The sequence below is a fragment of the Artemia franciscana genome, chromosome 8 (genome assembly GCF_032884065.1).
Source record: "Artemia franciscana chromosome 8, ASM3288406v1, whole genome shotgun sequence".
Classification (NCBI taxonomy): domain Eukaryota; kingdom Metazoa; phylum Arthropoda; class Branchiopoda; order Anostraca; family Artemiidae; genus Artemia; species Artemia franciscana.
The window spans coordinates 1,271,016-1,332,011 of NC_088870.1; the positions used below are offsets into that span (position 1 = coordinate 1,271,016).

At 35.5% G+C, this 60,996-nt stretch overlaps 1 protein-coding gene across 1 annotated transcript; it reads right to left on the minus strand.

The window, feature by feature from the left end:
- Window positions 1–26,960: 26,960 nt before the first annotated feature.
- LOC136029861 (RISC-loading complex subunit tarbp2-like) lies at window positions 26,961–60,409 on the minus strand. The gene is made up of 8 exons (XM_065708318.1): window positions 60,284–60,409; window positions 53,622–53,757; window positions 49,150–49,288; window positions 42,209–42,384; window positions 40,860–40,969; window positions 35,697–35,819; window positions 32,937–33,048; window positions 26,961–29,328 (listed from the first exon to the last, which is right to left on the minus strand). The coding sequence occupies exons 1-8, from the start codon at window positions 60,362–60,364 to the stop codon at window positions 29,192–29,194; spliced, it is 1,014 nt and encodes a 337-aa protein (XP_065564390.1). The 5' UTR covers window positions 60,365–60,409; the 3' UTR covers window positions 26,961–29,191.
- Window positions 60,410–60,996: the final 587 nt, after the last annotated feature.

Sequence of the window (60,996 nt, forward strand, 5' to 3'; positions counted from 1 at the left end):
CAAGAACATTCAGCTCAACCCTCATTCTACTCAACCTCTGTGTAATCCAATCCTTGTGCAAATAAATCCCCATCTGTTTCTAGCCCGATTTCTACTCAAATTCTCTGCAATTAAACCGCCATTTAACTCAGTTCTCATTCAACTCAACCCCGTTTAACCAAAACTTGTCTGACTCAACCCCATTGAAATCAACCATATTCAGCTTAACTCTCCACATATCAATAACATAACTACAAAGTGTTTCGAACAAAAGCTGATTCGAATGAAGTGGTGTTTATTTGTTGGCTAGTTCTGAGTTGTCTTTTCTTTTATACCGCTTTGATGTAAAACTATTCTCCCATCTAAAAAACAACAAATTGTCATTCTGTCCTGTATCTTTGAAAATTAGCAGAGCTTTCCCGACCCAGGGCTAAAACAAACTTGAAGGTCATGGTTGCAGCAATAGCTGTACCCGAGAACGGAGAAGGAGCCAAAATCTTAAAAACATATTAAAAGAATAGAAACACTAGCTCATAAGAAAAACTTGCCGTTAATGCTGATTTAAGAATGATAGCTAGTATTTAAATTAATAGTAAATGTTTATTTCGGAAAAAAAATTCTGGAATTTTTAAAAAGAGCCAGAAACACTGACAAGTATCCCTTTTTCTGTTTCTTTCATCCCTTTTTCTCAGTACTGCTGGGGCACTAGAATATCGCAGATAACTGTTTAATATTATTTGAAATCTAATACTCACATTTGCACACTTTTTATAACTTCCACGTGACAACACCATCCCTTATGGCACCAAAATCCAATTTTACTTTCATTTCTGGAGTGTAAGGACTTGAAACTATAAAAGGTCTACCACCGAATCACTTTCTACTATTAAAAAGAGCAGAAGCCCTTTCTATTTCCAATCAAATGATTTCGAAGTTTCTATTACAAATTATTCGATACAAAGTACCTTAGTCTAAGACTACCCAAAAAATAAATAGATTTCCATGATTAAAAATCCTCATACGGATGTTTAAAATCCCCCTCTTGAACAGTCCTCTTCCCAGTTACCTTTGCAAATGAAAAGCAAAAAAAAAAAGTTTGGAAAAAAACTAACAAGTGAAAAAATTCATCCGAATACAATTCTGATTCGTTAATGATAGAAGCTATTTATTTTCATTTCAACACTAAAACTAATTACGAAACAAATTCTTGGAAATTACGAAAATGTGCTTGATACCCGAACTTGTCTTCTTTTTCTTCCTTTTTACAAACTAGCTTACAATCATAATAACCACTACCGTCTCATTACTCTTTTAGATTTTTAATTTTTGAGCCTGTAAAACTTTGGTTTCTTCCCACTATCTCTCAAATTTTTCTTCAAATTCTTTCTGACAAGAATAAAACCTACTTCTAATATCAGAGCTGAGGTCTAAACTAGGCGACCCTACCTCCTCTTCATTGACACATTAAAAAATACTGATAATATTTGACCAAATATGGCGGGGGGGGTAAATCAAAATCTAGTCATTTAGATGGAAATTGGATAAATTCCTACTTGAATGGAGCAACTTTTAACCTTGTCATGCACGAAGAGATACACACAAGGAGCATCCTAAAAGAGATGCATCTTTGTATTAACCGGTTCTTTGTATTTGGTCTAAATTAGTTTAGCTTGCCCAAATAGATAATAAAAGTTAGAAACTCCGAACGAAGTAAGAAGCCTATTTTGAGCTTCTAACCAATCCTATTTCAAACTTATTCTTAGGCCTTGGATTGAGTTCAGTGAAACAAGGCTTAATTTTAATATGGTTGAGTTAAATAAGAGTTAATTTAAAGAGGGTTGATTTAAACGGAGGTTCAGTTGCACGAGGGTCTAGTCAAATGGTGTTGATTTGCATGGGGGTTCAGTCAAAGGATGGTTCAATCAAATGGAGTTGAGTTGCCCCCGGGCTGAGTTGTACGGGGACCAGTTAAACGGAGGTTCAGTTGTACGAGGATTCAGTTAAATGGGATTGAGGTGCACAGAAGCTCAGTTACATGGGTTCAGTTACACATACACCACTTTATGCAGTGTATAAAGACATTACAACACCATGTTTTTTCATGCTCTTTACATGCATTCGATGGTGATGAAGCATAACAATATATCCTTTAGAAGGTTTATGAGATGATAGCCCCGCGCTTATGAGTGGTAATTTCTGGTCATTTAATTTTGACTTGTATTTCAGTTTCTGTAACTTTTTACAACTCGTCTATTAATTTAGCATCGGGTTATTTTTATGTTTAATGTGACTATTTACTTTAATTTCTGTTCGTATTGGGTTTCTACTCGTTTTGGGTTTTAATATGGATTCTTGTTGGATTTTTTTTTTTTTTAAGCCATAGATTTATTATGACTTAATATAAGGAACACGTGTAAAGTTTTTCTGCTTAAAAACTAAAATAATGTGTTTCTTTGATTTTTTACTTTAATTGATGCTCCCTTGGCCGTCAAATTACGTCCCTTGGCCGTCGTTGAGTTTTGAATTAAAATGGAATAGTTGTGGGCATCAAGTCATGGCAAATTGTAGAAAAAGCCAAGACAGATAGTCCAATTCTAAAAAAAAGCAATTTTGGCATTAAACCCCTTATTAGGATTGTATAAAAATGAGGTTAGTTCATTTGTTAATAGATATGTCTATCCATTCATGCGTCATTCCTAGGGCAGTAGAACTAAGGTAGATAGTCAGAGCGCTAAGATAGTCATAGAACCTATAGTTTTGCAAGTGTTTGGTTCAATGGCACGGGTAAACGGCGTGTTTACGCCGTTTAAGGGTGTTTACGTATTTTAAAGCCGATAAGCATAAAGAAAAATTTATAAAACCATCAAACAGTTAGTGGTAATGAACTGTAAGTAAGAAGCAACCCGGCTCAATAGTACCCGAAACTATAAAAACGGAATTTTTATACCGATAGATACATAAAAAGGATTAGATTTACGTGGGAGGATCTTTCCATGGAGGAATTTTCATGGGGAAGGGATTTTTCTATGAAGGGGGCACCGGGTTTCACAGCTTTATTTACAAAACGATCAGAAGTTAAATAAAAAACAAGTTTTTTCAATTGAAAGCAAGGAGCAACATTAAAACTTAAAACGAACAGGAATTATTCTTTATATGAGGGGGAGGGTTAGTGGTAATGAACTGTAAGTAAGAAGCAACCCGGCTCAATAGTACCCGAAACTATAAAAACGGAATTTTTATACCGATAGATACATAAAAAGGATTAGACTTACATGGGAGGATCTTTCCATGGAGGAATTTTAGAAGGGGGCACCGGGTTTCACAGCTTTATTTACAAAACTATCAGAAGTTAAATAAAAAACAAGTTTTTTCAATTGAAAGCAAGGAGCAACATTAAAACTTAAAACGAACAGGAATTATTCTGTATATGAGGGGGAGGGGTCTCCCCCTAGTCAATACCTCTCTCTTTACGCTAAAGTTTTTAGTACTTTCAAAAGAGCTATTTATTCTAATTAAACGGCCTTTGTAATTTAGGGAGTCATTCTTAAAAAATAGGAACAGAATTCGAACTTTAGCGCAAAGAGCGAGGTATTGACAAGGGGCAGACCGCCCTCATGAACGTAATAATTTCTGTTAGTTTTGACTTTTAATGTTGCTCCTCACTTTCAGTTGAAAAACTGAAAGTGAAAAACTTATTTAATAACAATAAAACTAAAGTCAAAGTTTACATAGCATCTGAGCAAGCTGCACTACTATACGCCCGTAAAATATGGCCGCTCAAGGCTGAAGAGGCTAGAGCTTGCTGCCTTCGCTATACATTCCAGATCAAAAGATGGTCTAGGATTTCCAATAGCGAAGTAACAAGCCACTGTAGCTAAACTGAATATCTATCCTTTATTATCAAAAGATGTCACCGCCAACTCATTGGCCACACCTTGCAGCGCCCAAAAATACAATATGTCAAGACGTCCTTGTTTGCGAGCCAGTACCATCTTGGAGACGATTTTGGGGAGGACATAAAAAAATCTTTGGCAAAAATTCAGAGAGAACCTTGGACCATGGGAGGCTTCCAGATGCATGGTAGGAGATGGGACAGTCTGGCGGAAGATCGCTGGGGAAGCTGCAGCCAACAGATCGTAGTAGTCGTCGGAAATAATTCCAAAGTCCATTTGTACTAGGAAAGACAGTTCTTCGTCTGGTTTCAGCCAGAAGGAAAGTAAGTGTCGATGCAACCATATTTTTCTATCCAAATTTATCGTTCTTTTTTAAATTTTTTTGGTACATTCTATTGATCCTGAAAGTTGCATGATTGATGTCCTATTATCTCTGTTTACATGACCTGTAAGTTTGAGCGAATGTGAGAAGACGAAATTTGTTGGCTCGGTTTAGGTGTTACACATCTATGCAACCAATTTTCAAATATTTTTGTCTTCATTGAGGTCTTACTGACTCGGTAAATTTTAAGCCTATCAGATACTAAAAAAACAGCTCTACCATCACGAGTCAATAAAGCCAACTGCACTATTTAATTCTCAAGCCTATCAGAAAGACGAAATTTAAGGCGTTATTGTTTGTCCTGAATCCTTTAGTCTTTAGGTCTGAAATGACCAAAAACATTCATTATCAAGTAGCTGGGCTGAATTAAAGTATTCCGAGTCCTAGCTGATTGGAAAAAAATATTCACCCTATTTTCAGGTGAAACAAATTCTATTTGAAGTTTTTTTTGTACAGAAGAGTTGTCTGGACCCGATAGTTCACGAATATCGGTTTTGAGCTTTTAAGAAAATATTTCAATTTCTTCTGCTGTGTCAATAGATTCAAAGTTCCATAGTGGCTAATAGTACCAAAACTTCCAGACATTTCACAAGTTTTTTGGTCCCCTCGTCCCTTCCCTTTAAAAACAAAATATGAAGCTCTACCCCTCCTGTTCAACCAACACTGAAAATATCAGATGGATCCCACAATCCTTCCCAGGATGTTGCAGATACATCATCCTGATAACCCAAATAAATAACATCTTTCGATTTACCTCTCCCCCTTCAAGCCCCCAAGTCGTTTATGAGGATTCACTATTTTAATAATCTGAGCACAGATAGTGTATTTTAATATTTATTACTACACCACCGGGAGCCGATCCAAAAATCAAGGGGGCTTTTGGTTCCCAAAAGTTGAAACAGAATGAAAAAAACACCCTCCTACCTTCTCTTTGGTCCTAATGTTTACTTGGCCGTCCTAATAGCCACTGGATTTTCTAATTTATAACAACAAACTATTCCTGAAATATTACAGATACAATATTTTGATTACTTGGAACCACACTGTATCTTTTGTTTTACCTTGCTTCATAGACGTGAATACATTCTAATTCACACAAGGATTCTTAAAACGTTTAGGTGAATCAGGCAGAAAAATACTAGCAACCTCCACTATAATGTCATGTCTTCTTGTCGTCTCCCTCAAACTACTGATAAGATTTAACTGCATCCCTGGGTTGCTCCCAGATATTCTGCTTTGACAGCCTGGATACAAATGGTCTTTAGATACATTGCTGCCCCTACCTCCAAGTCGAAATTTTGAGGTAGGTCTGACCCCACAATGCCCCAGAAAGCTTCAACTTGATCTCTCAAACAGTTCCTGAGATATTGTGGATACCCTGTTTAGTTAAGCATTGTAAATATAGTATCTACTGATTTACACCACTGCAATTAGATTCTAGTCCCATATGGGCTTAAAATTACCAAAACTTTTAGGCAGGTTTGAGACAAATAGGTTTAGTCATTCTGTGCCTCCTTCTCCCAGATAAAGATCATGGTCCAAATGAGCCTACCCCAAAACAAAACACCCTTAAAGATTCTGCTTGGTAACTCACTCCATTCACAATATATTATATATCCCTTTTTTTGATAACCTGGTAACAGTGTATTTTGATTTACCTTGCTGCTCGTTTTGTGAAGTTCAATAAAGCTTATAGTGGAATAATGTTCAGGTTTATCAGAGATAAAACATATTTAGCCCTTTTCCTCAACACAAAATCTGAAGTTCCCTTGGCACTCCCCCTCCCTTCTCCAACACTACCTGACAGTTCCAAATCTATCTCCCAAGCCACTTCTGAGACATTGCAGATATGCGATTTTGATAACCTTAATGCACACTTTCCTTGTAAATCTGGGAATCTTGGCCAAGCCAATGATCCTTAAGAGTTCCTAGCAAATTAGAAAACCAACATCAAACATAGCTGTCTTTCCAACTAATACTTATCTATGAATATTGGATAATTGGCATGATTTAGCTACATGTCCCTTGGTGGAGATGTTGACCTCAGAAACATACTTATAAGACCTCTTGACACTTCTGGACAAAATGGCTATCTTGAAATTGTAGTCCAACCCAGGGATGATGGTGGCCAGGTAGCAAAAAAGGATATCAGAGGAAGAATGTTCGCCCTCCAGTCACTTTCAGCCTTCAAAAAAGCAACTACAATTTTTATTTTCAATCAAATAAGCCCCCTCCCCCCTAAAGTTTCTACACCCATCCCTTACATACAAAGTGGCTGTAAATAAGATAACTTACTTTTTTGGGCACCATTTTTGCAAAGCTCATGCCCTTAAGCAATTATTTTGTACATAAGGTTACTCTCGTCCCAAAGACTTACAGTTGTAAAGTTAAGCATACATAGATTAATTTACTCTATTTTCTTACTGCAATTACATTTTTTTATTTTATTGGTTAACTAGATGGCGTTCAGGAACTGGAATTACTATGCTAGAATATGAAGCTTTGTTCTATTATTTGAAACAGCTTTCAAACTACAATAAACTTTCTCTATTATTCAAACTATAACAAAATTATCAACCTTAACTAGGACAACTTTTGTTTTTTTCAACCTGATAATCCAGTGTTGCTCAGTCTTTTGATGAAGCCAGGTCTTGTTTTAATCATAAATTGAGAATCTGTGTAAATAACACAGAATCCTTTAGCAGATTGATTTGCTTTTGTGACCTTATGCAGTACCTATATATTTAACACTATAATATCCCAATTCCAATTGTATTAAATGGATTTAATTCCTTGATTAGCCCCTAGTTGGTCATAAAGGTTTCTGTTTTACTATAAAATAAGTCACTATACACCTCTCTATGATTTTCCAGTGCAGCTGAGGAGAAAAAAAGCAGAAAGAAAAAAAGGTGCTGTATACGCAGAATATTGTGGTTGCAGCCACTTTTCTTGATTTTCCTAATTATATATTTTCCTTGTTGTTTAAGCCAAGGGATGGAAATATTTCTATATTTCACTAAGGGATGATTTTTATGTTCAAAACTAATTAGAGTCCCAGTATGGGCTAACTTCTGTTCCTACCTCCAACTTAAAATGTCTACCTCCTAAGCTAACTACTGCCATGAATCAATTCAAAAACCTCCCCCTTTACTTTTCAATGTGCCTACAATTTTGATTAAACATGCCATTATTAAAAAGTCTTCTGGGCAAAAGTCAGATTTCCAGTGCAGCTGAGGAGAAAAAAAAGCAGAAAGAAAAAAAGGTGCTGTATATGCAGAATATTGTGGTTGCAGCCACTTTTCTTGATTTTCTAGCCAATATATTTCTTTGTTGTTTAAGCCAAGGGATGGTAAGTTTACTATATAGGGGTTTTGGACAATTCGGTTCTAATAGATTACTTCTTGTTTTGATCTGATGATTTTTAGGAGCTATGGGTTATTTTAGTTTTTACTGTGGGGAATGTCTCTTACTAGGTTGATACTTACTATTCTCTTACTTAGAGAATACTTACTATTCTCTTACTTAGAATAGTCTCTTACTAGGTTGCTAGCTATCACTGCATCCTGGATGTAAGTTGCATAAGTCCTGTATTAACAGCCTATAGTGCTATTAGTAAAGACCTACTTAATAAAATGACATCAAAAATAGGTTGTCAATGGTTGTGTATTCTATGTAAAGTTAATCCAACTGAAACCCAAGCTAATTCAGTTGCCGCTACTGTGGATGACATAAACCAAAATTGGTTTGAAGGTAATTTTGTGCTTACAAATGAGTTTATCCCAGCAAACGAGCACATTATCTGAAAGACTGAACCGCAACATAGAAGCAATTAAAGCCAAAGTTGAAACTATTGAACTTGCAGTACAGTAAGATCAAAGTCCAATGTCACCAAAATTAAAAAAAAAGTGCATCTGATACTGTAAAGGCAGAAACAAAGACTGTAAGAACAGACATCAGCCACCAAGTGCAAACAAACTTAAGAGAACTAGTGCACAACAAAATAAATAGAAAGCAGCAAAAAAATAATCTAGTTGCTTATGGCATTCCTGTGACAACAGATGATGATTTTTATGTTCAAAACTAATTAGAGTCCCAGTATGGGCTAACTTCTGTTCCTACCTCCAACTTAAAATGTCTACCTCCTAAGCTAACTACTGCCATGAAGCAATTCAAAAACCTCCCCCTTTACTTTTCAATGTGCCTACAATTTTGATTAAACATGCCATTATTAAAAAGTCTTCTGGGCAAAAGTCAGATATCCATTTTTAGAGTGACATGTCAAGAGAAGACAGAACTAGGCATAATACACCTTTTGACGAGTTGAAAGCCAGAGTTACTGCTGGAGAAAAAGACTTTGCTACTCATAATAGAAAAATAGTTCCAAAAAACAGAGCACCAGGTTTTGCAGAAATGCACACCCCAACATCCCCAAATGTAAAGATACCATATGTCATAAAAAGTGATAATAGTCATGATGATGATGAAAGTGTTTATATGTCTCCATGTTCTACTCTATTATCCTCATTTGAAACATGCATCACATCAGACAATTCAAATAGCCAGTTCAGCATCAATGACAATTCTCTCTGCCAATCTACTGATTCCATCCACACATAACATGAGGAGCAAGGGCCAGATATCAATGGCTGCTCAAACTTTTGGCTTCTATAAGCCAATTAGATCAAATTACTAACAAAATAAATGAATTAAAAAGTCTAATTTACAGTATAGATTAATGATCTGGTTTTGTCCTAAGAATACCAAGAGTAGATTAGAAGATACACATATTCAATTGCCTGTTTACCAAATCATCTCTAACTTCTTCTCAAAAAAATGCAAGTATGGAGTTCTAGCTTATGTAAAAGAAGCATATACTGTCAGGGAACTTTATATAGAATCTACTTGCCATCCATGGAGACCATTTGGTTTAAAATCACAGACTAAAACCAAGACATACATCAAACCAGGATTGGAAGAGTATACTGTAGTCCCTCAGCTCTCTCCTACATTGATACCAAGTATGTGCTCTCAAATATGTTCTGCAAAGCCACTGAAAATTTTAAGGGTGATTTTCTTATAGAAGGTGACTTCAACTTTCCTAATCTCTTGTGGAAGGAAGGGTTTCCATATAACCCAGCTACTTGTAGTTCATTCACACCTTTTAGTTCATCAATTCTTTTGTTGAGTGTATTCATGATCTCTCTGCTTTCTAAGCAATCAGCCAACCCACACATTTTCACCTTCACTAGAACCCAGCATTACTTGACCTAGTCTTTGTTAACAATTAAATTAAAAAAAAACTAATTTTTTTAACTGAAAGTAAGGAGGGACATTAAGGAGGGACCTGAAATACAACATTTTATCTTTATTTTCAGTTACTAGTTGCTTTTTCTCTGCCTCTAGTTCTGAAAATGCAATTCCTGTTATTTGAGTAGAATTTTGAGCCATATCAATGTTTTTTTTTCAAAATTTAGGAAATGTATTTGCAATCTTTAAAACCTCCTAAAATGGAATTGAGCAAAGTTATGAAGCTGAAAACAATTTTGTTGTACTTCAATTAAGCAGAAGATCTATTTTGCAAGGTTTCACTTTTATAAAACACATATTTTTAATGGTCAGGGCCCACTAGAGGGAGAAGGAGTAAAGGTAGTTGATTCAAAATATATTCCTGGGACATACTTTGGTCTGTAGCTTCATTCCTGAAAGTTTTGTTTTCCTAACCTAACCCCTTTCTGAGATAGCAAGAAGTCACTAAACTAGAATTTTACCAAATTCTTTCCCAGGACATACTTTAGTATATAGACCCATTCCCAAAAGTTTCATTTTCCTAACCTAACCCCTTTCTGAGATAGCAAGAAGTCACTAAACTAGAACTTTACCCCAATTTGGTAGGGTTTGAGTCCTAAAAAATTTTTGCTCAATTGTATAGGCTACTGGTTTTTAGCCTATTGGGCTAAGTTGAAACAAAAAAGTGAAGAATGGCAAAATGGATGGAAAATATATAATATGGGCTATAGTTTATATTAGCACATTAGAAGGGTTGGGAGTAAAGTAAAGTGAAGTACTTTTAGGGATAGTTCACCACAATTTTCCTACATATTATGAATTGGGCTAAGAATTTTGTTCTTAAATTCCAGCTTGGAGCTATCTAAGGATTTTTCCTTGTAGAAACTCCAGAGTTGATAACACATGACAAATAGTTGAATACATACACTTGACTAGTGGTGATTCATATGTATCACCACACACTAGTGGTGATACATATGCTTGATTGTGCTGATTCAAGTGCTTCCCAGTTATACTTCCATTCTTTTTTCAACCATTCATTGTCAAAATGGTTCTTAAAGCTGTCTGTGGTTTGGGCAGCAATGGTAGGCCTATCTGGCAGTAATTTGTTCCAGAGGTTGGCAACATGGTTGGTAAGAAAATGGATGTTGGTTCTAATGGATGTCTTTTTTGAAAGGCCTTACAGTACACTGATCCTAGGTTTCACAATGACTTAACAGCTGAAATGGTGATTAGCTGTCTGATTAGGCTACTGGATATCATATCCTAGGCTAGTTCCAAGCAAAAAGAAAGATGGTGGCCCAGATAGAAGGTGCTTTCAATGTAGCTTTATCTTTTGACTAATAAAATAACTGAAGCACAAACAAACCATCAAACTGAGAGCTAGGCTGACAAAGCTCCTATGCTTTTGAAACTAGGCTATCCAGGACCAAGAATAGGAGAAAAACTGCTTATTAAATTGATACCAACTATATAAGTCAATAGGCTACTTACAATTTGATTAAAATATATAATTTGTAATACATTCCTGTCAATTGAGGATACTATTGAACATAAAATTAAAATTAGGGTATTTCACATTTTAGTATTAAGATGATGATGCTGATGTAACAACAAGATATTCAATTTCTGAAACACCTTCAGACGCTGGACAATTTTGGCTAGTTTCTACCACAAATTCCCGATTTAACAGTCGTTTGTATGCCTATTAGCCTATTAGCATTAGCAGTCTAAAGAATAATGGCATAAGAATATTGGAAGTCAATGAATATTGAATTCTTCAGTTATAGTCAGAACCCATTTTACCAGCAGACTAAAAATTCGGATGGAACCTGAGCTCATCGATCATCTTCAGCTTGTTATCTGTTAGAGTCATCCACACCAGCAATGGCACAGTGGGCTAAAATTTGTATACCAGTAGGCGTCTGAATGTGATATTTTATAGTATAAGGAGAAAAATTTTATTGTCAAAAAGTGTTAAACTCATCTAGCGTTCCATAAGGTTTAATTCTATTTAAATAAATAAAATTGAAAAAGTAAAATTCTTTTTGTAATAGATAAAACTGAATAAGTAAAATTTGAATAGTATAATTTTTATTTTCATTTCAATGCAGTTACAACTGGAAAAGAGAATATTAGCTTTCACTGAAGTGCCAATGGCGCAGTAGGCTTTAGATTTTAAAGTTAGGAAAGGAGGCAGTAGCTAAATTCTAAATTTGTAGTGAAACTAAATTTGTCACCAACGGTCTTGGGAAAAAATAATATTAAACTAAATATTTGATATATAATGATATCCTTAGACCTTAGACCTTAGTTCCTCCAGAGCCATCGGTGGTGCATAGGGCGTCGACAAAGCCTCTCCATTCGTCTCGCATTGGTGCTGCAGCGATGACGTCTTCCCATTCAGGTATTAGTGAGGTGCCGGCCGTCCTCAGATCTCGGTCATGTGTTCGTCTCAATGTATTTTTGGGGCGGCCTCTCTTTCTTCTACCGTCTGGCTTCCATTCATAGGTTGTTCGAGGAAGGCGGCTCTCTTCCATACGAAGAACGTGTCCCAAGTATGTCCACCGCCTTCTTTTCAGCAGCTCAATGACTGGAGTTTGACCTGTTTTTCTGCGTATTTCTGCATTGTAATTTTTTGTTGCCAACTTGTATTCAACATTCTTCTGAGGGTCATATTTTCAAATGCAAGGATCCTTTTTTCAAGCTGGGTGTTTATTTTCCAACATTCACTTGCGTAAAGGAGAATTGAGAGTACATTGCTATTGAAGAGTCGAAGCTTCAGTCGCATTGAATATTTATTACTTCTCCAAATAGGCTTCAATCTATTGAAGGCACCTGTAGCTTGTCCAATTCTACGTTTAATCTCGGTCGAAATCTCTCCATCACAGTCAAAGCAGCTACCCAGGTACTTGAACTCCTGGACTTGTTCTAAATCGTTGTTTTTGCAATGGAGAACAAGTGGGGAGCTTATGATGGCCATGCTATTCGATTTTTCAATGTTTATCTTTAGCCTGACATTTTCTGCATTCTTGGTAATAGTGTCAAGCAGCTGCTGCAACCGTTCTTTAGACTCTTCGAGAAGGACAACGTCGTCCGCGAAGTCCAGATCAAACAGTTGTTTGTTGCTTACTTTTACCCCGTAGCCCGATGTGAATCTCAGGGCATAATCCATTATAATTATAAAGAGCATGGGGGAAAGTAGACATCCTTGACGAACACCAGACATGATCTTGAAAAATCTGGTTGTACCGTTTTCGGTCTTCACGCAACATTCCGATTCTTCATAAAGCACTATAGTCATATCTACTATTTTCTCGGGAATTCCGTAGTATTTCAAAACTCTCCACAAGCAATCTCTGTCAACTGAGTCAAATGCCTTTTCAAAGTCAATGAATAGGAGGTAGAGCTTCTTGTTCCATTCTTTTGATTCTTCGACAAGCATTCTCAGTACAAATATTAGATCAGAACAGGATCTCCCAGTTCTGAAACCATGCTGCTCTTCTCGTAGAGTTGCGTCTAGTGCTTTCCGCAGACGCTGCAAAATGATGAAGGCTAATAGTTTGGATGAGACAGGGAGAAGATTGATGCCTCTCCAGTTATGGCAGTTCATCAAGTCTCCCTTTTTGAAGAGTTTGACTATAATGCCTCTGCTCCAATCTCTTGGGACCTTCACTAAGGTCCATATTTTGGTGAAGAGAGAAAGCCAAATGGATATGCAGGTACTAATTGAGTACTTCAGCATTTCTGCTGAAATGCCATCAATACCCGGGGCTCGTCCATTTTTTAACTTCTTTGCTGCATGCATGATCTCCTCAGCACTCGGAGGATCTGTATTGATGTCTAGATACATAAAAGGGATATCAGGTACGTTAGCTTGGTCGCAAGTTCTCGGTCTGTTCAGAAGTTTTTCGAAATGGGAAGCCCATCTCTCGTCAATTTTTTCTGGATCAGATATAATTGATCCATTTTCGTCCTTGACAAGGGTGATTCGGCTGCTTTGTTTTCCTACCATCTCATTTGTCAATCGGTAGACAGTCTTGGAATCACCCTTCCTAGCAGCTTCTTCAGCTAAAGCTGCTTTCTTTTCAAGGAACTGTCTCTTGTCCTTTCTTGCACTCTTTTTTACCTCTTTATCTTTTTCTTTGTATAATTGTTTTGTTGCCAGCTCTGAACACCTTGTAGTATCTATGAGCATGGCTTGCTTAAGTGCCTTTCGTTCGTCAATCAGTTTCCATGTTATGTCAGAGATCCACCTTTCCTTTGGTTTCTTTCGGAAACCAAGCTTTTCTGCGGCAATCGTCGTGTATGCACTTTTTATTTTCTCCCATTTCTCTTCCACACTCTCTGAGTCATTTGCCTCAACAGGCAAGGCATCAAATTTGTACCATACCGAGATACAGAAATCTCTGCGGATTTTTGTATCCTGTAGCTTGTCCGTGTCGTACAGTTTCTTCAGATCTTGCTGTGTCTTTTTTTGGGCACGTAGTTTGATCTGTAAGTGGGCGATCATGAGCATGTGATCCAACTGGGCGTCTGCTCCTCTATACCCACGCACGTCTAACAGGCTTGTACGCCACCTTCTGGCGATCAGGAAATGGTCGATCTGGTTTCGCGTTGAACCGTCTGGAGATGTCCATGTGTACTTGTGCACATTTTTATGCTCAAAGAGTGTCCCACCAACGACAAGGTCATTACTTAGCGCGAAGTCTACTAGTAATGCACCATTTTCGTTAATCTGGCCAAGTCCATGCGGTCCTAGGACTTCCGGACAGTACTTGCGATCGGCTCCTACTTTGGCATTCAGATCACCAACAACACATAGAACATCATGTTTGGGGATGTCTTTGGTGACAGCTTGCAAGGTTTCATAGAAGCTATCTTTGACATCATCATCCGCCTCATTGGTAGGAGCGTAGCATACAATGACAGAAAGCTTAGTGTGTGTTGTAGCAAATCGTGCAAACAAGATCCTTTCGTTTATTGGAGTCCATTTCAGCATTGTTCGGTATGCTGCAGGGGACATCATAAGTCCTACACCTGCCTGATGATGGTTGTCCTCTCCGCTATATAACAGTACATATCCATGATCTAGTGTTTCTTGGCCTACACCTTTCAGCTGCTGAAAAGTCCGTCATATCAAAATTTAATTTAACTGTAATTTCATTTTTATTTTCAGTGTTGTAGTATGTACGCAAGAAAATATTTGTAATATAATTCATTTTCAGTAAAGTACAAATGACGTAGTAAGTTTTTTACTTTTACAGTTAGGGAAGGAGGCAGACCCAGTCTCTTTTTTGTTGTGAGTTTTGTTTGTTTCAATCTTGATTCGCATACTTAATTAAAGCTTTATTCTTTTTAAGATTTACTTGTTAATTTATATTATTACATGTTGTGTGTTTGTTTACTATGATTGTTTATTTAATTACTGTTCGTTTTGGGTTTCATCTTTGCTACAATGGGAAAATATTTTATTCGTTTTAAGCTTGATTTGCATATTCAGTTTTAGATGTACTCGTTTTAAGATTTATTTATTCATTTATATTAGTACAACAAAAGAATAAAAACAAAAGCAATACGAAACCAGAAGAACGGAACAACAAGAACAATGCAAGAAGAGATAAGAAAACTAGAAACAATATTTTTTGGGGGGGGGACCAAAAACAATTGACCTCCCTCCCCTCTCGCAAAAAAAGCAAACTAAATGTAATTAAGCTACTCCAAACCCATCCGGGTAATAAGAATCCAGCCTAATCCAGGCTAGATTTTAATTACTTTTAGTTTTAATGACGAATAATTCTGGTTTTTACCTTCTCTTCTTCACTTGATTAGTTGCAATCCCTTTTTTCTTATTGTTATACGTTTCTGTCCTTTTCTGGCTTTTATCGGCGAACATGCCTCGTTTGACGCATCTAAAGATATTAGCGTCTTTTATTTTTCTTTGCTTGTCCTATTTTGGTGGCAGGTGTTAACCCCATGGAAACCCCCCGCCCCCTCCCCGCGCAGAAAATACCTCCTAGAACTTACCCACATTGGAAAATATCCCCAGAAAATACCCCCCACGGACCCCCCCCCGGAAAATACTGAACTTTAAAACCTCTGAACTTTAAAAAAAGGACTAGAACTCTCAATTTCTCCTCCAATGACCACACTCTGAATTTTGTGCTACATTGAGGTAGAGTTTTGGATGAGAAAGGGACAGTCCTTCTCCTCTATAGAATGAATTCTGTTCATTTTGGGATTATTGTTATTCTTTACTTTCTTAATAGCAGCGTAGACCAGAAACATTCCCAGAAATCGTGAAGGAGTAGATATCCAATTTCACATTTTTGATGCGTTTTTAAAGTTTCTTTTATACCCCTCCCCTCCCCCCCAAAAAAACCTTTGTTGGAAAATACCCCTTTGCCGCCTTTTTGCTGGGAAACTTTTCCACCGAGGGGTGGGGGGGATTATTGGCATGATTTAAAAAACAATCAGAAATCAAATTCTTTTCAAATAAAAGTGCGCTAAGAAAAAAATTTTCACATTCTGAATTTAGAAGCACAGTAAAGGCAATGGGAGACCATGGAATCCAATGGGGAGGAAAAAATCTTCTGGATTTATATTATGCTGATGATTTAAGCATCCTAGATGAAAATATGAGCAAAATGAGCGAACTCTTAAAGCTTTTGCGAGTTCAGGGTGCTAGTATAGATTTGAAAATAAATGTTAGAAAGACTAAGTAACTAAGGCTAGGAATCAGTGAAGATTAACAGTTGAGGTGGGTAACGAAAAGATTGATCAGGTGAACAGCTTCACTTGTGTTTTCTCACGTTTAAAAAAAGTTTAGAAGAATAGGAAGATATGTCTACAAACCAGGCTTAGAATATTGGAAGCTACAGTGACGACAGCGGCCAAATATGGCTCGGAAGTACGGGCACTCCGAAAAGCGGATGAAGATTTACTAGATGTTTTCCAGAGAAATTGCCTACGAATTATTCTGCGTACCCGGCTGACTGATCGTATTTCGTATATTCAGCTGTACAAAAAGTGTGATTCAATCACGCTTTCTAGGGCTGAAAGAAAAGTTGAGATGGCTAGGGCATGTTCTGCGGATGAAGGATGGCAGATTGTCAAAGTTTGTTCTTTCCCGTTAAAGCAAGAATAAACCGATATGGTAGTTCTTTCGTCCCGGTTTTCGTCAAAATGTAAAATAAGAGTTAATATTTATAGGTTGTTTTATATTTACAAGTGTAGTTTGATTTTGAATATGTTGTAAAGAAACACAAATCAGCGACAGCTGTCAAGTTTTTGCTATTAAACCTGTCTACTACTACTACTTTCCGCCAAACCGTCGCTGGCTATACGGAAAGCATATCGTCCACGGTTGGGGAGGGAAGATGTCATAAAGAAAGATATAAAGGAAGTTGGAACATCCTGGGAGGGTGTAAACAGGGAGGCTTTGAATATATCGGGATGGAGAAGGATCGTGCGTTCCTGTGTTGGCCTTAGGCGGCTTGGGGCTGTGGTGAATTGTTTGTAGTAGTAGTATTGGATATTACAAATATATTATACTTATACTAAATTACATATACACATACTATATACATACATGTACTACATATACTAATTTACATATACATATACAAATACTAAATTTTTGAAAACATTAGTGCTGGCCCGAAAGTATTACGGCTTCTGCAAATTTTTCATGTGGTGATTTTCCGTCGGAATTATACGGGGGCTATTTTCCGCGTGTTTTGTTTTCTGAGAAATAATTTCCATGGAAGGGGGCATTTTTGGAATGATTGAGAAACTGATTAGAGATTAAATTCTTATTCAAATGAAAGAATGGTAGGGAGAATTTTCCAGGCTGAATAGTCTGCAGGCAATTTCACAGGAATTGTTAGCAAGGATGGAAATATCTGGAGGGAATTTGACGGGGGAAGGTTTACTTTACGTTGAATGAAATTTCAATGAAAGAGTTTTCCGTGAGGCGAAGGGTTTCCCCCTCCATATATGAAGGGTTGCCCCCTCCTTAATACCTTGCTTTTTACGCTAAAGTTTGATTGTTTGTCCCAGTTTTTTAAGAGCGTTCACTGAAACAGAGCGTTCATTTTAATTAGAATAGGAAGCTTTTTTTGAAGTACTAGTAGCTTTAGCGTAAAGAGCAAGGTAATGAGGAGGAGGTAATCCTTCATAAACGGAGTAAATCTTCTACAATTAGTATACAAATTTTGTTTTAATTTTTCATGTACGGTGAGCCAAATTTGAACCACCATTAGTTGAAAAACCTTCAGAAATAAAAAAAAAACAAGTTATTTTAACTGAAATGTAAGTAGCGACATTAAAACATAAAACGAACAGAAATTATTTTGTATATGAAAGGTGCTGTCCCCTCCTCAACGCCTCACTCTTTACGCTAAAGTTTTTACTGTTTTAAAAAGTTGAGTTGTGACAAAGAGTCAAACTTTAGTTTAAATTAACCTAGCGTTGACCAATTTCTTGCCAATTACACTTTTTAGGTTTACTTAATATATTATGATATTTTCCAAAATATGGGGTTGGGCAACCGTCCCTCAGCCCCCACCTCCCTCAAATGCCACCTATGACTATTGTTGAACTGCAGTCACCCTTAGGTACTTCATCTTTTGTAGTGACAACTACTCTGATTGTACCACCTTCAAATGCTATTGACTTTTTATGACTCTTGTCTCTGAGTAGAATCAACATGTAGTCACTTGTAGATGTTAGCAATTTCACTTATTGGTCTTACAATTTTTAACAAAGAAGGTTTTAAGGTATCTAAAAAAGATTCATTTGGATTCCTCTAAAAATTTTGCTTGACAATTAAACAATTGAATTACTGACAAAGGAACAAAATTTCAATTTTTCGGACTTTGAGTAAGCTAGTATTTGGCTTGATAGTCAAATCGACTATAGTCAATTGTCTAGTTAGAGATTATAACAAACTCTAAATAATCATTAAAATGCTAAACTGGAGCAATCATTAAAATGCAATTGGAGCAATACTCAGCCCCCTGCTATTTAACCTGTATGTTTCTAAGCCAAGGGTCGTCAACATATCATTCTGTCTATATACTGATGACTCAATTGTTTGGAAAGTCGGTAAAAACTACAGCACTTTATACAGTAAGATCCAACATGATATAAATATATTACCTACTTTTCTTGTGTTTTTTTCTTTTTTCTACTTTTCTTGTCTTTTTGTCTTTTCTTGCTTTTCTTGTCCTTTTGTCTTTTTTTACTTTTCTTGTCTTTTTTTGCTCCCTGTGGCAGTAGCCTAAACTTGCAAAGTTGTCTTTAGGAATCATAACCATATTCCTTTTCCATAACTTCATGTAAAGAACGCTCCCGTTTCATTCGGGAACTCTGCAATTTTTTTTTTGACTTATAATATGTTAAAAGTAATTACTTGGTAAAAAAAAACTGTTACCCCATCTCTGGAAAAGTAGTAGCCTAAATTTTTTTACACCCCATCTCTGGAAAAGTAGTAGCCTAAATTTTTTTACTAGTTTAGACAGATAAGCACTTGACTGAGGCCCCAGCAATGACGCATTTTGTACAATCCTAATAAGGGGGGAATTAACGCCAGGTTTGCTTCTCACTCAATTGGACGATCTGTCTCGGCTTTTTCTACAATTAGCCATGACTTGATGCCCACAACTATTCCATTTCAATTCATCTTAACCTTAAGATGAATATGTGTTGACCTTACCAACACACCTAAATACCTAGGCAAAAGCTACAACCAAACATGGTCAATGAGAAAGAAGGATCCATGGGGGTGCAACATTGTAGTTGGCAAATATAAGCCATCGTAAGCTCAAGAGTGAAAACGTCTCAAATCTAATAAGCTATCCATAAGTGATCACCGTAAATCAAGGCTGATCAGATAAATACATACTAGCCTTTATAGGTTTCGACGCTTTAAATTCCTGACCCAAGTATAACGGCACACCTACAATAAGTTGTTTTATATGTTATCCCATAGGCGAACAATGTGAAATAGTTGTATATTAATAAAATCATAAAAAAATCATACTATAGGAGATTAGATGCATCCCTGTTAGGAGCAAACTAGTGAAAGGGTACATTTTTTTTAGAAGAAATCTATGTTCAAGAAATCAAAGGTGGCTTAGAAAAATTGAAACTTTGATTTTAGTGTTATATTGGTAAGTTTTTTTCAAGGGAAACCGTTGTAAAACTTAACAGGCTTCAACGCTGACACAGACACAACATGGTATTTCAGAATCAGAGAAAGAAAGGGAAATTATAACGAAAAACCATTTACTATTATTTGATACATTTTTACATATTTAGTCAGAAGTTCATTATACTAAAACAAAATTTTTGAATAGCCAATATTTTTTGAAATCCCAATTAACTCTTCACAGTTTAAAGCCAAAAGATCATCTGAATGTCTTTTAATACCTGAAAGAGAATATTTTATATTATTTGGGCTATCCTTATTTATCATGTAATTATATTCTAGTTGGCTTAAAAACAAAATAGTCATAAAGAAGAAGAAGAAGAAGAATAAGTTTGTTATTCAAAGCAATACAATGCAAAATACAGTGCAAAATGGACATATAATGCATATGTTCCCCCTCGAAAGGATCCATACCCAGGGATACAAGGGGTATACAAAAAAATACAATATAAGTAACAACCAAAAAAAGAGAACAATAGCCAAATAAGATATAAGATGAAAAAAAGAACATACCTGAGGCCTGGGAGTCAAAGTGCAGAAAAGACAACCATGAACAACACTCAGGGGACATCAACTCCTCAGAGGAAAAAAAATTAAAAAATGCTATTTTATTTGATTCTTTACTAAACGATCCGTAAGAATCTTTTTTTGGATTCTTACGCTGGATTCTAATTGTACTGGCAGTATAACTTGTAGACATTCCTACAATTTGATATACAAGCTACAATTAAATCTTACAAATGTATTAAATAAAACAAAATACAATAAATAACACAAAAAGTCCGAACTGTATTATCTTGAACAATTAATACCATTAAAGAAGTTTGTCCATCTGGCTTTTTTTTTATAGTATCTATTAAAAAGAAAATCATATTAGATAAGAGGAAAGATTGTTTGATAATAGTTTCTAAATGTTCTAAAACTAAATTAAGTAAACAACTTGTATACAATGTGACAAAATCATAAAACACTCTCTTAGCTGTAACGGTTGCCAGGTTGCCAACGGTTGCCAAAGGCTCAAACACCTGACAATATAGACTAAAATCAGAAATATTTTTAATTCCAGAAAACTTAGATTTAAGTTTATTTATAATTTCAGTGATAGACTGAGCTCCACCGTACTGAACGGATCAGTTTCACCTTATCTCTTTGGCACTAGGAGGTTTTAAAACTCTTATTAATAAAAAAAAATATTGTTTTTTTTTTAAAAATATGAGTATGTGAACATAATGGACGCCACTGAAAACCCCATCGGAGCGAAAAGCTTTTATAGAATCTGCGTATGGTGATTCCTTTGATGCTTCTAAGGTTGGAATCAGACGAGGAAAAAATAAGTGGTGGGTAGATGTTGTGCCAAAGGTTACTGCGGAGAAATTTGCAGCACTAATTAACAATCAAAATCCAGATTCTGGTGCAAAAATAAAAACTCTCTCGCATATCGGTATAGTTTAAGGATTCATAAGCTCTTTATCGCAGAGGATATGCCAAGTGTGAGGCATATCTGTTTAAAATGGTCAAGACCTATATTAAAAACGCATCTATTCATGATAGGCCTACCTAAATAGTCATCTCAGTGCAAAAGTTGCCGTAATAAGACAACTTTGTCTTACTGAAGAAATCATATGTATTCAGGAACATTTTCTCTTTACTAACAGCATGGAGCTGTTCAATATAACGCCATTAATGTTCCGCTTTGTATCTGCGAAAAAGCCAGGAAAACAAGGGTGTCCCTTAAGGTGGACTTACTACGATAATAAATAGACATACTGGCTCCGAACTATTTACAAAATCTGAGCATTTTCTTGCAGTAAAAGGGGGTGATACTGTCATTCTAAATGTATACCTAGCGACAAACTATACAACCTAAAGTTCTGAAACGAAGTTTTACCCTAGCATGCAGGAAATCGGGTAAATGTTTTAGTAAAATTAGAGCACCGCACCCTATTGAGTTCTGTTGGGTCAGCTACTGCTCAGCTTCTTAGCCTGATTCCAAGTGGAAGTTTTCTTCCACCCAAATCTGCTGCTTTTACATACATATACATCCCTTGGTATTTGCGTCTATCCCTAACCACGTGCTTTTTTCCGGTAGTATTGCCCATCATGCAGTGAGTGTAACCGTTCTTAATGAATTTGTCCTACCTGATCATTCTAACCTTTATCTTTCAGTTTTGCGGCTCCAATTGACTGTGCACGGGTAACCCAAGAATCTAAGTGGTGTACTATAGTAGAGTTAAATAAGGTTGACCTACATTAGTGCCAGTACTGCATTAATAATCTTCTTACAAAGATGGACCTAACGTTTGAGCCTCATCAGAGTTCTATTCCGTCTCTAATTGATCAGGCGACAAAAGAAGACGAGGTCGTCAAAAGAATACCTTGCGGTAAAATTTTGACCGAGATCTGAGGACGATGAAGATCTCGCTATTACCTGAGTGGGAAAATTGCACTGCTGCAATACCGCTTCGGGACGAGCGGTGAAGCTTTGTCGACGCCCTTTGCGTCCCACACGGTTCCAAAAAAAACTAAGGTTTAAAGTAAGGTCTTTAATTGATGAAACTTGTCCTATATGGATAAGTCACTAATATGAATAAGTCACTTCACTGAAATACGAGTTGGATCCTAAATGAAGGGCTGGTCCCAGATTTCCCTACTTATTGTGGCTTGTAATAAGGTCAAATTTTGATCTACCGGTGTCCAAAAACTAGTGATATAAATCAGATCCGTTTATCCACCAATCGCCGTTTTTCGAAAGAGTTGAAGGAACCTAGAGCTGCTATTCGTTCCAATTTTTCCGAAAAGATTATCAATAAGCCAGGATTTTTATGGAAAATTTTAATTCATAGACAAAAACAAAAGCCCAACCAGACAATTTACATTCCTCGCAAGTTATGGAAACAACATTTTCCGAGGGAATCTTAAAAACCAGAGCCACTTTCAAAGTCAAAATTGAGCGGATGCTTTCGAAAGGGGTCAAATCAATGTTTACTGTAGCTGTCTTTGACGCTTACAATGTAATCTGTAAAATCAAGAAGTCTTTCTCGAGAGTTACAGATCACGTTTATACTAAACACCTCCTATGTGGACCCCCTGTACTTTTTTTCCACCTTGCTCTACTTTTCCAAATGACGTTCACAAAAGTAACAGCTCCTCTTTACTTTTCATCTGGCCGTCTTACTTCTGTCTCTAAGTAGAGCAAACCCTTAAATAAATGTTCATTATAACAGCCAATAGCAGTAGCGACAGCTATTTGCAAAATTCTTGAGAAGGTGATCATGCTTGAATTGATTGATAAGTGTTATATGGTTCCATACCAATTTAGGTTCCAGAAATGAATCATGCACTGACGGCACTGTCATTATTTTCCATTCATGCTGATAAATCGAGAGAGTCACCTGTTCTAGGCAGCCATGATGTCAGTCGTTTTTTTTTTATTTGATAATTCACACGCATACATTGAAATGTACAAACGCCAGGTCAGTACTTTTACTATTCGTGCTTTGAATGATATGAAGTTATGTAAAATTACCTGACGGAATGAATATAGAGATAATCATACCTGTTCGCCATGGTGTAAGGCAAGATGTCCTTACATCCTCCATCGTGTTTTGTGACTGAATTCTGCATAAACAATTCCTAGCAATTTCCTCTTTTATTTTAGAAGGAATAGATGTATCTCTTATTTCTTATGTGGATAATGTTTTTAACTCCAGCTGAACGGTAATGGCGCTTGAGAAAAAATTTCCATTCAGAGTCAAGAATATTCAAAGATGGATATTAAGTATAACGCTAAAAAGTCCGAAGTTGCACTATTCAACTTGAGCCCAGTTCCCGAAGCATATAAAGTTGATCTTGATAGAGTATTGGCTGTTCCTAAACTGGAAATAAAATACTTTGACCTCCCAATCGGTGATTCTCTTAAATCAACTAGAAAGTTCCTTATCCGCCATTTCCAGTTCCGGACGTTCAGTGCCTAGGGCAGCATAGTAACTAAAAAACTTAATTTTAATCGCCGACTACTAGCTATATTGTATAATGCATATGTACTCCCGAATTTTTTGTATCTTGCACCTTTTTGGCGTACTTTTTCGGCAATGGAAATAAAACAACCCAGACGAATTTATTTCCGGTATACTAAATATCTCCTCGGCCTCCCACTTTGGGAAGGTAATTCTTGGGCCAATACGATATACGACATTATAGACCCTAATGCTGCCATCAGCAGATGTATTCAAGGTTACAGATTTTTCTTTTTTTGTATATGTGTGTAATTATTCTGTTTGTTATATATTTTTGAGTGTGTCTGTGTGTAATTATTGTGCTTGTTATTTACATTGTGTTTGTGTAATTATTGTACTTGTGTGCTTATTTTACGAATTTTGGTCTTATTTTATTTGTCATTTCGGTCTTTCTCTTTTCTTCTCTTATGCTCCGTTTGTTATTGTGTTTATAACAGATCATAAATAAATTCAATTCAATTCAGTATTTTTCTTTCTCTTTCTCCTAAATTAAAGTTTGCTTTTGGCCTTGTTTTGCTGACCTTTCTGATTACTTCCATGTTTACGTGTCATTATTTGGGCCTAAAACTGGAATTTCTGTGGCTGAGTAAGATGAGTCTCCTTTCGGAACTCAGACAGATAAAGACATTTCTAATTTAATGCATAGTCTTCAGAGTAATGATTTGTCTAGTGTTCTTGAAGCTAATGACGTACAATATGCGACGAGTTTAGTTTTGTGCCGTATGGAAACTCCTCTGGATAAACATTTTTCTCTTAGAAAGAAGCCGAAGATTTCAACGCCCAGATGTCCATGATGTCCATGATGTCCAGATGTTTAGAGGTCTGATCACTGCTAAACATACACAAGTGTCTCTCTTCAAGGCTTCATGTAAAAGTAAAACATATGATGATCATTGAAAAGTATAAACGATATAAATATGTGCTTACTTCTTCAGTATTGCAGCCAAAAAGCTTCTCTGGATTTCGGGAGGACAAGTGTAAATGGGACAAATTATGGCATTTGAGTTAATCCCATTTTTCTCTAAGTATGACTATCTGAATTTTGTTAGATGAACTTAAACTGTAATTAATTTGAACTTGAGACAAGACAGGCTTTCACCATGATTACGCTGTATTATATTATGCAACTGTGCTTCGGTCTACTCTTTGGGGCCGTATGATTTCAAACATGATTTTCCGGATTTAAAGAAATTCAGCGGCACAGACGAGTCTTTTCGAATCAGACGCGGCAATTGGCTATGTGTTATGCAACAGGTTTATTATTGGAAATTAGATTTATAACCCATTTACTCGCAATTTTTGTTTGTGAAAATTGCAAGGAATTCACTATACTTCTCCTTTTAGTTGATTCTAAAGGAGTTCAAGTTTGATTTTTTTTTATATCCATAATATTCTCTCATGAATACTGAGACCTAAGGCAAAACCTACTTTGTAGAAACAACTGGTGGCTAATAATAGTAGAAAACCCAGGATTTTATAACAGTTGCTCAATGTCACCGTTATGAAATTAGAACTAAAAGGCGATTTAGAAAAACACCTACCATAGATAAGATTTAGGGGTTATGATATCAGTGAACTATGTTCGGCCTACTCAGTAATTTATGATTCCTGAGGTTGTGCGTCTGTAATTTATGACGCTCTCTTTTTCTGAGCGACGGATAAGCCATTATTGACGATCCCGTCATCGATAATATCATTATTTTTAGGAATATTAAGTTTTGGCTACCTCTGAAGCAATTGGTAAATCGGGGAGAGGCAGGATCCATTCAAGACCTTGGGGTATAAAGAGGCAAGTCTGCTTTTCATTTTAAAATGAAAGCACAGCTTTTAGCTGTATCCACGCTCAGTCTAAAGCTGCAATTTAAGAAGTACATCTACTCAATAATTAGTTAAGACAGAGATAGGCTACTACTACTACTACCGATAGCTCATTCTAGGAATACGTCGTTTGAGGCCAATACAGCTATGCAGGCTCCTCCCTCATCCCAACCAAAATCTTCCTATTTGAATAGGTTGGCCAATAAGAACATTCTTCGGCTATCTGTCATCTTTCATTCGCAGAACATGTCTTAGCCATGTAGATGCCAGGGAGAAAAATCAAGAGAAAAAGTCGATAAAAGCAAGATATGAAATTGGAGAGGTAAGAATTTGACAGTCTAGAAAATGGATAGAATGATTCTAGCAATATTATTTGTGAAGAAGTAGACGACGATGAAACCAACTTAACAAAAGAATGACGAACGGCGTTTGTTAATATTGGATGTATTTTATTTTTATTTTCGATTCTGATAAGTGGAAATGTTTGTGTGGAAATAACACAGTCATGAGATAAAGCTGTATTTGGGGAATTTAGAAGCGAAAGAAAATAATAGAGGGAAAAATTGCACATACTCTCTGTACGATGTTTTCAGTCAAACCCCTATGAGAAAAGTGTAATGTAAAGAGAGGAACAAAGGCCACGTGCGTCAAGAGCGTGTTATATTGCTCGTATACGCCCTCTTACCAGCAACAATAACAACAAGGAGTCCTAGCAAAAAAGTTTTAAGGTTAGTAGAAGAGAGGCTCTAGGCAAAAAGTATCAGAATGTTAGATCTAACGAGAATAAGACGAAAATACAAGAAAAGGTTAAATGTTTAAATATACAACTATGAACATAATTTTATTAATTTAGAAGAGTTGACAAGTCAATCATGGGATAGGTCCATCAAAATTAGCGTCATTAGAACCACTAGTAAATCAAATGCAAGGCCTGAATGTCCAAAGCTAATGTGAGCTTAAATACTGTCTACTTAGTAGCGATAGATCTTAAGAGAGAAAATGGTCGATTGTCCTAGTGGTACTAAAATGACAACTAAAGAAGGAGGCAAAGAGCACTTAATTAGGGTAGGGGCCGAGGCAGCCCCCGTTTTACACCAGCTGAAAATGGAAAATCAGCAAAGATAATTGGTATTATGTAGTTATGTTGCATGTATTTTTACATATATTCAAACTAGTCAATCCTTTCACATTTAGACCGTTTGGAGCAAAAGGTAGTTAGATAGGCCTTGTTGTTGTCTATAATAAATTGTATCAATTCAAGTGGGCAAGTTAATTTGGATACACTAAAACCTAATTAAAATATACGGGTAATAACCAACTCTTAAAAAAAAAATCCTAAAACCACAACACAGCCTTACTCAAGAAGAAAAAGATGAATAAGAACACGTTTATTAATTGAAACAAAACTTACTACATCTATCATCATAATCCTGATATCTATCCACTAATATACGGGTAATCCATGTGCTTAAGTCTACAAACAGTGACCCAATTTAATTAGTAATTCAGCATTATTGATATTATATAATAATTAAGTGGATTAGTACAACTGATTATACTAGTTATAACGCTACAAACATAAGGAAAAAGCAGTCTATACAAATATATAGAAGCGCTTATTTATTATAACGGTTTTATTCTTGTACTTTTGAATACCAGCAGCAAATACCACAAGCAAATTTTTTTGAGGACTCACATTAAACGCCTTCCACCAAGATTAGTGCCTGAACTGCTTTAATGCCTTACCCGGCTTTTTATCTAAACTTTACAGGGCGTCAAATCCTGAGTTTTTCCCTTTTTTTTCAGATAGCGATGTATAAATTAAATGAAATAAGCCACGTACCCTCATATAAGGGGCATAAAGATATAATTTTTTTTTTTAAAGGCTTTATAGATATTAAGATGCATTATTTTTCCTTTTTCGGATTTATTATGAAGTCCAGATTTTTATAATTATTTATTTATTAATCAGTGTTAGATCCTGAATCCATTTCATACTGAACAGATGAATATTTTGTTAAAGTAAATTTGATTAAGGATAATTAATCAATAAGGTCTAGTGAGTACTGTACGCAGCAAGAAGGAGGACCCTATGAGTGTCTTATTTTATTTTGTTTTAAATTGTGCTTCCTCAACAAAACAACTCATAGAGGCGAAGAAAATTACCATTAATTGCGTTTTTCTCCATTCTTTGTTAGTTTGATTGTGCAAAGAATGTGAAGCTCTATATTTACAATATTTTATAAGCACGCTACAGAAAATTCATGGAGAATATACAATATAGGATATATATATTTGCACATTAGAGGGGGGTGGGGATAAAGTGAAATGAAGCCCTTTTAGGAATGATATAACTATGCATTTTAGAATTTTAGCGTAGTTTTCAGAATTTGACACTATTTCCTTCTGAGTATTAAACAAGAGCCAACACTTCAGGCTATTGTTAACAGTATATTAACAATAGTCTGGTTATATTGAAAGTAGCTTAGTTCAATTAGGAGAAAAAAAAAATCTCAAGGATGACTGGAGGATTTTTTGTAAAATTCTAGATGAGTGGATTTTCCTCCTCAAATTGAAAACAGATTTTTCTGAATTCTATATCATATGCTATGATAAATCAGGATTTAGCCAATGTATAAGACCTAGAACTCTTTCTTTGGTATATTTCTTGTCCATGCTTTTTTCTGAAGGAAACAATATAGACTGATAACAAAATTATATATAATTGGTTTACGTCTAGAGAATATGTTGATTAATTATAATATACGTCTGAAAGTAATTTGCTTCATTTTATTTGACGTGTCTTGACATGACGTGACTTGAAGTTTCATTATTTGAATGAACCAAATACCAAATAGCTTTCATTTGACAAAACTGACCTAAAATTTTAAAATAAGAAGATGAAGGCTTAATTCAAGCGCTATGAGAAAATTTTAATGGAAACACATAGAACACTTTTTCTAAAAATGGACGTGACAATCTTACCCATTTAGGCTGTGGTATTTCTCTAAAAACCCCTATTTGACAACAAGTATTTATTATTTGTGTTTTTTAGGACATTTTTTTCCACATAGATGGTGTATTGTGCTTTTATTTGACATTCCTAGCCATTAATTACTAAACTGCTCCCCATCCCCTCGACTCTTCCCTCGATATTGTGCTGTCCTTAGGCGTTTTTTTTGTCGCCAGACCATCAGATAATGACACTCCTTCATTCAAGTACAAGCTTTTACTAGTATCAACAAAAGTAACAGTTTTTTCACTATTAAGAATCTTCCATTGCCTAAAAATTTGGAGTCATTTATAATCACTTATTTTGTTCCTATTTCTTCCCTTGTTCTCTATTTTACTATTGATGTTTTTTTTTACAATTAGAATCCCCCCTTCCATTTTTTAGAAAAAAAATCTGTTTATACTTCCGGAATTGCCAAGCAATAATTTAAAAGAATTTTGTTGTTAGGAATCTTTAATAAAAACTGTCCACTCGGTATGAAATGCAATGGCCTTCAAAAATACCAAAGGTAGATAATTACAAAAGAACTGATGAGGAAAATAAACATTCAATCAAGGTTATACGCCAACAAGATCAAAGATGAATTCTGCTTCACTTTTTGGTCATAGTTTTGAGGTAAACCAAAGCATTAAGAGCAGCAGCTTCTTCTGCGCCACTCACAGATTCACCAGTACCGAAGCACACTGCCACAGGAGCTGCAGACATAAGTAGCAAAGACTGATATTGACCTATAATGGAAATAAAACTATTAGAAGAGGAATTCACCAGTACCGAAGCACACTGCCACAGGAGCTGCAGACATAAGTAGCAAAGACTGATACTGACCTGTAATGGAAATAAAACTATTAGAAGAGGAATTTAATGTTGCTCAATTCAGAATATTTGTATATCCTCAGGAGGGCAGGGAGGAGGGGACTAGAACTCCTTCTCCTCTCGAGCGAGAAAATCATATAACAATCTTTGCCTTTTTGATAATATGATAGTAATTAAAGACAACTAGCCATAGTTGCATACCCCCCCCCCCCCCCCCCCCCAAAAAAAAAACAACAACAAAAAACAGAGCACAAGCTAACAGCTCGTTAATGCACAACGGTACAATTGGTGAATCCCACTCTGGAAATTCGAAAATAATACGCCAATATTAGGAAAACTAGACAGTTGAACATGTTTATTGTCATTTTTATTGTTTATTGTTGTTTATTGTTTATTGTCATTTTCCCGGTTCACCTCAATGAAACTGCGTTTTGGGAAACAACCGAAAATTAGATCAGACTAATGTAAAAGTTTAGAGAGGTAGCTAGAGCGACAATTCATGTTAGATAATATATATGATACCGTGAAAAACTGAAATTGGAGAACGTCAACATTCACTGGTGAATGTCCGAAATTTCTTTTTTTCTCCTTGGATTTTTTGGTCAACTTTTTTGGTTTTATGCAAGGTTTGATGGTGACAGGCTAGGTTTTTAACTCATTTCTAAGATTTATAATCTAATTTAACCCAAAATTACCTAAATTTAACTTTTACCATCAAACCTTGCATAAGACTGACAAAGGTGACTGAATCTAAGCAGAGAAAAAGGAATTTCGGACACTATATATATATATATATATATATATATATATATATACATATATATATATATATATATATATATATATATATATATATATATATATATATCGCAAAGCATCACACACGTGATGCGACCATCACGGAAAATAGCAGGGCCCTAATCTGTCGACTATATGTAGCTTCCGCAAATATAATCCTACCGTAATATTTTAGGATTTAACTAGTAAAATTATCTATTAAAAAAAGACGTGTCGACTTAACGTTAGAGCTCACAGGTAGACCAAGATGCAATACAGTTGAAGAATATTTTATTATCTTGTTACAAAGTTTTACTTCAGGGGCAGAAACGCTTCTTTTACGATTTGAATCTTGAATTAGAATCTTGAGCAGTTTGTGCAGTCAATCATTGAGCTCAAAAGATATATTCAGCTTGAATTAGAATCTTGTGCAGTTTGTGCAGTGAATCATTGAGCTCAAAAGATATATAAACAATAAACTTAAACGGACAATAAACTCTATTTAAGTCTCGTTGAAAGACACACCGATTTTTTCATAAAAGCTCTTAAACACCACAAAACTGCTTCAAAACGGGAAAAAGAACAACTTAAATACAAAAAATCGTTGGCATAATTCAATAAAGACAGATCTTGACCAAGATACAGAAAGCTCGGTTTAACCACACGCTAAGCCTTAACTACACTATTATTATAAAGAGGTGACGAAAAGACAGCTCCTTTACGAATCCCAATTCGGACTGGAATAATAGTAGAAGTTTTTATCCCACTCAATAAACTAATCTTAATGTTCACAGCGAGTTCCTGATTACGGAAAGTAAGGAATACCGACTACCGGACTAGTCAAGACCAGCAGAAATTGGCTATAAAGACCAAAGTCGAACGCTCGACTTACATCTAAACCAACAATAAAAATAGATTCATCAATTCGATTAGATTCCAGAAGGACATTGCACATAATATGGTGCACTTTTTACCTACTATTGCCCTTATTGAGCCCAAATTGGCAGCTGGGCGTGTAACACACTCGGTTTATCTCATCAATAAGTAGTATTTCAAAAATTTGAACGAGAAATCGGAGCAACAATAATTGGCCCACGCGAAATGCACTGAGATGGGTCTTTTCCCTTTTCGATAACTGGAGTGATGATACCGACACCAAAAGAATCGGGCAGTAAGCCACACAAGGATATTATTTGGTACATTAAAGTTAAGTGCTCAAACATCATCCACCCACCTCCCCCTTGACCCAGAAATCGGTTTCGCCACTAGAAAAGAGCAATAGATTTCACCATTTGCGATCGATTACGTACACGTTTTAACTGTATACGATCATTTATTCTTTATGAGGAGCTCAGAAAAGCCAATAAAAACTGCAAAAAACAATGCTCTTTAGTAGCTTATTCAATGAACTGTGCCGACTGACTATACAGACTATGAAAAAACTGCTGAGCAAACAAAAGTAACACGAAGCATAAATACGATTTTAAAAAGAGAAATTTTGCATGGCTTTCTACAATAATTAGGAAAGAATAGTTTACGTGACGATATCACTGGGAGGGGTACTGAGACCCTTATCCCTGAATTTCTCATGGTATTCGCCTAAATTTTAGGATAAATTGCAAAATTTTATGGTCATTGAAATACCACTATAATTGATAGTTATCAAGAGAGACAAAGAAGGGTAGCGTAAATCCACAGAGCAGCCAATGAAGTATATTTTGAACAGAGATAAAAACATATGTAAATCTAAAAATGGAAAAGAGTTAAGAGAAATAATTTCCCACAAGCATTCCATTTACAAATTTGGAAAGGATGGGAAGGAAGAGCCAGGAACCTACTAATGTTGAAGAGGGGAGGGGGGACGACCGTTCGTAAATTCTATTTCTTTTTTTATAGCACTTCTTATTTGAATTACAGAATAAAAGTCTTTTTTTTATATTTGCCAGAGACTTAAATAAAACAAAACCAGAGACTTAAATAAAAGCGAATTCTTAACAAGATTAGGACTAAGAAGAGTGCTTAAAAGTTTACAGTACTCCCTTCCCCTTAAAATACTCCCCTCCCTACTAAGAGAACAGACTATTATCTAATTTTTTCGCAATTAAGAAAACAAAAACACATACCACCATATACACACAAATTTCCGAAAAATATTTTGTTTTATTTTCAGACTTGGCCAATGATTTGAAACGTATTATGCAAACGATTAAGACCATAGCTGGCTTAGAACAGCTCTAATGACATGAAATTCACATAAGATGAAATCATAAGATATTAGTAACCTGTTAGCCATGATAGATAGTAAAAGAGAATCAAACAGTTCGTGGTAACGGACTGTACTAAGGAGCAACCTGGCTCAATAGTAACCAAAACTGTAAAAAATTAAATTTTGATGCCAATAGTTACATCAAACGAATTGCATTTTAATGCTGATTTTAACTATATAAGTTTTATGAAATTTCGTCTTACCCATCAAAAGTTACAAGCCTTAGAAAATTTGCCTTGTTTTAAAAAATAGGGGGAAATACCCCCTAAAAGTCATACAATCTTAACAAAATCACACCATCAGATTCAGTGCATCGGAGAACCCTAATGTGAAAGTTTCAAGCTCCTATCTACAAAAATGTGGAATTTCGCATTTTTTGCCAAAAGACAGATCACACATGCGTGTTTTAGTAAAAAAGATCATAGTACATATAATAGTAAGACAATTATTACAAACAATAAATACTTTTGAACTACCAACCAGAAAAAGATTTTTCCTCGATTTCCATATAGTTGAGATCAAGTTTCTGCTCTCCAGCCACCTTTTTCAATAGCTCTTTGTAATTGATTTTCTTATCTCCAATACTTAGGGACTGAAAAACAAAACAATTGCTCTTAGAATTAGCCAATTTAGAATCTATATTTCAGAAGATACAAAATAGGCCTAGAAGTTTGAATAGGGGATGTTTAGGCTATATATAATACGGGTCTAATCACGGATAATCAAATGGACCTCAGCCTGTCACACTGTATAGACTGATCATGGGCTAATTATTTGCTTTATATTAGCAGAATTTATATTTAATTAATCTATATTCCACGATGCTTATAATTAAAGCTTATTATTTACAATTATATTTATTGTAAATTTATACTTGAAAGCATTATGTATCAGACAGTCTTTCAAAGGGGTTAATCGTCTTCATAGACCAGATCTCTTTTGATTCATGAGACTTGTGCACCACAATTGTGGAGCTATATGTACAGAAAATTGCTGAATTCAGAGTCTGCTTCAAAAAGGAGATATAAAAAAGGAGAAATAAAGGAGATAGAGACGAATTTTAGTGAAAAACATCGACTAAGACAAAATTAAGATATTCTAAGCCAAGGACGTCAAAAGAACTTTGCGATTAGAGGAGAATGTTGTAGGACTAACGTTTCGGTCCAACGTTGTAGGTCTAACGGTTTTTGACACGATTTACCAAATGCTTGGATAATGCCTGCACACAAGGAGGAACTTCGAAGTTTTTTTTTTTTTTTAGTATTTTTGAATGGAAAGACCAAAAAAGTCATTTTTCGAAATCTAGGGGGGAGGGGGTGAAATTACCAACTTTGTTTTTTAATTGCCAAATGCTTATGCTTCTAAATAGGATCGGCATTTCAAAAGAATGTAGGAAAGGGGGGCAAACTGTAAAAAACTATTTTAAAACCTTTGACTCAAGTTAGTTCCATTTAAAGGACCCATTATATTCCTTACAGGTCAAGTTATCTAGTCTTTTTTTTGGGGCACCTGTGTATCAGTTTTTATCAACGATTTTCCAAAAGAGGAAGGGCCTTCCCATCGAGCAAGGGCCAGGGGTCAGATCCCATTACTTTTGGAATAAAATATCGTTAATAAGTTACTTTTTTTGGGGGGGATCAGGCCATGGAGGGAGGGCCAGAGGTCAGCTCACATGATTTTTAGATTAAAGAATCGTTAATAAATTTTTCCTTATTTTGGGGGGCCATGGAGGGAGGGCCAGGAGTGAGCTCCCATAATTTTAGAATAAAAATCGTTAATGACTTTTTCTTTATTTTTTTGGAGGGGGGCTTGGAGCAAGGGCCAGAGGTGAGCTCCCATAATTTTTAGAATAAAAATTGTCAATAAGTTTTTCCTTTTTTTGGGGGAGGGGTCAGCCCATGGAGCTAGGACCAGGGGTCGCCTCACATGATTTTATAATACAGAATCGTTGACAAGTTTTTCTCTTTTTTTTGTTGAAGGGGGGGGGAGGTCGGGCCATCGGTCAGCTCTCGTGATTTTTAGATTAAAGAATCGTTAATAAGTATTTCCTTTTTTGGGGGGCCATGGAGGGAGGGCCAAGGACCAGCTCCCATAATTTTTAGAATAAAAGTCGTTAATGATATCTTTTTTTTGGGGGGGGGGGGGGGGTAGGCCCTTGGAGCCAGGGCCTAGGGTCAGCTCCAGTTATTTTTAGAATACGGAATGGTTAATGAGTTTTTACTTATTTTTTTTTTTTTTGGGGGGGGGGGGGGGGTCGGGCCATTGAGGGACACCCAGGGGTTAGCTCGCATGATTTTTGGAAGAAAATATCGTTAATGAGTTTTTTATTTGGGGAGGTGGGGTCAGGCCATGGAGGGAGGGCTAAGGATCAGCTCCCATGATTTATTATTGATAAAATTTAGAAGAAAAATTTGCAAACCGGTTATACAAAGATTTTTATAAACTGAGGGCTTGACTTAACTTAATGCTCCTGCCGAAATGCTTCCGGCGTCGAGAGTGATGCTACACGGCGCATGCATTTGGACCAGTCTCTTGCAAGGATGTGGGCATTCTCCTGAATATTTGTCATTGCTAAGAAGGCACCTGCCGTGTCCTTCCATCTGGTTGGGGACCGACCTCTTGGGCGTTTCCCGCCACGCAGCACGGGATCAAAGTCGATAATCATTCGTGCGGTAGTGTCGGGGGGCATGCGAAGGAGATGCCCGTACCAACGTAGCGTTCTGATGAATACATTCAAACTGAACATTATTAAACGTTCGAAGATCTTGCTGTACTTTTTGTGCATTGGCTTTATCCTTTCTTTCGGGAAAGCAATCGTAACTTAATTTGTGTTTGTAATTTCCAATACTGCATGTCTCGTCATCATTTGCCATGCTCTTATCTGGTTAGAAAAATAATGACTCAGTTTGATGCTGCTGATACTATGCCTGTTTTCTACCATCATCAACGCGAACTTGCCACTGATCACTACCTACAACTGGGCCAACATTATCTCGTTGTTTAGTGTTTTTTAATTCTATTTAGTTGTTACCTTTGCACTAATGGTTGTTCAGTCATTGCCACGGCATTAATCTTTAGTTTTTGCAGGGTATTCTTCTTTTATTCCTTCTTTATTTCACTCAGCCATTTTCAATATTGTAAGTGATAAATACTTGTTGTAGAAATGATTTAAGTACAATTATCATATTATTGGTATTATCATATAACGAGACACTACAAAAAAATTACATAAATACATACTTGCAAAGATTCAATCATTTCTCCAGTGGCATTTTTCATAGCACGATGGAACTGTGATATCTTTAAATGACTATCAGCCAATTTGTGAGATTTTGAGTGGCGATCAAATATCTTATTTGCCACCTGAAAGGTAAATCATAGTATTTCTTCATACCCATTAACAGTTACAAAAACAGCCTATAGTAATGACAAGCATGCACACAACAATTTGGGACTACGTCCTCGTGAGAGCTTACACTTTCAATCGTGACAATTCAGCAAAAAATGCTAAAATTTTTCAGGGAGACGAATTTTAGTGAAAAACAGCGACTACGACAAAATTAAGATATTCGAAGCCAAGGACTTTAAATAGAACTTTGTGATTAGAGGAGAATGTTGTAGGACTAACGTTTCGGTCCAACGTTGTAGGTCTAACGGTTTTTGACACGATTTACCAAATGCTTGGATAATACCTGCACACAAGGAGGAACTTCGAAGTTTTTTTTTTAGTATTTTTGAATGGAAAGACCAAAAAAGTGATTTTTCGAAATCTAGGGGGGGGGGGGGGAACTGCCAATTTCGTTTTTTAGTTGCCAAATGCTTATGCTTCTAAATAGGAGCGTCATTTCAAAAGAATGTAGGAAAGGGGGGCAAACTGTACTTTTCAAATCTAGGGGGAGGGAGGTATGATAGGATTTCGTGTTCAGAGATGTGATTACCCGGCTAATTCTTCTTTCAAAAGCGACAGAGGTTCTTAAAAGCTTTCGTTATGTTTTTACTAGGGTACGAGGGACAAAGAAGAATGGATTGGCAACTGCATTTTAGTGGCCTCTCAATAATAAATGGGGCGGATCAATTTTGCCACGGAACTTTTTTATACCATCACTGAATTTTTGTTTTCATAACATCATTGAATTTGTAACGTTGACGACGAGGTCTAAGAGACCAATTAAAAAAAAAATATGTCTACTTCAAAAGTGTTCAACTAATCAGACCTAGAAAAACAGATTTCGCCCTTATGTATCAACATTAATCATACCGACAGAAGACAATGAAAAAGCATTTTATTATCTTCTATCGTTTATTTGAAAAGACAATCTTAAATAAACCTCAGCTACGTTCGTTTTGTCTTACCTTCCTTGTATTCATCCCAAACAACGCAAGGAAGATTTCTACAAGATTAAAGCCTTCTTTTTTAAAATAGAACTCTGGCTAAGCCTCTAGACTATACGGATGAAAAGTTTCAAGAAACCTGTAGACTAACAAGATTACAATTAAACTGAAAGTCACAGTTGAATATAACTGGTAATTTTCGAACAGATTTTGTTCCTAGCTTCATTATATTGAATTCCGTCATTTAATGATGGAAAGAGATTTTCCTTCAGGAGACAGTCAACTTGACAAAGAAACCCATAAGGGTTAAAATTCAGGTGCGTATCAGAGAGAAAAAAAAGCCAACGCCATCTAGCATTTAAATCCTAAAGCGAATTCCGAAACCTTAAATAAAGCTTTGGATGTAGTTGTTTTATTTATCTCTATCCTCAGACGAAAAAAAAATACCCGCTTTAGCAAAAGAGAACAATAAATATTTATTTAGTATACTGTCTGCACACGCATAAGCAAATAAAATTTAATTATATTAAATAAAATAAAGCAAATAAAAGTTTAATTACAAAAATTATAATTATAAGTTTAAAATTATAAATTATAAGTTTAATTAAAAGTTTAATCATAAGCAAATAAAATTTTAATTATATTAAAATAAGCAAACGACAGTTTGAAAACCGATTTTCCACCTATTGAATTTCGCTTTGAATTACTCCAGTTCTACCGTCCTGTGGTGGCGCAGTGGGTTTGACCTCAGCTTGGTAATACGGGACCCAGAGATCGAATCATGCAGCAGAAATACACTGCAGGGCCGACGCAGGGACCTTAGTAGTCAAGAAGCGTCGTTAATCTGATACAATACTTAAAAAACTCCAGTTCTACTGGGCAGCACTATGCTTTTAGTGGCGCTAGTAGTTTTTTATTCTAAAGTTAGAAAGTGTCTAGTTTCCTTGGACTGAAATTTGTATGACCCCATGTTTTTCATGTACCAATTTAGATCATCATTTTTTATTCCTCAGTTAATACCAGTCATTCCTTCAGCTAAAAACTCATTACAACAGAAAAAACCCCACAACAGCAACATCAAAAGAATCCCATTTTCGAAAAAAAAAAACGAATAGAAGACCCCTCCCCCCACAAAAAAGCAGAAAAACACCAAGATTTTGGCCTATATCAAAGAATGTCTTCAGTTTAGACGATAACAAAAAGAATACGAACAAGAAATCCAGACAAAATTAGATAAGTAGAACTAAAAATAATGGAAAAAAGAGAACAAAACTGACCAAATTACCAAGGTTATTCCAACCAATCATTATAGCAACAAAATAAATACATATTCAGTTACTTTAGGTTAAAAATCAGCTGGTAAAATATGCTATTTGAATCTCACATCCAAAATGTGACACCGATCGTTTTTCACTTACTTAAACTAAAATCCCTACTTTAAGCCTGACCTTAAAAGACCCAACCTTTTAGAAAGTGGGTAAGTTAGAAAGTGTTAGAAAGTGGGTAATGACATCAGTTTCCACTTCGACCCGCACTTGCCGTGACTATACATTTATTTAAGAATTAACGACGCTTCTTGACTACTAAGGTCCCTGCGTCGGTATGATCAGACTCCTTTAAGTAAAAGGAAAATTCTAGCACACTAGGCTTCATTGGGGGAAGGGGCTCAAGGGGACATCAACTACCGTTGAATAGTTGATAATACTTGCTCGCTTCAAGCTTCAATCAGTTCTGATTTTGAATATAAGGACTATTGAGTGGCGTGCGGCCTCTATCTGCTAAAGATTGGTAAATCTAGATACCATACTTCAACGTATGCTAAGAGTTCACCTAAAAGGAACTTTTTTTTCCAGACCTAAACAGGTTAAAGAATTACCCAAATTCTTAGTATATGTTGAAGTGTGAGGTGTACATTACCAATCTAGGTGGATAGAGGCCCCACATCTACAACTACTACTACTAACAACTCACCACAACACCAAACTGCCTGAGGCCAACACAGCTACGCACGCTCCTCCTCAATTCTAATCTATTCAAAGCCTCCCTCTTTAAACCCTCCCAGGAAGTTCCCATTTCCTTCAAATTTTTCTTTATGACGTCCTCCCGCATCAGACGAGGACGACCTGCTTTATGTCTGGCCCTAGACGGTTGGCCGAAAAGGGCAATCTGCCATTCATCACCCGCAGAACGTGCCTTAGCCATCTCAACCTTTCTTTCATTATAGCCCTGGAAAGCGGAATTGAATAAAATCTTTCGTAGAGCCTACTGTTTGAAATACGGTCAGTCAGCCGGGTACCAGAACGATCCGTAAGCAATTTCTCTGGATAACAGCTAGTAAATCTTCATCCGCTTTTCGGAGCGCCCATCCTTCAGAGCCACATTTGACCATTGTCATTACTGTATCTTCCAATAATCTAATCTGGGTTTGAAGACTAATCTTCCTAGACTTCCAAACTTTTTTTTAACTGTGAAATGACACCCTGAGCCTTGGGTGTTCTACTTTTAACATCTTCACCACTCCCACCGTCTTTACTAATAACACTACCCAGGTAAGTGAAGTTGCCAACCTGATCGATTTTTCGTTACCCAAAGTCATCTTTTGATCTTCTTTTTAACATTAATCTTCAAACCTATTCCAGCACCCTGAACTCGCAAAACCTCTAAAACTTCATTCATTTTGCTCACACTTTCATCTAGTATGCTTAAGTTATCAGCATAATCTAAGCCCAGGAGTTTTTCTTCCCCATTTGATTCCGTGGTCGTCCATTGTCTTCCCTGTATTTCTTAAGATTAAGTCCATCAAAATAAACCATATAAAGGGGGATAGAACACCACCCTGCTTAACTCCTGATTTAATACAAAACCAGCTGCTAACCTCATTTCCCACCTTAACAACAGCAGCATTATTCTTTTACATAACATTAATCGCCTTAATGCATTTTTCTGGGTAAGATCTTTGCTAAAGCTCTTCTATCAACAGAATCGAATGCTTGCTCATAATCTATAAACTGAGGATCAAAGGTGTTTAACAAGTAAGGCACTTCTCAATTCTTAACCTAAGAGTGAAAATTTAGCCCCACATCTCTCAATAAATACGTTTTATTGTTTAGTTTTCATTCGCTTTCTATAGCTTAAATGCGAAAAAAAAAAAAAACATTTTTATAGTTTCAATATACTAAAAAAGTCATTTGTGCGAAATTTAACACAATTCCTGACGACAATTAAATAGATAAACTTTCCCGACAGTCAATTTCTCAATTTCCTGGATTACTATAGGAAACCAGTCGCTCTGCACAAGATGAATACTAATGAAATATTTATTGTTTTTGTTCAATTATATCCAATTACAATACTGTTAAGTTGAGTTAAGTTGAATTCAGACCACAGCCAACTCCGCTTAACCCCCCCTACCCCCAAACACAGACAGACTTACACTTCTCCATTCTAGAGTTGTTACAGAGAAGAGGAAGATCAAAGGTGCTCCCAGCTCACTGTCTACAGCCACTAAATAAAAAAACAGAGCGTCGAAAATAATAGCACAAAACATCCCATTTAACAAATTCAATGCTCAAATTACGTGAACTATGAGAGCAAAGTACTGCAAATAAAGAAAAGAAGATAAAATATTTACATGATATCTATATACGTAAGACTGATCTCATAGATTGCCTGCTTCAATTGAACTGAACACAAATAATTGAACATGACAGGTATGTCGTAGCATTGCGTCTGAAAAGGATTGGCTCTTCCGATTTTTGGCAGGAAGTCTTCTCACCCCGTTTTACCTATCAGCACCTCTACCCCCTCACTATCCTTATCATTCCAAGTATGTCACAATATTGCGTCTGAAAAGGAGTTTACTGGTTTTCGTAGAAGTTTGACAAAATTACAGCTCCCCACCCACCGAAATGTATCCCCACATACGTACCAAGAGTACAGTATTTATTGTTTTTGAGAAAAGTCAATGAAATGACAAAACCTGCCCGTAAGTGAAATGCAACGACTCTTCCCAGTTTTTGCCGGTAGCTCCTCTGGCACCTCAGCAATTTACCTGGCAACACATCTACTCACCTCGTCATCCTCATCGTATATGACAGGCTGTTCCACGGGTACATCTTTTATAGTCTCAATCATCTTTATAGCTGCTTGACGTTTTGCAAGCTTTTTGGATTTCCCTGAGCCTAGAAAGAGTCAGAACGTGAATACTTCTATGTTTTGCCGTCCTGGCTGAGTGGTTGGCGCAATGGCGTGGGAATTATGTGTCCAAGGGGCACGGGTTCAATCCCAGTTGTGACCAGTTATTTAGTTTGGGACGGGGGTCAATGGCGTGACTCTGTAAGCTCAGCCAGAGTCGACCCAGCTCTAAATGGGTACCTGGAGAAATCTGGGGAAGGTAGGCAGGAAGGGTGAGTGAAAGCACAGGATGGTTGGCCCTCAGCCCCCATTGCATGGGAATGAGGGATGACAGATTGCCAAGATTGCCAAAGATTGTTCTTTTCGACCAACCGTCTAGGGCAGGACGAAAAGCAGATCGTCACCGGTTGGAGTGGAAGGATGCTGTAAAAAATATTTAAGGGAAATGGGAACTTCCTGGAAGGGTTTAAAGAGGGACATTTTGAATAGAGTGGAATGGAGGAAGAGTGTGCATAGCAGCGCTAGCCTCAGGTGGCTTGGTGCTCCAGTGTGTCGTTAGGAGTAGTAGCAGTCCCTGATATCCTGCGCAAGGCCCTTATTTATTGCACCTTTGACTGGAGCCTTTAGAGGCTGGTTGCACCTAGACTATAAATAAACACACTAGAACTTTCATTTTTCCAATCGAATTAGACACATTCAAAGTTTCTATGACCACCATTCCCAGTCAAATGGTTATGTAAAAAATTTAATAATAAATAAATAACACCAACTGAAGGATTATTGCTCTTTACTAAAGGCAAAGCTAGAGCATTGCCTCTGATAAGAAAAGCGGCATATCAACTTTGCCATAAATCTTGCTTTAAAGAGACATTGCAGTCTATTTTCACCACTTTGAGATCTCTTATCTTCTCCAACAAAAAATCCTAAGGTCCCCTACTATTATCTAGAACTAAAAGAAGCAAGCATATATACATTTTGGAATAACTTAGTGTCAAAGAGCAACTAAGGCTACAAACCCGTAATGAGAATAACCCATTTTGGTAAACTCTAATACTGGTAAATCAGATAGATGATCCATTAAGACTCTCCACTGGTGCTCTCGAATTTTAGCTATAAGCAATGTTTTTTTTCTAATACTTAAGAAAAAGATTTCTGGGTGTATCTACTTGTGTTTAAAAAAGCCATTTGAAAGTAGAAAAAGCTGGATGGGTGCGAGGCCTAAAATTTGGATACTTCTGAACTAGTTTCAGATATTTCTATTATAGAAAAATTAATAAAATTCCCACCTGTTTCCTTGTAAACATCCACAATGCACACCATATTAAAGATCCTGTCATGGGGCAGTCCAACCTCAGAGGCAATAAGATATCCTGGCGGAGAAAAACGCTTGGCAATGCACAGTTCCTGCAGCCTCCCAATGGGGTTACCATCGAAACCATCATCGTAAGGCGAAGAAAAACATCTACAATTGCAGGTAACTTAGATAAACCTTAAATGTGTTTTTTTGATGACACTTGAATTTGACGGCTTGATCTTCAAAGATTTCAACTTCTTTCAAACCTTCGTCTTGTCTTTGAACCAAGGAAGTATACAGGTTCTTATTTGGGTTCGAATTCAATTAAGACAGAAAATAGACAAATTTTTAACTTATAATAGAAATAATGGATTACATTGTAGCATTAGCCGTTATGGTATTAAAATAGCAAATAGAAAATAAAAGAAACGAAAGAAAATTTCTCAAGATTCTCTTTTTGTATTATTTATAAATAGAATTTGAGATCACACTGCCTATATATGACAGAACGAAAAAAACTGGGGACGGAAGAAAAACAAAGTGAAAGAAGGGAAAAATATAAATATTTGAGCTGAAACTCTGTTCACCCGTCCTCAATGCAGAAAGAAGACCAACAAAATATAGACAAGGGTCTAATAAAATGGAAAATATAAAAAAGATGAACCTAAAAAACAAAACATTTTTTTTAATATTTTGCATAAAAAGAAGTATAAGTAGCTAGTTCTTCCATCCAAAGCACTGAATATGATCCATTTGCCTGATTGTTTAGTTTTGGAGATAAGACAGAAAACAGACAAATTACATGACAAACAGAGGAGAGAAGGAGAACAAGACGTAATACGCTAATCATTTTAAGACGGGGGTGGGAGGGGCAGAAGCACTCAACTATTCGTATACATGCCTCGGAACCTAATTTGCCCACCTTCAAAAAATTTCATAATTGCCTGGTCCCCCGACAGGGTGAAGGTTTGAAGCTTTGAAGGCGTTATCAGAGGATTTAACTTAAAAAGACACAAAAAAGGCAAATAATATTCGCCTTTTTAACATGCCTATGCTTAGCCAACACCCATACGTTTTAAAAGGAATGCTATTGTTTCAGATTTCCTCCATTATGGTTCTTCTTTCTGTGTCTTAATACCTAAGCTAGCTCAAAAAAGAATGCTTATGTTAGTTAATTCCAATGTTTATAATGAATCCTGTTTTCTAATACCTAAAAGCAATTTCCGACTTCTCTTGCCCAGTCAATTACTATTTTAATAATAGTTATTTAGTAATTTACTATTTAGTAAATAGTAAATTACTAAATTACTAAGTAACTGTTTTTCATTCAATCTCATGTTTGTTCCATTTTTTCAAAACGTTTTTTTTTGTTTGACGCGAAATAGTTACAATAAAAAAGAAAGAAAAGAAACAAACATGAGATTGAATGAGAAATAGTTACTTAGTAATTTACTAATTTAGTAAATAGCAAATTACTAAATTACTAAGTAACTATTTTTAATTCAATCTCATGTTTGTTTCTTTTTTTTTACTATAACTATTTCGCGTCAAACACACACACACACAAAAAAACAACAACAAAAACGCAACTTCCAGAACCCAAATTTAAAATGGATGTTGATAAAAATATTTACATGTAATATTTATGTTTATGTTTTATGTTCATGTTTATGTTGGCTAAACATATGTCGGGAGGTTTTAAAGTCTGTATACTGCAGCTATGTTAAGCCTTCTCATGGTATGCATGTCGAACTTGACATCCGGGTTTGACGCAAGATCAATCAGATAGACTTGAGATGATACAAGAAAGAGCTTTAAAAATAATACTTGGACACAACTATTCAACATATGATGATGTACTGAAACAACTCAACTTGAATTCACTTAATAGTCATAAACATGAATTAACATATCGATCTGGACTAAATTGTTTAAATTCTCTAACTTATCGTGGTTTACAACTCAACCTTGAGAGGCCCCCTACAGAAGGACCATTCACTAGACTCCGACAAATAAAAAAAATTGTCCACAGTTAATGACTTAACGAGCCTCTAGTACCGAGAGATATTGCAATTCATTTGTCCCTTATTTTACTCAGTATTTTTACTAATATTACCTCCGCGAATATTTAATGTTTGATACAGTTTATTTCAGGATTTGCCTATGAGTGGTCTTGAATGTACCAACCATTTATGATTTTAATATTCTAATATATTCTATGTAGCCGGTCACTATTTTAACCGTGAAAATTGACTCTTGACGCATATTAATTTTATTTGTAACTCATTTTAACCTTGAAGCAGCACATGCTGCTTTAATGTTTTTGTGTTGCTATCTTTTTGATCTTTGTTTTGTGTCTTCTTTTTTTTGTGTCATGATATACTCATGTTAGCCCCAGCTACTGTAGTGAATAAACATATTTCATTCTATTCTATTCTAAGATTGACAACTTTACTTAGATAATCTAAATTTGTTGAGATAAAATATCGGATGTGTTTTGCCCCGTCTAACAAACAAATTTTGACCTTGACCTAACAATATTTTTATTTTTTAACCTAACATACTCCCATTCTCCCCCCTTAATTCAAGAACACATGATTTAAGTTCTTACTTCTTCAGAAAATAAAGCTTTATTTTATCGCATAAAATATTCGTACAGATTTCGCACCCTCTCAAATATACCTTATTTTCTAACATGGGTTTTAAAATTATATTATCTTCATTTAATTATAATTCAGGCGAGTAAGAGGGGGGATATAACCATGCCATGTTTGTGTAATAGCTGAGTTATGTAATTGTAAAAATCATGAGTGCAATAAAAATAGTATTTCATTTTTAGTATGTAAAATTAAATTGGAAAATTCTTGCAGGTTTGGCGGCCAACCCCCCTTCCTCCTGCTGAAAAGCTAAGATTTGGACATTTCTTGTTGGAATTGTTTTCTATATGATTAACTCCCCCTCAGAAATCGCTGATTATTTTCTTTTTTCTGTTGAATCAATTCTCAAATAATAAATACACAAAGTGCGCTTTTTGACAGAAAAGATAATTGTAATTTCCTTTGATCTATCTCCAATTAGAATCGTGTGCTATTTTCCTCCCTCAAAAAATCCCTTCAACCCATTTTTTAATTTAATGTACCATTCTTAATTCCTTTATTTTTTCTTTTGAATATATTTTTATTTAATTATGATTCATGCGAGTAGGAAGGGGGGGGGTATCAACAGGTTATGTTTATGTAATTGAGAAAATTACAGGTGCTAGGGACTAAATATTCTTTCATTTTTTGGTTAATAAACTATATTGAAAGTCTTGCGGGCCTGGCGGCTACGCTCCCCTCCCAAATACAAATTTTAGCTGATTCAGATAACTTCGAAGACCACACTGCCTTTCCATGACGAAAGTAAAACAGTTCAAAATAGGGATGAAACCTTTTTATTGAGAGTGAATAGATATAAAATTATTTAACTGGATATTTCGAACACATATACAGTGTTCATCATCAGCAGTAAAACTAAAAGACATGAATAAAAATAAACAAAATTTATACCTAATAAACTAATTACATATAGTTTATTGCTCTTATTTTTTTCAATGCAACAGCGGAGGCAAATCTCTTTGACCTTTTCGGTTCCGGTTCATTAGAATTATCTGACATATTACGTGGACAGAGGTCATAGCTCTTAGGTGAGGTGATATTTACTTTATTTGACCTAAGTAAATTATCATAAATTGAGTTCAATCCAAATTCACCTGTATGCCTCCGCTGTTGCATTAAAAAAAATAAAAGCAATAAACTATATGTAATTAGTTTATTAGGTATAAATTTTGTTTATTTTTATTCATGTCTTTTAGTTTTACTGCTGATGATGAACATTGTATATGTGTTCGAAATATCCAGTTAAATAATTTTATATCTATTCACTGTCAATAAAAAGGTTTCATCCCTATTTTGAACTGTTTTACTTTAGCTGATTCTCATTAGATTTTGATTTTTATGATTGGGTTCCACCCTGGAAAAGGGGTGAATAGATAGATAGATAGACAGATAAGTGTATTTTAAAGCCAAATATACATCCATGAACACAGTACAATAACATAAACGAAAGACAAAATAACATAAACTTTGATCAGCGATCTTCATAAAACGCTTAAATGAAACACTGCATTAACCTAATACTAGTACTTAATACTTAAAAAAGGTCATTGAAAAGAACGCTTAACACTCGGAAAATGTAACATTACATTTACTTTATACCGATATTTTTTTTATTTATTTATTATTATTTTTCTTATTTAACAAAATTTCCAGATACCTTGCTACTCTACAAATAAATTGAGGTGACGTACTATTTAAGACACCTGGAAGTATCAACTTATTATTTCCAAATATTCTTTCCCTTACCTCTGTCTGAGAGGACGCGGGTTCGAATCCCGGTGTACCCAATTCTTCAGTTGGGACGGGGGTCAGTGGCGTGACTCTGTAAGCTTAGCCAGAGTCGACCCAGCTCTAAATGGGTACCTGGAGAAATCTGGGGAAGGTAAACAGGAAGGGTGTGCGCAAGCACAGGATGGCTGGCCCCCAACCCCCCATTGCACTTCCTGGCTGAAGGGCCAAGAAACGGAGATCAGCACCGCCGGTAGGGACTGTAAAGTCTAATGCCGTATCCTTTACCTTTTATCGTAGAGAGTCCCTGGCACCGGCTTAAGCGATGCACTAAATAATCCTCTTTAACTCTGCATAGCGGGCAAGTATATCTGTCTTCATTGGAACATCTTTCTTTAGAATATTTTATAAACCTTGCATTAGTTAGCAGGCAGTTAACCCTGAGCTGCATCCAAAATCTCAAATATCTAGCTGGTAGATTCAGCTTAAAGTAGAGCTCCTGCCCATAAACCACCTTAACATCCTTATAAAGGTTTAATGTTTCTGACTTTTTTTTTATCTCCTCACTCCATTTTTGAATCATTTGATTCTCTACTACTATCTTAATCTTATTCTCCCAATTTGCATTTATATCCATTGGTCCTCTACCTTCATTCCAAACAAAGAAAACCCCTGTTTTGTCTAAAATCTTTTATTTTTAGTGGTCATGATCTTTTTTTTCCCTGCGAGAGTAGATCTTCATAAGCTGCCTTAAGCAACCTGTAACTTGGTAACTGGACGACTTTCAACCAAAATTAAATCATTAAGACTAGTCTGTAATTTATTAGCGGCCATATACCTAGATCGCCATTTAAAAACTGGGAATGAGAATATTTCTTTTTTTCATTTTAGCTATATTTTTAATAATAACTTTGCCTCAAGCTTGAAATTTTTCAGGTTTTTATAGCTAAATCTTCCACTTCTTTCTTTTTACTCCATTCAAAAAGTAAATGATAATTTACCCCCCCCCCCCCCCCTCCAAAACTTGACATTGATTTTAACTTTATTCAACATAATAAACAAAAATATAAACCATTACATATATAAATCACCACGCTGGGAATTTTTCTGTTTAACCATAGAAGGTTAGAGGCTGCTTTTTTTAAGTCCCCGAAAAAACACAACAGCCCACAACTATATATGCGGAATTACAGAAGAACTTGTAAAAATTTGGGAAGAAATAGCTAATACTTGCATTTTTGTTACTATAGACGGTTGGAGACTACTTCATAAAAATCCTCCAATTGATTTTAAAAGATTTTTTAAGGGTAGCAGTAAGGACATAACAAGTTGCTCTGGCGCCCCATACAAAACAAAAACCTATTTTATGCTTCAATAATTTTACCGATTACTTCCCCTCAGAATTAAGCCCCCTCCTCCACAACTTTTAATTCACTCTGCATTTTATTTTGCCTTTATTTCATCGTCCTTTCAAATAAGATTTTATCAAAAAGTTCGTCATAACCAACTGTAAGTAAGAGAGCGACGCGGCTCAATAGTAACCGAAACTGTAAAAAAACGGAAACGGAGCCGATTCTAAAAGAAAGAATCGGCTCATCATGCTGATTCCAAATGTAAAAGATTCACTAAGTTTAGTGTAACCCATGACTAGTCTCCGGTTGGAGACTACTTAATAAAAATCCTCCAATTGATTTTAAAAGATTTTTTAAGGGTAGCAGTAAGGACATAACAAGTTGCTCTGGCGCCCCAGACAAAACAAAAACCTATTTTATGCTTCAATAATTTTACCGATTACTTCCCCTCAGAATTAAGCCCCCTCCTCCACAACTTTTAATTCACTCTGCATTTTATTTTGCCTTTATTTCATCGTCCTTTCAAATAAGATTTTATCAAAAAGTTCGTCATAACCAACTGTAAGTAAGGGAGCGACGCGGCTCAATAGTAACCGAAACTGTAAAAAAACGGAAACGGAGCCGATTCTAAAAAAAAGAATCGGCTCATCATGCTGATTCCAAATGTAAAAGATTCACTAAGTTTAGTGTAACCCATCAAAGGCTACAAGCGCGAGAAAACTTGCCGGATTTCCAGAAAAAGAGAAAAACACCCCCTAAAAGCAAAAGATTCTTAATGAAAATCACCCCATCAGATTCAGTGTGCTAGAGAGCCCTGCTGCAGAGGGTTCATTTATACGGCAATTGAAAGTTCGAGTGCCCTTTTCATAGAGGTGAAACCGGATTTCAAGACATTATTTAAAAAACGATATGAAATTAAACAAAAAAAACCCAACAGAAATTATTACGTATATAAGGTGGGTTGCTCCCTCCTCAACACCTCACTCTTTACGTGAAAGGTTTAATTTTGTCCCAATTTTTTAAGAACAACTCCTGACACACAAGGAGAGAGAGAAAGAGAGAGAAAGAGAGAGAGAGAGAGAGAGAGAGAGAGAGAGAGAGAGAGAGAGAGAGAGAGAGAGAGAGAGAGAAGAAGAAGAAGAAGACTACATAGGTATTGGGAAGCAGATTAAGACTTTGAAAGGTAAACTTCTTACTCTAAAGACAAGTTCGACCCTTGCAGCTTTTTTGCAGCTTCATCTTTCGCTTTTGTAGCTGCTGCAGCCCTAATTTTTTCCAAAATTGTCATCGCAGCAGTATGCTTGGCTTTCTTCTTTGACTGGCCACTACCCGTTGCTGTAGGAAAAAAAGAAACATCTACAAAGTCGAGTGATTATTTACTTTTATAATATAATATTTATATTTTATAATATAATGTATATTTTCTTCTATAATATAATATTGTATAATATAGTGCATATCATTTCCTTTGTTCTCAGTTTAGGTGTCCTTACTAAAGAACACTGACGAAACTCAAAACGCCAAAAATTTACAAGGCCAAAAAAGCATAAGACAAAGGTTGTTTGTAATTAAAGACAGATGTTGAATATAGAAAAAGATAAAAGATGGATGTTGACAAAGGAAAATATAACTATAAAATCATTTTCAAGTTTAGTATCTAACATGACAAATAATGCTATAGAAAGTTTATAATTTACAAGTTTTGTGTGAAGAAAGTAAAATAAACAAAGCTGCTAATTTCTCTCCGGTTTCATTAGAATGTTTCGTTTTGTGTTATAACAGTGATTGATTACTCTCCAGAACGCCAACCAAATTGGAAGTTAGTAGATTAGGCCGTACCCTCTACAATAATCCAATATATTTCTTTTTACAAAAAAAAATCAGTTACTTTGGACACAACCATAGTTTTCACATAGAGTGATAGGAGCGATTTCCCTTCCTACAGTGTAAAAGCCCAAATTTAGGTATTTAACAAGTATAACACCACCAAACACTGACTGAAGTTGAAACAGTAGCATTAGCAAGAAATCTAAAGGAGGTCATCACCACCTTATCTTGCTGGCAGTGCGTTTTAAGGTAAGATTTTTCAAAATATGTCTTTAAGTGCCAAGGACACTAATGAAATCCGAAGCTTTAAATTGTTTAAGTGGAATTTACTTGACCATATAGTAAGTAAGTAGTAGCAAGTATGACAGCACTAGACCCTTAAAGTGCAAACCAGCAGCGCTGATCTCGGTTTCGTGGCTCTTCAGCCAGGAAGTGCAATGGGGGGCTAGGGGCCGGCCATCCTGTGCTTTTGCACACCCTCCCTATATACCTTCCCCAGATTTCTCCAGGTACCCATTTAAGCTGGGTCGACTCTGGCTGAGCTTACAGCTTCATGCCACTGACCTCCGTCACAAACCAAATAACTAGCTATGCCAGGGAACAAACCCACGCCCCTTGGACAAAGAATTCTCAAACCAGCGTGCCAACCACTTAGCCAGGACAGCTTGACTACTCAACCATATACACCTTAAGAACTTAGGAAAACCCATGAACTCAATCTATTAAGAAAAAGACCTTCATATGCAGTTAGATAGCTTTACACTTAACAGGCGCCAAGTTTGAAAATAAGGAACGTGTGTGAAAAATCAGCAGAAAATGAGCGTAAAAACAATGTAACCATGGAGCTTCAGAAGTGTAACTTTTCTGATTGCCATAGTAAAAGAAAAACACTGCCATACATCGAAGTTATGCATTGATATGGATATCATTACTATTATTGAAGGTTAAAACACAAATCTATTAACCGACTGATTTAACCTACAAAAACACATCTTCAAAGAACAATTAGGCTATGCTATTCTGTTATATCTATTCCTTTGATTGGCTACAGGTATACCAATAGAATCCTTACTTTTTTCTGGTCTAAAAATGTCATCTTTATCTCATAAGTTTTACATCTTCCCACTAGCCTATATTTGTTAAGCAGCAGGGATGGGGATAATGGTTGCATTATCCCATTGATTGTTGTATTGCTCGACGATCGGCTGCAGATAAAGCGGGCCTTACCACCATTTGGTTGGGCTTTCTTTAAAATTAAATAATAAAAACATTTTTTTTTAATTGAAATAAGGAGCAACATTAAAACTTAAAACAAACAGAAATTATTACGTATATGAATGGGCCCACCCTCAACACCTCGCTCTTCACGCTAAAGTTTGTTTTTATTACTTTTAAAAAAGTCTCTTATTGTTCTAATCAAACGACACTGGGGTTTCAGGAATTATTCTTAAAGACTTGCGACAAAATCCAAAGTTTAGCGTAAAGAGCGAGGTGCTGAGGAGGAGGCAACCTCCTTCATATACATTATAATTTCTGTTCGTTTTAAGTTTTAATGTCGCTCCTCAGTTTCAGTTGAAAAAACTGGTTGTTTAATTGATTTAATTTCTATTATTTTTTAAACAATGCCAGGAAATCTTGCCCCACCTCCACTGAGAAACCCCCTCCCAACGGAAATATCCTCTAAACAATTCAATCCCGGTGAAAATTTACCCCGAACAATTACTTTTAACCACTCCGCTTGAAAAATTGAGCCAGAAAAGAGAAAGCAAGAATTCCCGCAGTGTATAATCTCCCCTGACAGGTTCACTCCCTGAAAACTTCCCTCTCCATGGAAAATACCCCCATGGAAAATCTCCAGCAAAAAAATTCGTCCCCCCACCCAAAAATGAATGTATGCATCCCAATAACAAATACTAGGCGTAAATTTTATAACTTAAAAACCTTTCTCCTGGGGTTGTGGGGATCATGCTATACCCAAAGCCATAGCTATTGGGCCTTTTGACTATGATGAACAAAATGGCTAACTCGAAATCTTGATCAGGACGATTTTGGAAAATAAGAGGCGGAGGAAGGGGACTAGTTGCCCTCTAATTTTTGGTCACTTTGCAGGGGTAGTAGAACTTTCAGTTTTCGTTTGAACGAGCCCTCTTCCCATACACTAGGGCCACTGGGTCGACACGATCACACCTGGTAAAAACAAAAAACAAATAAACGCGCATCCATAATCTTTCTTCTGGTAAAATTACAAAATTCCACATTTTACACATACGGTGAATCTGATGGTGTGATTTCCATTAAGATAACTTAAACTTTTAAGGAGTGTTTCCCCCTTTTTTCGAAAATCAGAAAAAATTTCTTAGGCTCCTAGCTTTGATGGGTAAGGCTAAACTTAATAAAATTTATATATTTGAAATCAGCATAAAAAGCCAATTCTTTTGATATATCTATGGGTATCGGAATTCTGTTTTTTGGAGTTTTGGTTACTATTGAGCCGGGTCGCTCCTTACTTACAGTTCGTAGTAACCAACTGTAACGAAATTTGAATAAATAATAATAAAAAAAGTGATTCTACTGAAAGCAAGAAGCAAAATTAAAACTCAACCCGAACAGAAATTATTCCGTATATGAAGCCCCCCCCTCACTAAATACCCTGCTCTTCACACCAAAGTCTTTAGCACGTTTAAAAAAGCATCCTATTCTAATTAAACGGCCCTTTTCGTGAGGAGTCGTTCCTAAGAAATCACAACAAACAGTTAAACTTTAGCGTAAAGAGCAGGGTATTAGGGAGCTCCTTACTTACAGTTCGTTACAACAAGCTGTTTGAACAGAAAGTATCTGGTTGTTTCTTTTCAAGATTCAATTTTGGCAACTACGGAAAACCCTGAATACTTATAACAACCAAAAGAAACACCAGAAAAAATCCATGTTGTCAAATATGAAGAGACTTGCAATAGACCCAGGGAACAAATTCTCAACTTGATGTCCTTGGTACTTCAACCTCTTTTCTGGGATGTGGAGAAAAAGATTGATATTAGTTCAGGGCAACGGTTCGAACTGAGACATAGCAAAAATCAATAGCGAAGTATATAAAAATCCACTGATAGCCTTTTCGACAAATCAGATATTACCAGATTGGAACGTTTGTATATCAGCGTTTAAAAAAAGTGTTTGGTATAGTGATTGGAAGTTGTGAGACGACAGCATGTTTTTTTTCAAGTAGTATAGATGAAGTTGATTTGAAGTAAGAAATCACTTTGACTGCCTTTACAGGCCCATTTGGGATTTCCTGCAGTCGAAGGTAGTGTGTGATTTATTGTAATTTTGTTTAATAAATTATTTGTGAACTTATACTTTGACTTCTTTTCTTCATGGAGAAGTTTTTCATTTCTATTTTATATATATAGCTTGATACTAAGAATTTCGAACTTTAAAGCTTTTATCCTTTGCATGCAGTATACAAGAATGGTATACACAAATATTACTTGAATTAACACATTATTTTCTCTAAGAAAAGAAACCCACGTAAGCATAAGAAACATCCCTCCCAAATCAAGGCTCTGGAATCTGGATTTGTGCTTAGTGGCACAAAGAGTAGGTTTATACACGAGGCTCAGCGTTCCTTCAGCTTTATTTTAACAATTTTAAATCTAAAATACTTTCACTGGAAAAATATAACTTATTTGAAACATCATACAACTTTGTCCTTCCTGCATAGGTATATTTTTTTTTCCAGAGAGGTAAGGGCAACTATACCCTCTAACATATCAAAGCCATATTGATGTATTTTAAACTTTCTATAAAATCTCAAAAACTATTTTGATAACTAAAAATCAGTACTTACCAACCAGATCTCCAACTGTGACCCTGTATTTGAAAGTTGGTTCATGAATAGCTCCTTCAATCTGTACAAGGTCATATTTGGGTGTTATACCTTTTTTCACATACAATTCTTGCAACAATGAAACTGGTGTTTTCACCTAAAAAGAAAGAGTGTCATGATGTGCAGCATAAAGTTAAATTTATCAAAGCTAAACGGTGCAGTTGATGGATTTTGGGATTCAGAACCATGTAAAGATTTTCCAACACTTCATTGATATTCTAGTTGATTCAAGTAACTTGTATTTACACACAAAATGTATGTGGTCAAATCAAAATGAACTTGACTTCATCTCTAGAGGACTTCTTCTAAACATTCATATTAGAAACGGTTTGACTTGGTTTTTTAAAAATATGTTAAAAAAAATAAATTGAGTAGTATCTTTTAGACTTGATCTTCAGAGACTTTTGTCCTTATTGCCAGGAAGAACTTCGCTGGTTTCAGGCACAGTAGAAAAAACCAAGTGTTTTTCAGATAACAGTTAATAGCAACATTCAAGCTTAAAACCAACAGATATAGTATCCCTCGTAAACGAGAGAGAGAGAGAAGGGGGTCCCTTCTCTCAAATCCCCCTATTCACCTATCTATGCTACAATAGACAGAGTGGGGAGGAGACATTCCCCCCTATGTTTGATAATTCATGTTTTATTTTAGTTTAAAAACACTCGTTAATTTCATCAAAAAAAAAATATAATTATATCAATTCCTCTCCACTCTTAATATTATATTCACAGTTATGCTGAATAGGAGGGGGATAATACCCTCCTCCGCCTCTACTCTTTATAAAAAGTTTAATTTTTGCATAAAACTGCTCCAAAAATAAAAAATTGTTCCTTAAAAAGATGCAGCACAAAGATTATTTTACAGGGGAGGGGGGAGGTGTAAAATGAAAAAAAAATAGAGTTGTAATTTGTAAATTTTCCACAATTCTTTCATGTATATATAGCTATCAAAATTCTTTTTTACTTTCAGTGTTATACCATATAACTGTTTTGATTTGTCAGCCACTGGGCTTTAAGTTGAGTCTTACTTTCTTTCATTGAAACCCAATGAAAATCCCTAAATTCCAGAAATAACATACATTTACTTTTGTAAGCAATCCTAACTCCGACAAGATATGCTATTAGCCACATTTCTGTTAATATTCAATTTTAATTTAATGTAAAAAAAAGTTATATGTATAGTCCTGTGAAAAAAGGAACTTTAGATCCTTGAATTCTTTTGGATAAAATGTCTGAGTGATCCACATTTTAATCAAATCAAACATCCTCCATGTCTAGTCCAATCCACTGATAAACTTTTTATTATGATATTTGTATAATTCTGAGCTTGTTTCACCAAATGCCTTTGAAAAACCTTGGCCTTTATGCTAAAGTTTGATCTTCTGTCAAAACTATCTAAGAGCAACTGCTGAAACCCATTGCCACTGAATTGAAATAAGAAGCTTTTTGAAAGCCCTAAATAACTTGAACGTAATGAGCCAGGGATTGTGGAGGGCAGCCTGGAATAAATGTCCAGAATAAATTCTGTTAATTTTAAGTTTTAATGTTGCCCCTCACTTTCACTTGACCTTTCTGTTTATCTTCAGCTTACTTTCTTCAGTTGATCTTCAGTTTACTTTCTGTTCATGGCTATTTTGAATGAAGTGGCAAGCTTTTGAACATACCTGCTCTGTGGGTAGACTCTGGTTCAAGCAAGCTCATCAGATCTATAACTGATGGGATGAGTACATATGATGTGAAACCTCTTCCAGATTGGGCTCTAGTTGTCAGATCTTCCATGATCTGATGATCATGATTCTAGTGTCAATGAATGACACTGGCTCTAACAATAGTAGCCATTCAGAGTCAGTAATATCCATTCTACTTTGAATGAATTGGCAAACTTTTGAACAAACATGCCCTGCATATAACACTCTGACTCTGGTTCAAGCAAGCTCATCAGATCTATAACTGATGGGATGAGCATAGATGATGTGACACCTCTTCCAGATTGGGCTCTAATTGTCAGATCTTCCATGCCCTCAATGAATGACACTGGCTCTTACAATAGCAGCCATTTAGAATCAGTAATGTCTTTCCCACTTTGAATGAACTGGCAAACTTTTGAAAAACCTACTCTGTGCATAGCTCTCTGACTCTGGTTCAAGCAAGCTCATCAGATCTATAACTGATGGGATAAGATAGGTGAAGTAGTACCTCTTTCGGATTGGACTCTAACTGTCACATCTTCCATGCAATCAATGAATGACACTGGCTCTTATGACAGTAGCTGTTAAGAGTCAGTAATGCTCATCCTTTCATGAGCTTTGAATAAATATCAGGGGGCCTTATAATAGGACAAACAATCAGTAGTTTAATAATTTTAATTTTTTAACTATTTTCAAATTTTTGGTCACTATGGCCAAAGGCTTGTTCTTTATAAGGTTGCAGCTACCAATGCAACAATACCATAAAAATTATATCCTATGCAAAAAACTGACATCAATGCATACTTTGGTGAAGTTATTAATCTATTGAGAGCAAGCTGGAAAAAATGTTCAATCTCTGGGAATATATATATATATATATATATATATATATATATATATATATATATATATATATATATATATATATATATATAATATATATATATATATATATATATATATATATATATATATAAGGTAGCTTCAGTGGCTCCAGAGACAAAGGACATAAAATCTCTTTAAATGCCTCTTATTAGCATCTTTCATATTTTAGCCCCTCACAATAATTTTGAAAAGAAGATTATTACTAAAAATTTAATTTAAACATCTTTTATTCAAACTATCAGTATTATACCAAGTACTAGTAATACATAATGGTAATAATAGTAATATAAGTAATATATATAACAATTTGAAACCTATTGGGGTACAATTGAGGGTGACATTTTGGAGTATTGTAACAAATTATAATAATAATAATAATAATGGTACAAACAAAAATTAGAATTGAAAAAATCAAAAAAAGAATAATTGAAAACATTCTTCCTCCACAATTTGGAAAAATGATGTTGTTTCATGTTTGATACAATTGCTTCAAAACTGGAATTTTTTGATATAAGAGCAATTTGAATACAATCTTCAGCATTTAATTGATTTCTGTTCTTTGTTATTATGTTCATTAGAGTGAAAAAGCCTTGTTTACACAAATATGTTGTTCAAAATGGCAGGATTTTGTTAACTGCCTTTTCATGTGCAATTTTGAAAGCCTTTGCAGCTTTAAACATCCAAAAAGACAACAGGTTTGGTTTACTCTCAAATTGAATACATCCTTCAATATTAAAGTTCAAAAATTACTTCTGCCAAAACTGAAGGTTCTTCTAGTGTCATTGCAATTTCACATTTAAAAGGAACTACAGTCCAACTGATAGTACATGTATCAAGATCTGGAAAGTAATCCGAAAATTGCTTTCTGAGTTTGATAAGATGTCTTACAATTATATCCTTGACATCAGCAAAAGTAATATTTTCACAATCTTCAAAAAAACAAAGCTAAGCTTAAGAAAGAAGCTATCTTCTTCTGTTCTACTTTCTGCCTCCAATATTGCAGCTTTAATCTAAACACTGACACTACTTCTCTTGCTGAAATGATATTAATATTTCTTTCTTGCAATTCTTTGTTTAATATATTTATAACTCCAAAAATGTCTGCAAAACATACAACCCAGGAAGAGTTTTTAAACACATTTGTGAGGATATTTTTTTATCAACCAGAAAAACTTTGACTTCAGTTTTGACAGTCTATAATCAATTTAGTACTATTTTGTGAGAGAGCTGCCTTACTTCTGCATAATAAAGTAGGTCCATACATGTTTAGTGCCTGTCCTTTGATAAAATTTACAATCTTGAAGACATCATACATGAAAAAAAAACTTGTATTTTGAAAGTGAAACCTTGCAAAACAGATCTTCTGCTTAAATAAAGTAGCCTACAAGAAAACTATTCTTAGCTTCACAACTTTGTTCAACCCTAATTAATGAGTCTTCAAAGATCTGCAAATAGATTTCCTGAATTTAGAAAAAAAAACTCAATGATATGGCTTAAGATTCAACCCAAATAACAGGAATTGCATTTTCAGAACTAAAACAAGAGAAAAAGAAACTGATAACTGAAAATTAAGGTAAAATGTTCCTTTGTTAAAATTTGGTAAATATAAATTTGAATTTGCAATAGAAGCAATTATTATTTGTAAAGAGCATAAAAAAAGGCATTGAGTGGTATGTTCACTTTATTGGTAAGTCAATAATATAAACTGTGATATATTTACCAAAATTTCAATAGGTAGGCAAATTTCTAACAGTAAGAAATCAAAAGAGGGTTAACATGGAATGACACTTACAGGACCCATTATCACCCACATAAATTGTACCCCTCACTTTCAAAAAGGAAAATAGGCCAACATTCATTTTACAGCAGGGTGTGGAAGCCATGGGATGACCTTCCACCTAAAACATTTCTAAGAGATGACATAAATAAATTCAAAACAAGACTAGCAGAAACAAATTTTCAAATCTAAATCATTTTTAAATAATTTACAGTATTATTTGTCAGTGTTTGTTGTAGTCATTATTTTCATTGATTTATATGTGTGTACTATGTTGTCAGTTGTATTATGTTGTCATAACTTCTATTTATTATATTTATTGCAACAAGCTTGAAAGCTTACCGTATTTGGTATTAATAAATAATAAATGGAAGCTTGCCAATACTGGTAATTGTTTAGTTTCATCACAAGCTGTCTAAAATGTGCATTACTGCATATAGCAAGATTCTGATAATCACATATTGTTTCTTTGTCATTATTAGTGAAGCACTTTCATTCTTTAGCTTTCTAAAATCACCCTCTAACAAGACTATAAATGCATAAAGTGGGCAGGGTTTTGAAACCAAGGGAAATGTTGGGACTGGACAATATGAATGAATAATGACATAAAAACAATATGCAATCATCAGAATCTAGCTATTTGCAGTAATTAAAAAAAAAAAAAACTCACAAAAAACTAAAATATCCTGCCTTCAAACTTACACTAGAGATTCTTCCCTTGACTACCTGTGATTTCTGGCAAAAATAGGGTCACAATGATAAAACATCATGAAGATAACAAACAAGGCTTAACCAATCAGCAAAAAGTAGGTCATAAACATCAACAAACAATTCAACCAATCAGAATACAGACCTTGCCCTACTGCCTGTAGGGCTCATGGACTAATTTGCTTCACTCTATACACAATGTTACTATAAGCAGAATTGGATGTTTGTTTTGTTCAAACAGTTGACTAGTTTAAAGTTAAAATTGAACAATTTTGGATATTCACATTAATGGATATGTTTTTTAATTATCTTTCAACTTCTTACTATACAGAAATTACTGGTGATAACTAGAATTAGTATTTATGAAACATAATTTAATTCATATTACCCTATACCCTAAAAGCTCATACTATCCTACACCCCTCTGAGCTCCCTTATCCTACAAGGCTATGCAAGCTGAAACTCTCAACTCTGGTTTATAGAAGAAGACTGGGTGATGCCATTCTGGTTCATAAGCTTATTAATTCAAAGGCAGTTCCTGATTGTCTTCCTCTGGCATCTCAGGACTCTTGTACAGGGGGATAACTTGCAGTTATCTAGGCATTTCTCCTTAAAGTGGCAATGCACCCATTTTCTTACCAACCATGTTGCCAATCTCTGGAACAAATTACTGCCAGATACCATTGCTGCCCAAACCACAGACAGCTTTAAGAACCATCTTGACAACAAATGGTCAACAAAAGAATGAAAGTATAGCTGGGAAACACTTGCATCAGCAATATCAAACCACTAGTCAAGTGTACATATTCAACTACATGTCATGTATTATCAACTCTGGAGTCTCTACAAAGAAAAATCCTTAGATTGCTCCAAGCTACAATTTAAGGTAATATTGTACAACCCCAACTTTTCCCTTGGCTTCAAAACCCTGCCTATTTTATACATTTTTAGTTTGCCCCATGGAGAAGGGTCAACCAGAAATGGATATGCTTCTACAATCAGCATTTCTTAGTACTATAGTATGAAAACTATACTGCTTTGCAGCCTAGTTTCCAGTTTGGACACCAGGTGATGAAACTAAACAATTACCCCAATACCTTACCAGACTATGTTTTTGGTTCTGGATTAATTATCCTACTGAAAAGTTTTATTTTCCTAACATAACCACTTTATGAGATAGCAAAAAGTGGCTAAACTAGAATTTTTCCAAAACTATTCTGCAGTTTTAAGGACCTTGTAGCAGCCCTGGGCATAGGGGGTGGGATGGGGTAAAGCATAGTAGAACTGCTTTAAAAATTTGTTAACTGCAATTTTCCACCATATTATGAAGTAAAAACTGTTTTATTGACATGCTCCTTTCTAAAAAAACCCCAAATTCTAGGTTTATACTTGGATATTTGTCAAAGAATAGGCTCTGCAATGTTCAAATACAGGGGATCTTACCCCTACCTACTTCCCTAGATAGCAAAACCCTTTAAGTGGTATTTTATCAGGTGGCTTATTTGGAAGAGGATGACAAAAGCTAGCTTGGTATGTTCTCCTGACTATATTTGGTTAAACTTTTACCTCAGACATGGATCCCATTTTTTTGCTAGAACGGTACGACAGAGTTGCCACAAATAAAATTTTGATAACATCCAAGGGCATCAAATCATAACGTTTGACAGAAAAAATTATTCGGGCTGGGGCACAAAAAAAATTGCGTTGTATTCTCAGAATCAAGGTCAGATTTAAAGTTCATTTCCGAGATGCACACAAAACAGAGCCTGACTAAGGCGTGTACTACCTTAGGAGATAAATCTTTGACGTACAAGAGAGAAATATCAAACAGTTCGTGGTAGCGAACTGTAGTAAAGAGCGACCTGGCTCAATAGTAACCGAAACTCTAAAAAATGGAATTTAGATACCAATAATTACATCAAAAGAATCGCATTTTAATTTTGATTTCAAATATATAAGTTTCATCAAGATCAGTTATACCTATCAAAAGTTAAGAGCCTGAGAAAATTTGCCTCATTTTAGAAAATAGGAGGAAACACCCCCTAAAAGTCATAAAAGCTTAACGAAAATCAAACCATCAGATTCAGCGTATCAGAGAACCTTATTCTGTAAAAATGTGGAATTTTGCATTTTTTGCCAGAAGACAGATCATGGATGCGTGTTTATTTGTTTTTTGTTTGTTTTTCCCTGGGGTGATCGTATTGACTGAGTGGTCCTTGAATGTCGCAAAAGGGCTCATTCTAACGGAAATTAGAAGTTCTAGTGCCCTTTTTAATTAA

Coding starts and splice junctions, on each gene's coding strand:
- LOC136029861 (XM_065708318.1), bottom strand. CDS start 60,364: ATGCCCTTGGATGTTATCAAAATTTTATTTGTGGCAACTCTGTCGTAC. Junction 53,758..60,283: donor AAATGGGATCCATGTCTGAG/GTAAAAGTTTAA, acceptor CTTTCTTTTTAG/GTGAAAACACCAGTTTCATT. Junction 29,329..32,936: donor CGAGGAAAAATCTTTTTCTG/GTTGGTAGTTCA, acceptor TTTCCATTATAG/GTCAATATCAGTCTTTGCTA.